Below are 69,518 nucleotides of genomic sequence, written 5' to 3' on the forward strand. Positions count from 1 at the left end.
GGATACAGAGTACACATGTTCCACAGGGCCTCTTTTAAAAGACTCACCCAGTTTTATCATACACATACACCCTGCAGCCTTCCTCTGCAGGAGCTGAAGGTGCCATGTACGTTCATGGGTGGAGTACCTGCTTTGCAGCAGCATCACGTAGGCTTCCTGTCCAGAAATCCCTGATGAGATTGCCAGTCTGTGTAGACTGGACAATGGATGGTGGTCAACAGCTTGAGGTTGAATTCTGACAAGACAGAAGTACTGTTTCTGCTGGACTGGGGAAGGCAGGTATGGATCCTTTGTGGGGTCACTGTGCCCCAGAAGAACCAGGTGTGCAGCCTGGGAGTCATTTTGGACTCTCAGCTATCCACGGAGGCACAGGTTAATTCTACCTCCAGGCTGGTGGCTCTCTACCAGCTTCATCTGTTTGGCATCAATGGAAAGTTCAAAAGCTTTCCCCTTTTTTAAAAGCAAGACAACTTTATGAACAAGTTGTCAACTTTCTATAGATGCTTAGCTGTGAGAAAACTTATACCAAGTTTTGCCAAGGACATCTGATCTGCCACCAGCTGAGAGAGGCCTTTTGTGGCATGCAGGAGGGATCTTATGTGCCAATGTCCACTTCTAGAGAATCTTAGCTGTCATTAAAACAAAGGGGAAAGTTCCCTAGGAAGGTAAAAAAAAGCCTACAACATGCCAGAGGGGGACTGTACCATCAATGATGAACAAATCGTGCAGAAGATTCTACAACCTTTTCCCCCTAGTGTGCAGGGAAGCATCTAAGTACAGTAGTACCTCTGGTTACGTACTTAATTCGTTCTGGAGCTCCATTCTTAACCTGAAACTGTTCTTAACCTGAAGACCACCTTAGCTAATGGGGCCTCCTGCTGCTGCTGTGCCACCATTGCGCGATTTCTGTTCTCATCCTGAAGCAAAGTTCTTAACCCAAGGTACTATTTCTGGGTTAGCAGAGTCTGTAACCTGAAGCATATGTAACCCGAGGTACCACTGTATGTGACCCAAGGAAGCGTAATCGTTCCTGGACTCCAATTTACCCAAAGCCAGAATATAAACTCTGCAAATATGTAGAACAGCACCCATGTGTCACCCACCCACAGCACGCCAAGGGATCATAGAGTGAAAATCCAGGTCGGGCAATAAACACAAGTGCAATTCTGCCACATGTGCATTATTTGTCTCTGAGTGTTCATTTGGAAGAAGATTACAAAGTTATGTCTGTAAGAAAGGGTGGCTAAACTGTGGCCAGACTCCAACGTCCAGCATCCTATGGGAGTTCAGCTGAACGGCCACAGATTAGGAAGCACTGCCCTGGAAAACCCCCAATAAGATTGGGTTCAACCTGGATCAGAAAACGTTCAGGCTTCTAAAACTAAAAAGTGCACATGGAAAAAACTGTACATCATATTACAAAATGTAAGAAAGTCCCCAGAGGCTGAATGCAAGAGGCTCTTTATTAATTTGATGACAAACAGATTTTAAAGCAAACTTGAGATGGAAAAAAATAAAATAAAAAAAAATAAACACGGTGCTAGCACTGATGTTTTTTTCTTTTTTCTTTAAATGGATTTATATAAAAACTCAAAAGGATTTCATTTTAACTGCTACAAAGGGGAGGGGAAAAGTAACCCAGCACAAAGCAGAAGCAAGCAGGTGCTAACTAGCAAAATGTGAGGAGGGGAGGAATCGGGCAGCCACAGAAGGATTTGGGGGTGGGGGGGGGAGGAATATCTTTACTCAGCAGATCGCCTTGCACAAAAAAGAGACAAAAGCGCTTAAAAGTCTAGCTTTGAAAACCTATGCAGCCAACACAGCCTACCCAGTGGGGTGGGAACTGGAGTACCAGGCCCTCTGAGCCTCCCTGCTTGCCCCCCACCTCCCTACAGGTTGTCAGGTCTAATGGATACCAAGGAGGCCAAGCACACTTCTTGCAGAAGGATGGGTAGGGCTGCTCTTTTTCTTTGGTGGGGTGGGGGGAGAAGAAGAGGAACGAGAAAGACAGATTTCCAAAATCTCTATTATTATTTTTAAAGAAAAAAGAAAAAAAAGCGCAGGGAGTTCTCTTAAGTACATTCATGTTAAGTTAACCTCGAGTTCCTCAGTACACACAAAAGCTAAACAGATGCTAAGAGCCCTTTGACTGGGGAAAATTAATTCACAAGCGGTTTAAAAGAAGGGGGGAAATCACATCTAGAAGGCAGATCAAACTGTTTCAGAGAGGTAAAGGGCATTGCGACATTTATGGATCACCGGGCTGGTGGGGGCAGGAGGTTAAACAGGAAATCCTACTTCAGCTTTTTTCCTAGAAAGCTTTTGATGCAGATAAAAGAATGCTTTTTGCTACAAGTGCAGCAAGGCGGCGATTTCCCTCCCCCCAAGGGGGGTGCCCTTTCCCAGTCAGATTCATAGCAGTTGTAGTTTGAAGGACTCCACCAGCGAAGGCTTGTGACCCCCCCCAGACGTCGCCTCAAGATTGGTTTAAATGCCTGGCGTTGAACTCATTCCACCGCCGCACCGCTGCACAAAACCCCCAACGACAACCCCCCCACCCCGATATATGCTCCAAGAATGAGACCCACTTCTCCGCAGCCACCTCCCGCTCTCAGCCTGCCCGCCCCACCCAACCTGCCTCGAAAGTATCTTTGTTAAGAGTCTTTACTTCAAAACCAATATAATCCCCAGTTTCCACTACTGTTTTTGGGTGGGAGGCGAGAAAAAGCAGTGTCCTTTTTTGTTCCCCCCCTCTTGGGGGTGGGCGGGGGTGGGCAAAAGGGCACAGGCACCCACTCCCTGTTCTCGTGAAGCGCATGGAAAGTCTTACAGAAAAGAAAAACAACAACAACCACTTGTTGTCATCACACAGAGCAGAGCCCAGGCAGAAGCCAATTGAAAGCAAGACAAAAAAACACACACTTGAACCATCTTCTGCCTCGCTGCAGGGATGTGCTGGCTTTCCTTGCTCACTGCTACTCTACCATCTGAAGAAGAGGCTGATTGACTGAAATCACACTGAAAAAAGATCTTAAAAAGAGTGGTGTTCTAATTTTTAAGCGTTAAACTTTATATATATATATATCTTTTTTTTTAAGCTTCTCAGAACAAGGATTTCCCCCCCGCCCAGGTCCACTACTAAGATTTCAGAGACAAACTTCTAAAAAAATATCCAGTGCTTCTTTTGCAAGAATCTCTTTTTCTTTTTAAGGAAAAAAAAAGGAAAAAAAGAAACACCCCATCTTATTTAAGTCCATTCAGGACGCGGGTGACACCACACACATGTGAGGTTCGAAGCTGGATCCTGGACAGCAAAACCACACATCTCAGAGTAGGGTACCAGCCGGCTGGCTTTCCCACGAGCTCGGAAGGATTGGGGTCCTCTTGGGTGGACGAGGCTGGTGATGATTATGATGATGGTACACTTGCTCCTTTAAGAAGATGCCAACAGATGCCACTTCTGGTTAAAAGGGGGAAAAGAGAGATGGGTACGCAAACAACTCTGAGATGGGGGTTTTCCTCTCCCCGCCCTGCTCACAAGAACAGAAGCTTGCTTCCAAGGCTCTTCTCTCTCTCTGAATCTCTCTCTCTCTCAGTGTGTATTGACGGGGAGGACAGGGAACTCTGCTGACCACTCTGCTCTTCTGGGGCGAGTTGACTCCCCCTCCCAGCGAGGCGCCAGTCGGTCCTCCGTTGCTCTCTCTCTTCCCACCTCCGTCTGGTCAATCTCCTTGTCTCAGTGAGCTAGCAGTGGGCTCTCTCTCTTCCTCTCGCTCGCGTGCTCTTCGCTCTCCTCTCCGTTGGTTTCTCTCTTCCTCTCCCTCTTCCTCTCTCTCTCCTGTTGCTCTCACAGAGTTGCTTCAGTTTTAGCAGTGGAAAACAGGTATCCATTTTATTTTATTTTTATTACCCAGAATAAAATGCTGTTGAACTAAGCTCCACATCAGCTTAGCTCTTCTCCTTCAACCTAAGGCAGGGAAAGAAAAGGGAAATGCCATTACTGTCACAAGCCGTGGCTTTGGGTTGTGAGAAAGGCTTCTCTGAGCACATAAATGGCTCAGTGGGCAGAACCCAAAGGAGTCTGGAGGATGCAGATTCCGTGGCTACCAACAGCCTCTACTATTAGGCCCAGCAGGTACCATTTTTTCTCCACCACTCAATACAAGACTTGTTTAAGGCAAGAGTTTCTCCACCTCCCCGCCGGTGCCTGATAGATAATAATAATTATTAATAATTTTATTTTTTATACCCCACCCATCTGGCTGGGTTGCCCCAGCCACTCTGAGTGGCTTCCAACACATATAAAAACTTAACGTCAAACTTTAAAAACTTCCCTAAACAGAGCTGCCTTCAGATGTCTTCTAAAAGTCAGATAGTTGTTTATTTCCTTGACATCTGATGGGAGGGCGTTCCACAAGGCGGGCACCACCATTGAGAAGGTCCTCTGCCTGGTTCCCTGTAACCTCACTTCTTGCAGTGAGGGAACCACCAGAAGACCCTTGGAGCTGGACCTCAGTGTCTGGGCTGAAGACACTCCTTCAGGTATACAGAGCCAAGGCCGTTTAGGGCTTTAAAGGTCAGCACCAACACTTTGAATTGTGCTTTATCTAGGATGCCTCTAGATAAAGCTCACAAGCCAGGTGGGAGGAAGATGCCTGCCTCCAGCAGCTTCTCCAGATCTGGGACTGCTGCCTCTGACTGGGGGTGATATTCAGGTATCAGGGCCAAGAGCCACTCCGCCTTCATGGGCAGGAATGACCTCCAGGCGCCAAGTCTGCCTACCTCTACACCCTGTGGCAACCAAATTCCACAAGCTCACGCTGCCTTGAGTGAGGAGTTTCACAAAAGACCCCTGAATTCTGACCAGTCCTTAATTGAAGGAAGAAATGCAAAGAGATGCTGAGTAGATTTCACTGTTTCCCAGCATCTTAACAAAGCATCAAGGACCAAGTGTCATCACCCAAGGCAGCCCCCCCCCCCCAGAGAGCAACATCTGGATAGGCCAAAACCTCCCAGTCAAAGCCAGCAAGAACAAAGAGAACAAAGCAGACCAGTCTGATGGCAAACGGAGCACATGTGAAAGGAAAAACCCAGTTCCAATGCTCATAATTTGGAGAGAGTGGGGGCATTAGCACAGCATTCAGATCCCATTCAACAAAAGACTGAGCCAGGCGTTCAGTGGCATGTGCAAAGAGATGGGGGCGCTGATGAGACCGCCACCCCTGTTCTCTCCCCAACTCTTATTATCGGAAAAGCACCTTACACTCTAATATTGTGACAGTCCCGTCACTCCGTGTTGATATGCGCGTTCCCCCTGGTAAGTAGAGTCCTGCGACAGGGCCACGTCGATCTGAGATTTGAACTCGTCACCAAGGTAACTATCCTGAAGAGAAAAAATGGGAGGAAGGAGAAGAGAGATTATTTTCCAGTTGAGAGATTGAAGTGGGAGTGGGGAGAGAGAGGGAAGACCAAAGAGAATACACTGAATAGCAGAACGATTCAGAGTTTAAACAGGCAGTTCAAACAGAAATACAATTTTAGGGCCAGGTGGATGCATATCTCATACTTACCTGTGAGGCAGAGAGTGGCAAGGGCTCCTGACCTCCAGTTCAAGGAAGGGGCCATTTCTTTCTGGCCTCAATTCACCTCCAGAAATGTTGATGTGTAAATATCTGTACTCTGGAGCACACACAATACACCAGCACCTTAAGTAAGTTCCTTTACCTGCGACAGCTCTGGCTGGGACAAGCCTGGCTGGCTCATCTGAGATGGCTGGCTCATGGAGATGTAGCTCTGAGTCAAAGGGCCCTGAGAGAACGGCTGGGAGACCACGTCCTGGCTGGCCTGGCTGTTGGGGAGGTTTGACTGACCGGCCCCTGGGATCCCAAAGCGGTTTTTCTGGCGCCCACCACGGCTGGTCTTGCCTTTTGGGTTCCCACGTCCTACAAGAGAAAACAAATCTCAACGCAGAGAAGGCACTCATGCAGTATGACCCTTGGGAGAGCAGCCAGGCTGGAAAGCGGGCAAAAAGCGTCCTCTGTATCCAATAAATATATAAACCGTTTCACTGTATTCAATTAATCCCCATACAGGCTGTCTGTCAGTATGCCTGTAATGTGCTTATAATTTTGTACACTGCCCTGGGATCTTCTGATAAAGAGTGGCATATAAATTGAATGAATAATAAAATATGTAAAAATCAATGTAGTTATTGATAAGGAATCACAACTAATTGACTGGGATTAATTCACTATATTTAAGCAAGACTGATAAAAGAAAGAACTTCTCCATGCAGTGCATAGTTAAGTTATGGAACTCTCTCCCACCGGAATTAGTGATGGCCACTAAATGGGATGGCTTGAAAAGAGGGCTGGAATAATTCATGGAGGAGGAGATGACTATTGATAGCTAGTAGCCATGATGGCAATGCTCTGCCCCTGCAGGCAGCCAAATCCAAAACCTCAGCTTTCACTACCTAATCAGTTGACAGACAACTGGGTACATCAACTCTCTAAAGAAGCGGTATCCAAACTTTTATCAAAGAGGGCCAGATTTGATGAAGTGAAGGGCCGTGGGGGCCGACCAAAGTTACTGAGCTTTTTTTAGGACTGAAGTTGTTGAGCTTCTTTTAGGATTGAAGTTGTTGAGGGTTTTTTAAAAAGGATTTTACACCAGGAAATAAACAGGGGCCAGATTAAACCGACCGGTGTCTGGTGGAATGCCCTGACCTCCCATCAGATGTCAAGGAGATAAATAACTATCTGACTTTTAGCAGATGTCTGAAGGCAGCCCTGTATAGGGAAGTTTTTAAATGTGTAATGTTTTATTATGTTTTTATATATGTTGGAAGCTGCCCAGAGTGGATGGGGCAACTCAGCAGATGGGAGGGGTACAAATAATAAAATTATTGTTATTATCCAGAGACCTGCCTGATGAGGTTTTTCATACACGCACTGCTGGGAGGATGGAAGAAGCTGCAACCTTACCCCAAAATCCCTCCCCACCCCCTTCCTTGCCACTTAGCACTTCAGACGTCATACAAGCCGTGGGAGTGCCTGTCTGTGCGGCACAATCTCTTACCGGCAGCAGGCCCATTGGCCTGTCCAAAATAGCCAGGTGGAGGCATGGGAGGCATCACCAGGTTGAAGGGGATGGGAATGTTCATGGCGGTGACATGGCTGGGCCCGGCACTGATCATCCCGATCTGGTCGTGTGTTTGGAAGTACATGTTGGAGGGCCGGCCTGAGGGGAATAGGGGGGAAGAGCTCAGAGGGAACAAGTCCCAAGACAGCAAGGACAGGGAACAGCAACGCCGCAGGCACAAGGCTCTCTTCACCAGGACTTTCAACCCACCACAGATACATGGTCCATGGAGGTATCAGAACAGCTCTGGAGTAAAAAGCTGCCTCTCTTTTGGACCGAGGAGAGATCCCCCGGCCAAGTTCTCACCTTGGCTGCTGCGATCATACACCGATCCAGGGATGATAGCTTCACGGGCATCGTACATGGCAGTTGTCATGAACCGGGCTCCCTAAGAAAGGGGGGCAGAAATTAAAGACCACTTTAAAATATGTTCACACAAACTGTTTCTGATGGCTCACATGAGGAAGAACTTTCTGGAACTTTCTTTCCTTTAGCAAAGAGGATGGCTTTTCCCTGCCTGCCAATCACAGAGGCCTTCCGAGGCCCTGCTCCACATTCTACCACCAAGAGAGGCACGCCTGGTGGGAACAGAAGAGACAGGTCCTTATTGGTGGCGGCGCCACAACTGCAGAGTTTCCTCTCAAAGAGGGTGGATGACGCTATTTGCCTGCTGTGTGTTGTGGATTGACTTTTCAGCTGTTTCACCTTGGCTTTACTAATAATAAATTGGATCATTTATTATTATTACTGTATTATTATTATTATTATTATTATTATTATTATTATTATTATTACCACCCCCCACCACACCACTGCAAGGTTGTTTACAGATCCAAAAGGCAGGACGCTTGGGAATGGGAACTCCTGGGAATGGGCGAAATATTTCAAGCTGTTTCCCCTCCCCTTATTTCGCCTTTCACCTGTGAAAGACCTGGGCAAAAGTTGCATCGCTGAGTGTGAGGCAGTTGAACAGGTTTACTCACATGGGAGGGGCAGTTTACAGTCTCAGCAGTTCTAGGGTGCTGGAGAAGGGCAGTGAAGCCTAATCTCTAAAGCAGGGCACAGGTGTAGGTTTCCAGCCCCACCAGGGGCACTTACGGGGTTGATGGTATTGACCAGCTTCCGAGGCTTGCTGAACTGCATGAGGCTCTCACGGAGGTTGTTCAGGGGCCCCTCGACCAGCACTTTCTGCTCCTTGTAGTAGTTCAGCAAGTGGTTCCAGAGGGGCTGCTTGGAAAGCGCTTTCGGGTTCCCAACAATGATGACACCATACCTTAAATGAATGAATGAATGAATGAATGAATGAATGAAGTCCACACCAAAGCATTGCTCTGCCTTTGCAGGCAGCCAAATCCAAAAACTCAGCTTTCGCTACAAAAACTAGTTCACCACCTGGTACCACCTTGGCACTCAGAACCTACCAGCACCCTGCGGCCAACCGAAGGACCACTTGCGGCCGTAGGAACCCGCCTAAGTGCTCCACTCTCTGTTGGGTGCCAATCTCCATGGCCTTTGCCTTTTGATTCCAGGCAGGCAAGGGGTTTTCTCAGTTGTGACACCCTGGTGATAGACCCCAGGGGGTCTAGCCTGGTGTCCAGCAAAGAGCCTCCTATTTGGCTCAGGCCTTCCTGCCTGCCCCCTGGAGGTTGGTTCTCTTTGGATGGCTTAAATTTAATATTTAATCTATAAAGATTTCAGTACTGCCCTTCATCAAAACTGATTCCAGGGTGGTGCATTAAATTATGGGCAGAACGCTGAAGCCCAATAAGACACATGAGTGAAATATAGCAGATTATAGATCCTGGAATGGTAGAGTTGGAAGGGACCCTGAGGATCATCTAGCCCAACATAAACAAATAAAAAAATGCCTGTATAAGTAAAAATGTTGCAGCCTGGTCCCAAGAAGTTTGCAAAACAGGGATCCACTTTAGGGAAGTGGGCCCCTCTCCTGGGCTTCTCTCACACACTGCTGATTAGGAAGCCACTTGGAGAAGAACCTCAGCCAATACATGCTGCTCTATTGCATCTGCTAGATTTAAATTCTCCATTCCAGACTTTCTCAGCTGGAGAACTGCATTTGTGCTGTCATGATCTTGCAAAAAGCGCTCTCAAGAGTTTGCCAGCTGAAGAGAGACATGAATCCAATTCATGCAGAGCGCAGTTTATTATAATAATTTTATTATTTATATGCCACCCATCTGACTGGGTTTGGAAACTTAAAGGCCTTAACACAACACTGCTGAACCTCTACGCAAGACTAGCCTGCACAAGCCAGTTGGTTTATTATCAGCTCAGATGTGTGTAGCTTGTACCAAGCCAAACACTTAGAAAACTCACTCCAAAAAGCCCATTGTTTTCCCCACCCTGACTCTAAGCAGAAGGGTAAAAAAAAAAGTTGCAAGTGACCTGCACCTTTCTCCCCTGCTGCACAAGAACATAATTTCCTTAGCTAGATAGAAGCAAAGGGCTCTTTGGGACTGGCAGACATAGCTGTCTCACACTCAGTGGCTTCCGCTGTACCTTGCTCTGGTGAGAGCCACATTGAGGCGCCTGGGGTCATTCAGGAAGCCAATGCCTTGATGCTCGTTGGCTCTAACACAGGACAGGATAATGAAGTCCTTCTCGCGCCCTTGGAAAGCGTCAACGCTGGCTATTTCCACTTCCTGGAAAGGGGACAGAGAAAGAAAAGGACTCTGTTAAAGCACGTTCTAAATGACTCACATCTCTAAAGAGTTTCCTTCAGAGAGAGTGATGGTTAGCCAGGAAGCATTATATGATGTCCACGTGGTTCCACCTCCTGAAAATCAATTTCAAACTACTTTCCAGTCCTGGGGATAATCTCCTGCCTCGCTCCCACTCCGTATTTGGGGAGGGAGGCTAATATACCTAGCTGTCCATAAATTTACTACTATGCAAGTTAGCAATTTCTTGGCTACCCAGTTTGATTAATTCAGCTGCCTTTCCCTTCCTTAAACTGGAGGTGGTGAAGAAGGACCACAGAGCTCTCCAACACAAGTATGAGAAGGAGCAGCCCACTCTCCATATAACTCTCTTCAGCAGGTGAGGCTATACATTTGCAGAAAGTCCTGTTTGGTACTGTGTGTATGGTATAGGGGGGTCAGGTTTCTATGCACCCTGCCTCCAAGTGAAACATTTGCAAATACAAGTTGGGCTGCTCTGAACCAGGGAGCAGGGAGAGAGGATGGGCTTAATGCTGCCTTGGGAAGGTTGCACGAAGCCCAGAGACAACACAGGGAGAGCCGTACCTGGTAGAGTTTGGTGTGCAGAGAGCCGCTGAACTGCATATACTGCACCAGGTAGGAGCGCTGGCCCTCGTAGGGGGTGATGATGCCAATCTGATCTGGCTTCGCACCAGCCTTCAGCAGCTTGGTGGTGATCTTCTCCACGTTGGCGGCCTCCGTCCTGCAGGGGGAAGCGAGGAGTCAGTCCCTCCCCTTGAGCAGTGCCCAAGAAACAGTCTCCAAGGTAACCAGAATGCCTCAGAGCTTGTTCAACACCATAAATCTATGTATAATGCCCGAATTCACTCTGCTACAAAGATGCAAAATGTTTAAGTATTTGTTTTAAAAAAAGTAGCAAGGGAGGAAAAGAAAAGTGCATCAGACAAAGGAAAGGGCACAACAGAAGCTACATGTGGCACATTTCTGGGCATTATTCAGGTTGGAATAATGGGCCTGGGCGTGTGCAGGGTATCAGCCACAACCCCCAAACGTCCTATTCCAATCCTACTGAGTAGAGTCTTCAGGCACAAATGGAATTGACTGGCTCCCTTTCAAGGTTCCAGGACACCCTCAGCTCACCAGAGAAAGATCAAGCTACCTGGAATAGTCTCCATTTGACAATACTAATCTTTTTTTTGGGGGGGGGGGGGGCGGCGGCGGCGACTGTATATGGGTGAGAGATGCCACTGCTAGACCATGTCCTTCCTGTCCGCTTCCCACCCTTTGGACTGCAGAACTAAAATGCTTGGCCTCCATCACTTCTCCAGCCTCACCTCCTTCACTCTGGGATGACCTTGAACTACCGATCCTATCTTTTTAGAACTGTTTTAACAGTCATGCCTTTTAACGGCTTCATTTATTGCGGGTGTATAAATTAATGAATAGTCAAGAGAGAGAGAGAGACGTGATGTTTGTCCAAGCAAGGCATCCACACATTCTGTCCCAGAGACTTGGCTGGACCCCCTTCTCCTCTTCCCCACATGACTTACCTGTTCAGGTAAGAAGTCCCAGAACTTGCAATCTCTTCTTGCCCTTGGGTCACATAGAAAAACATGGGCTTGTCTGGCTGGGGCCACTGGAAGTCAAATCCCTTCTTCACACGGTCCGCTGCAGAGCGACAGGGAAGTTGCGTATGTTAGCGTATGTTTCTCCTGTGGAGGCCTGGGTCTTCCTTTGGGTAGATCAGTGGTTCCCAAACCATTTATGTCACTGCCCCCTTGGTCCCATAAACTCATCCCAATGCCCCCTACCCTATAAAAAGCATTGTAGCGCTTTGCACAACACACTAAGGAAGACTGTAACACTGTAACATACCAAACAGCAACAGTTAATTGCATATTGATTCAAAAGTATTTTAATTAATTAAAAAACAAAAACAAAAACCCTGATGAACTTGAACCAGTGAGACTAGCTTTTCAAAGTCCAATAGCCACCTACATCTTCAGTGCTCCCTGCCTCTTAGTGCCTCCCCTGCTAATCCCACCGCGGAAGGGCAGTACATACTGCCCCCTTGGGGAAGCACAGAGCTAGATCCTAGCCTTAAAATGGAGTCCTTCCATCCTGAAGAGCAGGCTGGAACAGCAGCAAGAACCACCTATCAAAATCCATAGACCTACCAACACAAAGACTACGGCAAGGATTGATATGAAGCGGTGGTGTTCAGTGAAATTTTTCATAGGGGAACAGTTAGAGCCAAAGGTGCCAGCCTGTGAGGGCGATAGGGGGGCGGGGGCAACGCTGCCGTGCATTAAGACCTTGTCTCCTGCCCTAAGTCAAGCAGAAGCTTCTGACAGAATGCTGGAGCCCTCCCGCGTCCTTCCCAGAGCTGGGTGGGCTTTGGGAAGGTGGCAGGAAGGTTCCTGGAGCCTGACAAGAGCACTGTGCCTCCCTCCAAAAGCCGGGCAGAAGTTTCCCAGGCTTTGGGAAAGAGGCGCCAGGTTTAATAGTCTGATAGTTTACAGGGAACATTTAGGAGACTAGCCTAGTCCCCCTATTACACTGACTGTACACCACTGATTTGAAGCTACAAGGCCCACTTAGAGGTCCTGAACGGGACACTGCCTGGCACTCCTGCTGGCCCCCTCCATCACTCACACCCTCCCCCTGCCCCTTCTTACCTGCGGTGACACCATTCTGAAGAGACCCCTCATAAAAGATGTTGGACGGGAAAGCGCTCAGGGCTGGGTGCATACGGTACTGCACCTGCAGGCGGATGGGCCTGATGCCCAGAACCACCAGCCGCTCAAAGAGCGACTGGGACAGGCCTGCTTTCGCCGCCTTCTTGCACATCACAACAGGGCCAAGCTGGCAGTGGTCGCCCACCAGGATCAGCTGGGGAAATGAAGCCCAAGGTCAACAGGAGGAACCGCACACATGAGCGTGCACACACAAACAGCCAGGCCAAGCCCCTGCTCCATCTCTAGAAGGCTGGAGGTGATGGCCTACAAAAGGGAAGGGCAGTTTGGGGATCTAAAGTCTGCTTGAGGGAAACTTCTAGCTTTCTGAGGTCAAGCAATTAAGGGGCTGAAGTTGGAGAATTATCTGCAGAAATACCCCACCCACTCAAGCCTTTCCATCAGCAATCCTCCTCAGCAGTTCCACTTCTGTTCTCTACAAGCCTCCAGAACTCTTGGGATTTCCCTTCCATAGCTTGCATTTCCTGCTCCTATTCATAGTGGACACAAGACCTCACAGGCTGTGAATGCTTTAAGTCTTCTTCCCAAAGGCTTGAAATGCAAGCATTTAAGACAATGCAGGAAGGCTTTAAAAGCTCACACAGACCCAAGTTGCTTGATATATAAAGATGGTGGCAAACACCGGAAGAGAGTGTTGCCTCCACCCCACTCGGCAGCCCCACTTTTGAGCTGCTTGAACCTACTTGCTTTGCCCCGAGGACAACTGGCACCATGCACTCTGGCTCCGTGGCCTGGGTGCTCTCGTCAATCAAGATGGAGCGGAACTGCATCTTCGCCAGTCTTGGGTCCCCGGCTCCCACGCAGGTGCAGCAGATGACGTCTGCATTCTGAGGGATGAAGCAGCAAAAATTCAGGAGCTACAAAACTATCTACAAAAGGAACATAGGAAGCAACTTCTACATTAAGACCACTGCTCTGCATGGAAACCAGGGGCTCTGCACAGTGCTATGGCCCTTTCCTTAAAAATAAAACATCCCAGTTCTCAAAGTCCTGTTTAAAGGGGGTGATTTTAATTAGGAAGACAAGAAGCTGCCTTGTACCAAGCCAAACCACTTGTCCATTTGGCTCAGTGCTGTTTATAAGGACTGGAAGCAGCTCTCCACAGTTTCAAACAGCTGTACCCGGAGAAGCCAGAATCGAGTTGGACTTATTGCACAGCTTAGCTATGATCCTTCCCCAGTCCTGCCTACAGCCAGTCTTCAGCATTATGTGAGGAGTTTTGTGTGTGTGTGAAATTTCTGTTGCAGCCTCTGGGACATTGTTTAAGGTAGCCTCCATTGTTTAAGGTAGGGTCATTCCTTTGCTGTTACAGAACCGATGTTGAAAAAGGAGACAAGTCAGCCTCCTGGATCACAGAACACAAGTAGCACACCTGGTCTGACCAACAGTAAGCAACAGCCCCTGTATAAGAGGTAGGAAAAAGTCACCATGAGCAACTCCCGCTCCGCCGTCCGCTTCAGGGCCCGGTAGCGCTTCTCATCTGCAGAGGACAGTTCCCCAGTCTCGTCTTTCAGCTGCTGCAGCTTCTGGAGCTCAGGCATGCTGAGGATCAAACAGACATCTCTGGGATGCTATATAATGTTCTGGTTACAAGATCCCTGCTTAAGGATCCTATACTCCACTATTGAATTTGGTGACAACGCACTTCCAAAGTGGCTATGTATGGACATCAAATAAATATTTTTAAAAATAAATCCACATAGTGGCTGATGAAAAATAAAGGCAGTATTGGCAGTGTCATTAAGTGAAGCCGCTAGATTATTTTTTTTAATAAAAAAACCCACCCATCTCTGCACTCCCCAGAAAAAGGAAGGCAGGCTTTAAGTTTGGGATGAATGCAGGGAGGGAATGAGCAAGGGACAGTGACAGCATTGCCATTGCAAGGGAAGGCTGGCTTCTGGCTCAGCAGCAATGGGATGAGGAAGTGCCTTACCTATCCATGTTCCTGATCTGGTTGTGCAGGGCGAGGAAGGAGACGGGGGAGTCAATGGCCTCACGACTCTTTGCACACAGGCGCACCACCTTCAGCCCCGTCTGGTGGATCTTCTCCGTCAGCTGGTCCACGGCTATGTTGCTCGGGGCACAAACCAGCACGGGCCTTGGAAACAAATGAGACAAACAGCAAAAGATGAAGCCAAATAAAACAAACCCCTACAAAGAGTTCTTCCTTCTTTATCACTGTAGGCGAGGGCTAAGGGTTAACACTGGCATCAGCTCTGGAACCATGGATTTCACGCTCAGAAGACGCTGAAGTGGATTAGGCACTCCATTAAGACCTAATCAGAGGCTGAAGTTGATTGTCAACACTGGCCAATGCTCTCTTGGGTTAAGGGTAGCAGAGGCATAAGCCATAAATGCAGTCAATGTCATCAGAGGGGAATTTATGCATGAGAAGAAACTGAAAGTCTGAGAGCCAGTGTGGTGGAGTGCCAGCCTAGGAGCTGGGAGACCAGGGTTTGAATCCCCACTTGGCCATGGAGCTCATTGAGTCACTTACTGTCTCAGCCTAACCTACCTCACAGGGTTGTTGTGGGGAATAAATGAGATGAGGGGAGAACCTTGAACTCCTTGCAGAAAAAGGTGAGATAGAAAAGCAATCAATCTATTTATCAATCGCATGGGGTGTTTCGCCTATACCAGGCTGTAACTTCCAGATGGGTGCTAAAATTATCTCAACAGCCCTTGAAGTGCTGCACTCTTTTGACCAAGAAGATTCAAGAGCAATCTCTGCTCCTGCTCTTACCCATTTCCTTGCCTAGCCAGATGGTACACAATGGTGGCCGAGGTGACAGTCTTGCCTGTTCCGGGAGGGCCCTGGATGAGACTCAAGGGACGCTGCAGGACAGTCTTCACAGCATACACCTGGGAAAAGAAATTGCATTAACTCCACACGGGGGAGCACTGTTTGCGAAACTGACACTGGAAGCTCTTGGACCCAACTTCTGCCTTTGCTGTTGGGCGGGATAAGGTTACCTGAGAATGGTTGAGGTCAGGAAGTCCTTGTGCTGTGAAGCGCTTCGGCAGCTGACATTTGATAATGACATCCTCCACCTCATGACCCAGGAGCTTGTGATAGATGTAGCCAGAGACGGAGGTTTCATCCACAGCAAAAGTCTTGAGGGCACTCTGCATCCTGAAGAAGAGGTGGACGCACAAGCACAAACCAGGTCATCCCTCAAACATTTATGCAACCGGCTTCTCAAGACAGAGAGAGACGCTGCCTTCACCCACCTGTCAAAGGAAGTCGACTTCCACACAAAGTCCACTTGGAAGTTGTGGGTCACTTCCACAGGGGCTCCGACACTGCTCCTCAGCTCGATCGCAATTTCGTCACCGTAATCTTCAAAACCTCGTTAAGTAGCAGTTTCGTGGAACAGTTGCAAGCTTCTTTTCAGAGTCCCACCCCACCTCCCACCTTCTGCCCACCACTACCTCTGGGGACTGTTCTAGTGCTGCAAGTCTACAGAGAAGGTGTCAGATGAAGGCACACCACCATTTCAACTGCCCAAGCTAAGCTGGATATCCCTGCTAGTTGCCTGGATGTGGAATCAGCCTGGGAATGGCATGGGAAGGGGCTTTGACCTCCTCCTCAGAGGAAGAATGGAGGCACAAGTATATGGATAGTGTGTGTGTGTGTGTGTGTATGTCTGTGTGTGTTTTTTACACAAACCATAAATTGAAACCTTTTGCTTCTTTTGTGCCACCAGATAGACACAGTTGTTCTAAGGGAGCACAGGAAGAGTTGTCCATTCTCTCCCACAATTCTGCTTCAAATGCCAGGCATTCAACATGTTCTAAGGGCTCCACTTGACATAATCTCAACTGTGCAATTGAGATGTTGGAGTCCACCTTACAGCCTCATGAAATTAAAAGGATACTATCAGGAACTTTAATCACGTGGCCGATTCCTTTCCACAGCGGGGCCAAATCCCCTTTGTACCTCAGGCAGATCTCATCCCCCTGCATCAGGCGCATATCTGAAAAGAGGAGTTAGAAGCTTTCAGTTCTTCCAAAGCAAACACCAATTCACTGTTTGTGAATGTTAATGGTGTTCAGAGTCTGCCAATCGAGAGATCCTTGAGCCAGACTTCCTTTACTGATTTCCTGTTCTTACCTGAATCCGTCTTTGGCAAGGTGAAGTAGGCAATCCTTTTCTTGTTCAAGCCCAGATCCCATCTCACAGTGATGTTGTCCTGTGTCTAAACATAAAGAGAGATATTCTAACTTTACAAACACAGACAAAAAAGGTACTCAAGAGCAGACCTGGCCCTCTGCTTCCTGCCTGCCCTCCCTAGCACTGCACAGCTGGCTTGAACAATCACAGGAAGGGCTGCTAAACCACCCCTGGCAACACTTCAAAGCTAATGCTGATTTAGCAGTTGCTGGATCCCTAAGAGGAGCTACCTTTAAGGAAAGAGGGTGGGCTGATGACTCTACAATTTGTCAAAACTGTTCCTCTTCCGGGGAGAAGCAACTGAGCCTTCTTCTGATCCAGCCCTTACCCTACTCCAAAGCAACTGTTGTGCCCACTGGGCCAGGCCATTTCAAAGTGGCTGCATCCTCCTTGGCCTGAATCTTACCTGGGACTCCTTCAGCTTCTTGTCGTAGTCGGCCTCAAGTTTGACCAGAGGCCCAAATATGTTTTGGTACTGATAAGCATCCTCGTATCGGAGGAGGACGTGCTGTGGCTCTTCGTCGACGCCAGGCTTCTCCAAGTCTTCGAGGGTGGCAGAGGGGTTCTCCTGCAGTCACAAAGAAGAGGTGGTTAAATAGAACAGACCAACTACAACCCTCCCATCAGCTGGTTTCAGAACAGGTCTTCCTAAATCAAGACGGAAAACTAATAGAAGGTATTTCCAAATCCAACCATTCCAGGATGCAACTGGATAGCTCAGTTGGTTAGAGCAGGGTGCTGATAATGCCAGGGTTGCAGGCTCAATCCCCGTAGGGGACAGCTGCATATTCCTGCATTGCAGGGGGGGTTGGACTAGATGACCCACAGGGGCCCTTCCAACTCTATGATTCTATTATAAACACAGCTATGCTGGGGTAGGCTGACTGGTGGCTTTGGTGAATTTGCAAAGTTTGTCTATTTTGACTACCAATTGTGTCTTGTTGTAACAAAAAGAAGGTGTTTCATGAAGAGACAGGCTCTCTCTGTTGGCAACTGCACAAACATGCCCAAAACATTTTAAGAAGTCTGCACCCAAACAATCTTAAGATCTGTGCTATGGCAAAAACTGCAAGCTGTGCTCAGTTATGCAGATTTGTCCAACTTCTAATATTGTGCTAGACTGAACCCACAACTCTCAATCTTATTCAGTCTCCTCTCTAGATTTCTCACAGACTTCAGCTTCAGCTTCAAGCCGTAAAGCCAAGGCTTCGTACATTTTCCAAGCTGTATGGCCAAGGCCTCAGAAAATGACGAAGGGACCTGGAGTTGTCAGGAAGCTGAATTCCACACCCAACAGCACACCCCGATACAGATCTGCTGATCCCCTCCTGGGCTCTCTCGGTCGTCCCTCTGCTCTCTGCTGCAGACACTTCCACGCACCTTCCAGAGCTCTTCCAGCTTGTTGATTTGCTGGGCAGTGATCTGACGCGCCCTCAACTGCTCCTGCTCGGAAGGGATTTTGACCAGCCAGGAAAGGAAGCAGCGGTCTTGAATCAGAGGCTGCCACTGAGAACTGTCCCAGTTGATGTCCTTCAAGCTGCTCTGACTGGCACAAGGCTGCCTGTATAGTCAAGATAGGGGAGAAGAGTTTTATTAGACAGGCACATGTAGGGGATAATAAGAGAATCAACAATATTTTTTAAAAATGCTTTCAAAATCAATCGCCCATTAAGACTCAAGACCAACCAGCAATTTGCTTCCAAAATAAAGAGAGGAAATGTCTCACCTGCACAGCAAGACGACCACAGAGTCTGCCTTAGCAGGGATGAAACCCAGGAGGAACACGTTGCGGCAGCCACAGTTGTAGCACTCCAGGACCGTCTCACCCAGAGGGCCATCCTTGTGCAGTGTCACTTCCTTACATTTGGCTCTCACAAGGTGATTCACAATATGGCTGGCAAGACACAGAAGAAAAGCAGGCTGGGTTGAATGGCAAATTGGTTTTCCTACTGATGTAAAAATGCAAGCAGGAGCATGGAAGGATACCTCTGATTATCAAGGGAGAGCTTTTATACCTACTCTGTGCCACCTCATGCCTGGGAAACCTTATCAGAAGTCCTTGTGTGTGTGTGTGTGTGTGTGTACAGTGGTACCTCGGGTTAAGTAATTAATTTGTTCTGGAGGTCCGTTCTTAATCTGAAACTGTTCTTAACCTGAAGCACCACTTTAGCTAATGGGGCCTCCTGCCACCGCTGTGCTGCCAAAGCACAATTTCTCTTCTCATCCTGAAGCATAGTTCTTAACCCGAAGTACTATTTCTGGGTTAGCAGAGTCTGTAACCTGAAGCGTATGTAACCTGAAGCGTATGTAACCCGAGGTACCACTGTATATGGATGACATGGGGGGCACACTGGTTTTTCAGTCCGAATTCCAGGTTTTTAAATATGATGTGGACATACTGCTCTTTTTAAAAAAATGTTGTCAAGCAGTGTATTTTATTATATTGTTGTAATTCTTTATCTCAGGCATAGGCAAACTCTGGCCCTCCAGATGTTTGGGATTACAATTCCCATCATCCCTGACCACTGGTCCTGTTAGCTAGGGATGATGGGAATTGTAGTTCCAAACATCTGGAGGGTCGGAGTTTGCCTATGGCTGCTTTATCTGGATTAAACTGTGTGAGCAGCCTTGATGGCTTTTCTGCTTAAAAGGCAGCAAGGAAATGAACGGTGACGTGTAACAGTACATGCATGAGACACATACACACACAGCGTGAGAAAAGATCTCACATCCAATCCCAGCCACCTTATGTAGTACTGGGCGATGTGAACTAGTGACCTGGCTCACGGTGTGAGGCAACCGCCTAAGGTTCGTATCCAGCATTCATCCCACTCAAGAACAGACCCAGAATGCAATGGGCACGACAAACTTCGGCCCACTAATTTCAACAGGTCTACAGTGAGCAGAACGTAGCTCGATACAACCCCAATGCTTCATGCCATCACCACTTCTGTGGCTGCATCGCTCACCTGCCAGACGTATTCCCACGCCCATTGCAGAACCACTTCTTGCTGGTGTTGCAGTAGACGACGCAAGCTGGGTCATGGATGCCACAGTAGCTAAGGAAGAGGACACATTGTTAGGTTTTGCTTCAAAGGCATGGCAAGCCAGGGTGCTTTCCCTTTGGTTCTCTCTAGTTTAAGTTGACCCAGATCAAAACCTCCAAATTTGGGTGGGTTGCACCCTTGCTTCACCTATTATTATTATTATTTATACCCCGCCCATCTGACTGTGTTTCCCCAGCCACTCTGAGAGGCTCCCAACATAATTAATGAGAATTAATTGAGAATTAATAATAAAAAAGTGATAAAACATCAGACATTAAAAAACTTCCCTAAACAGGGCTACCTTCAGATAGACCTTCTTTCCATGCTGCTGAGAGCTGGCATTAAGCAATACAAGTCCCAGTTCTGCTTTATGACACCACAGTGCAATCTGCTAAGTTGTCACAGGACATGCACATTGTCAGAGTGTTGAATAAACCAGCGTTGAAAGAGAAATGCTGCAGCATCTGAACAGGGTTCAAGAAACCTGTGCCAGAGGCCAACAGCTGCCCATCTGTGCTCTCTGGTAAAAGTACCAGGAACACAGGAAAATAGGGTTTAATTGGGATAAATAAAGAGGGTGCACTGTTTTGCATGAATAGAACACAGCAGTTTAGCTGGAAAAGTCTTCAGAAATCTCAGAAATGCCACTATCACCACCTTGTCATCTGAAAGACATCCTGGAATGCCCAGGACTCCTAACTTATATTGCTGCATGGACACAAGAGGATTATTTGTACAAAGTGTGTGGTTAATTCACATGAAGGTTTAAATAGAGGCGAAAAAGGCAAGTGAGAGGACCTCCTCCAACCAATAGAGCCATTATTTGCCCACATGTGGCTCCTAGACTCTGCTTTGAATTTTAGATTATGTCCACACACATACACACAGTCTTACCTGCAAGCATGCAGTGGAAGGTCCTTGGTGTAGTAAGTGTCTTCCTCGTCTTCCTCAAAATTGAGTTCAGCAAGGAGCTGGCTGGTCTTAGGCACATTATCATCCACTGCTCCATTTTGCAGGATGCCGTCAGGCCCATTCACCTAATGCAAAACATGGACAGGGGTCAGCAAACTTTTTCAGCAGAGGGCTGGTCCACCGTCCCTCAGACCAGACTAGATTTTGAAAAGAAAAGAACGAATTCCTATGCCCCACAAATAACCCAGAGATGCATTTTAAATAAAAGGACACATTCTACTGATGTAAAAACAGGCTGATTCCCGGATCATCCGCAGGCCGGATTTAGAAGGTGATCGGGCTAGATCCAGCCCCCGGGCCTTAGTTTGCCTACCCATGGACTAGATGTTCACAGAATTAAGAGCTAGGAGTGATGAAACTGCCAAATGTCAGGTGCACATGAACAAAACACTTGGACACATGGGTTTGTTTAAAACCCACCAACAACCAGACTTGCAGGTGGAAGAGCAGACCCAGCTGCTCCATTCTGGCTAATGCTATATGAAGAAGGACAGACTTGCAATGCAGCCATTGGCCCATGTAGCAATTTATTAAGCTGCCCACTTCTGTTGCCTGAAGACAATTCTTATGCACAGCAGTCAAGTGCATAGAATCTTGAATTCATCACCGTAATGCCTGATCAAAAAGGCATTATAAAATAATATTTTATAAAGACTTCCAAAAAGAGTTTATTACGAAAGATTTAGTTTAAAGTTAGTTTTCCCACTCCTCCACATAAGTCTTATTTCCTTCTGGCTCTCGTTATTGCCCCTCTCCCTCCACCTCCATTCCCTTTCAAACCACTCCTCATGACGCGGTCAGTCGCCAGCCTTGAGCTTCAAGAGCTGCACATCACAAAACACGGATTCCTCGAAATAGCCGCAAGTGCCAGAAACACTTTCCCAAGCCAGACTGTGCTGTGACAGGCCATCTAAGGCCCCACTTTCCCCCCTGTCATTCCTTATCTACCCTCAGCACAAGGTTCAGCTCAACATCATAGGCCACCAAAGCGCCAATAAGGACACAGAGAATTTAGAGAGGAGGCCACTTGTCCTGTAAGCCAGAGGTTTTCAACTTTTTTGAGTCCACAGCTCCCTTAACCAACTACATTCTTTCTGTGGCACCCCTGTGGGGTTCAGGAGCCCAGTTATGTCACCCCTTGCCTGCAGAGCTGGCAGCCTCACACCCTTTTTTGAACACCCTCCCTTGTGGGGGTGTTCCCTCAGCCTCCTCTCCCCTTTCCTTGAGAGCCCTCTGGGCAGCTGCTGCTGTTGCCCCTGGTCTCTGAGCCGCCCCCCCCTTGCCCCAAAGAGAGATGCGTCTCAGAGGCACCATTCACCTGCGGAGCTTAGAGCCAGGGCTGCTGCAATAAACAGCTGTGCAAGCCTTTGGGAGGCAGAGATGCAAGAGGGCATAAGAGAGAGAGAGGGAAGGAAGGAAGGAAGGAAGGAAGGAAGGAAGGAAGGAAGGAAGAGGAACAGTGGCCAGTGCTGCCCACGGCACCCTTGACCTTCAGGGCACCTCAGGGCACCATAGCACACTGGCTGAAAACCACTGCTGAAACCAATAAAAGGGGAATTTTCTCACCTACAAAACAAGCACAGCAAATTTTACAGCTGCTCAGCCTACCGCTGCCTGGCAAGCCATTGTTTTTTAAAAGGGGCTAAGCCAGCAATGCGTCTCCAGATGGTAGGCCAAAGGGCCCCTTAATATGCCCCACCACCACCTAGTTGAGCAGCAAGAGAAGCTTGGGAAGAGCCCTTGATTTTCGGTGTCTCCATGGCGCACAGCTTCAAGTCTTGACTTGTGCACAGGGATGATGCACTTCAGCTGTTCCTAATGGGAGGGCTCTTCTAAACCCTTTTCAACTCTTTAGCAATGTGTGCACATATGTGAAGAGATTCCTTTTTAGGGCTGCTTGTAATAAATCAGCAAAATGAAATTTCATCATTGTACTGGAATCAGTGAGAGGGCATGAAAGGAGGAGTATTCCATAATGGATATGGAGTCAGTGGGCAGCCATGTTGAGGTAAAGGATGCCTCTGATTGGATTCTAGCACTTGTTTTCATACACTAATACCACAACCTGTAGAATTCTATCAGTTATATTTTACCTGCACAATCAAGAACCAAAATGCTTTTTCTGTGCAGTCTGAGCAGGAGCAGTTTAACTGAGAATCAATCACAGTCAATATATAATTTGAAAAATAAGACTTTAGGGCCATCTTGCCAAAAAACCACAACTGGACATTCCATTTTGGTGACTGTAACTTTGATTTAAGGATCCATTGGATGCCCAGCTTATACATCTCACTTTCTAACACTGGCTACAATGTGGGGGTTGGGGGGAGCCATTTCTGCAAGTTCATCACCCTAACGCACTAAGTAAATACCTCGAAAAGCAGATGGAGACATGCATTTGTATAGGACACCAGTCCTAACTAGTCTTTGACAGGAAGTTCTGTGACTGGGTGTTTTAACAGTACTTTATAGTTTACATCTCTGCAACATCCTGACCTGGTTGGAGCCTCTGATCAGTCCTGGGAAGAGGACACTTGATCAAGACCACCCCACACCCAGAGTGTGCAGGGCTATCCATATCCACTCTCAACACTTTGGCTGGTCAAGCATGATTACGTTTAAAGGCTACAAAAATCCTCTTTAAAATCCTTACTAAAACACAAAACCGAAACACATTTTATACCCTCAAGTATGGCAAATGTCTTGCAAAAAGGACATCAGCACACCGGTGAAATGAAGGAGAGGGCACAGAGCAAAAAGGAAGTGCTAATTACATTAATTTCATCTTGCTAGCTGCTCAAATATATGCCGAGGAGATTTCCTTCCAAATTACAGAGATGGATTCTGCTCACTTCTTTTTAAAGACTAAGTGTGAAAAGTGGCTGTCTGCTTTTAAACCTGAAAAGAAATTACTAAGATCCTTGGAGGAAAAGAAAGCAGGCAAGATTGGCTGAAAGAGCAGCAGCCCTATACAACCTGAAGAGATAAGAAACCATAACACCCAATCTGAAAAGATTCTTTTACCTTGGCTTGCCACTGAGAACTCCTTGAACCAATATATAGAATCTGCAAACTATAAAAAACCCAGGGTGATTGTTTACTATGTTTAACTCTTTCCAAACAGGTAATTAGATTATATTCAGCTACACACCTGTTTCTTTTCAGTTTTACTAGCAAACTGGAGGTTAAGCCAACCCCTTTCCAGCCATGTTCAAAACTCCCATTGTTCTAGGTGCTTTTTGCGACAGTGAATTTCATTAGCGCAAGCAGTTTCTGAGCTCTGGGCTACTGAAGATTCCTGGGCTACTGAAGATTCCAGCATACTAAAACATAATCTGACTATGTAGTGCCTGGTTTGCAAAAAACACCCATACAAAGCTTTTCAAAAACAGGAATCAAAATACAAAAACCACAGACCAAGAGCTCACTCCTCATTAGCTGTTAGGGCTGCAAATCCTAACCCCACTTAAAAGGCAGTAAACCCCATTGAATTAAATAGGACTTACACCTGAGTAAGAATAGTTAGGATTGCAGCCCCAATCTCTCTTTCCACACAGTGAAGACTACCTACTACACAGAATCACCAGTTACAGCAGGTCAAATAGGTGGGGGATTTGCTATGCACTTTTTATACATAACTTACTTTTTTATAAAGGGTATCCTTTACACTTTTAGGGGTTTACAGTGGTAACTCGGGTTAAGAACTTAATTCGTTTTTGAGGCCTGTTCTTAACCTGAAGCACCACTTTAGCTAATGGGGCCTCCCGCCACCGCCTAAGTACGATTTCTCTTCTCATCCTGAAGCATAGTTCTTAACCTGAGGTACTATTTCTGGGTTAGTGGAGTCTGTAACCTGAAGCGTACGTAACCCGAGATATCACTGTACTGGTAAATCTTGGGGGGTTTTTGGAGTTTTTTAATAGATTAGAAACTGGACAGCCAAGTTTGACTACCATCCAACCAGAGAAGAGGGCTTCACTTTCACTCTCTATTTCTTAGAAGGTTCTGACATGCGGGTGGTGGTGGTAACAACAACAAACAATAAGCAGGAAGAAAGAAAATATGCAATGTAAAGTTTGCTGCTGTGTGCGATCTCTAGAGCAAATACAGTTCAAGAGAAATGTTACTGTCCAGATTACTGACAGGCAAGGCAGTGGGGCCTCCTCTCCATCATCCAGCCAATTATACAGTAGGCTACATATGCTATGACAAGGATGGAAATGCTTACTAAGCTGTCAATTTCAAAGCTGCAGCTGGCTTGAACTGGGTGCTACAAGTGGGCTTCACAGCTGCTTTGGTTTTCTTGCTCCACACAGGCAATGCAAGCGCCTCACTTTTGTACTTTTTACCCAGCAAGGCCTTTGATTTTCAGGAAGGGGCATGGATGTGTTTACCCCTTGCATCTGGTTTATTCCAGCCTTCACCAACCTGCCACTCCTTCCAGATGTTTTGGGCTACCAATGCCTGCATCAGCCTCCACCAGCAAAGCCAGGCTCACATCAGTCCCTGCCTTATATGGCTGTTGCTTCTGGGAAGAGTGTTTCCACAAACTGAACACACCAGTTTCAAACTTGTGTCTGAATAAAGTTCCAATGGAGTTTGGGTCACTTAATATGATTTAAGCAAACACTTGGTTCAAGGGAGCACTACAGTACAGTGGTACCTCGGGTTACATACGCTTCAGGTTACATACGCCTCAGGTTACAGACTCTGCTAACCCAGAAGTAGTACCTCGGGTTAAGAACTTTGCTTCAGGATAAGAACAGAAATTGTGCTCCGGCGGCGCAGCGGCAGCAGGAGGCCCCATTAGCTAATTAAGTACTTAACCTGAGGTACCACTGTATTAGGGAAATTAGCTGACAGGGCTTTTGGCTTACATTTTAAAAACACTTTTTTTTTGTTACAAAACATTCTTTTTGTAGGAGCAGTAACAGACCAAGATCCACTTATTGAAGAAGATAAGCAGTGCATGAAATTATTCCTGAATCTATATGGTCAAAAAAGGTGGGTGGGGTGGAACCAAGTGACAATGCCATGTGTGATATATCTATCAAGCTCCACTAATGCACAGGCATAGAAAGGCAAATCACCAAGGTTACCTTGTAACGTGTGAGGTGTGCCAACAATTTGATTCTTATAAAGGAGACACAAAGTTATCAGAGAAGGCCTGCGAAAACTCACACCTGTACAGACAGAAGTTCTAACTTCACAACGAGAAACTTCAATTGCCTTTAACAAGCCACACAAGGCAATTAAACTCTCCTCCAAAGGAAGGACCCATAAGAAAGCCTGGTTTGAGAGCAGGCTGGGAATCTCCTCTTAGCCAGCTGGGCACTTGTGTGGGGAAGATGTGTTCATTAGGCATGAGTGCACCTTGCCCCCCAGTTCACACCACACCCAGTTATTCAGAGGTTCAGCTACTGTTCTCCGTGTTGCTGTATCCACAGAACACTAATAAAGCTCTTACATAGTTTGGTAAGAAACCATGTCCTTACTGCAGAAGCAATGACTTAATCCAGGAAGTGCTCATATGCATTTTATAACTACCTTGTACACTACTGCCTGCCCTGCCCCCAGTATTAATATTGCCTCGTCTCTAAAAGGTTGCTTTAACTACAAACGGTTATGTTGTATTTGCCACGTATTTGTTCCTCTCTGCTCCCTCCGGTCTCTCTCTCCCCCCCCCCCAGTTTCCTGCTCAACCACAAAGTACTCTACACAACTATATTCTGCTTTTGTAAAGAGTCATTTACTCAGTCACCTGTGACAAGTAAGAGTTGCCTTCGGATAATGAGACAGGGAAGCCTTTAAAAAATGGGAGGGAGCTGGGTCAGAGACAAAATGGCTAGAAGTTAAGTGATAATAAGAAGCAGACTAGTAACAGCTTGAGGACTTGTGACTTTGGGGGACTTATCTGCAAGACTACTGAATTCCTCCAATATTTTATGCCTAGTTTACATACAAACAGGAAATGTTTCGTCAACCCCCACCCTAAGGCTCTTTAATACAAAATTACAGACACTGGTACCAACTCAGCTACAGGTTAGTGGTGACCAAGTTCCACTGAAAAGCCACCATGTCCTTCTCTCAGGAACATTAATATTAATATTAATATTTCTTTTCATCAACCCTAAGAAGACAGCTTTCAACCAGGAAACATACACACAAATGAAGCTCTCTTCCACATTATTTCTTCTCTTTCCCCCATCTTTAAAACTAGACACACATACTGCCTTGTATTCCTTCACTTTCCCCTGCAACCTGACTTGGAGAAGTTGTACATGCCCGTTATTGACAACCCCCTCCCCAAGTATTTCTTAACTTGCCCAGTAATTCTCATTAATACTTGGGGACAGATACTCATAGTTCCCCGATATATTTTCCACCTCCTATCTAGAAAACACTGCTTTTAATTGCAAACTAATAGACACACATTGTATATGCACTACCCCCACTATTGCCTTCACCTCCTCTCTTTGTGGCTAAAAATACTGGCTTGCATCCAATGCTAGCCCTACTCAGAGCAGACCTACTGAAAATAACAGACAAGACTAATTTAGGTCCATTAATTTAAATGGCTCAGCTCTGAGTATTTTTTAGTTGAATCCATTCCACTATTTTTAACCACAGAAGGTACATACACACTAACAATTTTGTGGGCACATTTTTCATATTCCTTTTGCCTTCCACCTAGAGAAAAAAAGTGTTGTTTTAACCAAGCAACACCTTGCAGACACTTCCCCAATATTCCTTTCTAGAAAGTTACTTTTAACCACATACAAATATATCTGTGACACACACACACACGACATAGCTCTATACTGAGGTGTGCTATACATTCTCCCATAATTCCTTATGCCTCAACTCTAGGGTGAAAAAAATGATGTTTTTAATAGCAAAATGCTACATAACATAGGCATGTATCTATTTTTAATAGTGCACAATGGTATAAAAAAATCTGCATTTGGCCTCTCCCATTGTGGGTCAAGAAAGGCCCTTCCCTTGCGGCCTCCCCAAGTGCCACACAAAGGATTACTTGAGTATATGTCCAAAGAAGGGCTGGGGGATTTCCGTTTCTCTCCAGATGTTGTTGGAGGACTTCAACTCCCTCATAAGAACATCGGAAGCTGCCTTAGAGTCAGACCACCGGGTCTATCTAGCTCAGCACCACCAACAGCGACTGGCAACAGCTCACCAGAGTTTTGAAGGGCTCTCCTACTGAGCTACAGTGCCAAAAGCCACCATGAGTTAGGAGCCCAACAATATGGGGTTAGCGCCTGGCCAGGAGGCCTCTTGGGAAGTACATGTGGGTTCCATGATGGAAGACAGCTGAGAAATCTAATGTTGGTCATAATCAGAGCAGACCCCTTAAAGGAGGTAACGTAATTAGATCCACTAATTTTCAATAGGCTGTATCCAACATTAGTCATACTTCAGAGTAGATCAACTGAAAGTAATGGGTTACATCTAGTATTAAGCTTATTAGTTTTGCCCATTAACTTCAATTGAGTCTAACTCTGAGTACGGCTAATGTTGAATACAACCCACCCCCTTTAAAAATACTATATCAAAGTATTTTTTAAAAATAGGTGGTGGTTGGCGCAGACCAACTGAAATCAATAGGCTACTAGGGACTTTAAATGTCTAAAGTTCTACTCAGAGAAGGCCTACTCTGAACAGAACTTACTTGGACCCAACCCTCTGAAATTAATGGACATGACTAACTTAAGTGCATTATTTTCAGTGGGCCTACTCTGTGTAGACTTAATTGGACACAACGTACTGACATTAAAAGACATGACTTAGGCCCACTGTTGTCAATGGGCCTACTCTTAGCTTACCTTACTTAAATACAACCCACTCAAATTAATGCATCTGATGAACTTAGGTCCATCCTTCTCAATGGGCTTACTCTGTGTTCAACTTAAATGGATGCAACCCACTGACAATAATGGACACGACTCACTTAGACACAAGCCGCTGATATTCTTCCTTGAGGTCTTTAAGCCGAGGTTGGATGGCTATCTGTCCTGGATACTTTAGCTAAGATTCCTGCATTGGGGGGGAGGGGGCTGGACTAGATGACCATCGAGGTCCCTTCCAACTCTACAATCCTATGATTAATGCAACCAGCGTTTCCAACCGGCCTACACCGTGTAGAACTCACCTTGGGCACAACCTATAGCAAATTAATGCACCTGACTAAATAAGATGCAGGTCTGCTCTTAAATGGACACAACCTATGGAAGCTAACAGGCACCACTAACTTGGGCTACTTTTCGACGGGCCTACTCCGAGCAGGCCTTTCTTGGCCCCAACACATCGGCGTGGACTGACGGGACTAACAGGCGTGTTAGTTAGGCGTGTCATGCCTAAGCGGGCACCACTAACTTAGGCCCATTGCTGCTAATAATCACTATTATTATTAAGTAATTTTATTATTTGTACCCCCGCCATCTGCCCGGGTTGCCCCAGCCACTCTGGGCGGCTTCCCACCTAATAAAGGCATAATAAAGCAATGGGTCTTCTCCGAGTAAGTACTGCAGTCGCCCCCCGCCCCCACCTCGCAGGCCTCACCTGGGCGTCCAGCTGCCCCGGCGAGAGGGCGACGGAGGGCGGCCCGCCGGCTCCTCCTCCTCCTCCTGCCGAGACTCCTCCGGGGTTGCCCTGCGCGGAGGCCCCGCCGCTTCCTCCTCCTCCGGGCGGCGTCTGGGTCTGGCTGGGCAGCGTGAAGTCGGTGAACTCGAACTCGGAGCCCTGCGTGTCGGCGCCCAGCAGCTCGGCCTCCTCCGTGTCCAGGAAAGTCAGCGTCTGGGAGCTGGGCCCGTACGCCTCCACGCTCATGATGGCGGCGGTGGCTGAAGCGGTGGCTGAGGCGGCGGCGGCGGCTCCTTCCCCTTCTCCCCTCACGGAGGCGGCAAACGGCGCGGCAGAAGACAAGGCCTCTTCACCCCTCAGAGCGAGCGACTGAGCCAGCGAGCGCGAGCCGCCTCTTGCGCCTGCGCGGAATGCCTAGGCCTCAACCGCCGCCGCCGACCGGACGCTCGGACGGAGCCAGCCAATCAGCGGGCGGCCCAACGTGCGCGGCGAAGTGGCGCGAGGCGGCCAGGGGCGGAAGGGGCGGGGGAGGAAGAGGAGAAGAATAGTCCTCGGTGCGCAGGCGCGGGGGTTGCCAGGGTCGGGCGCGCGTGAAGAGAGGGCGCATGCGCGTCGGACCCACCCGGTTGGGGTCCTTGATCGCTCCGAGGTACCAGGCGAGGAGGAGGAAACACGGGGCGGGGCAAGGCGTCCCTTAAGCTCCGCCTCATTTCAATTTAACCCAATCAGGATTCTGTGGCTCGCTCTTAAAGCCCGCCTCTCCTCAATTTAATCCAATCAGGGCCGTTTATTCTGAGGAGGCTGCACGATTCGAGGAGGGGATGGTAAAACAGGCGGACAATCAGGACAATCATAATAATAGAGCGGGGAGGGAGGAAAAGCGCGTAAAGGGCGGAGGGGGCGGAGAGAGAGAGCGGGTCTGGGCAACCAATCAGAAAGTCCGGAGCCCGTTCAAGCCCCGCCCTTCCCCCCCCCCCGGGGAAGACGGCGAAACCGCGGAGGCGGAGGATGTTCCGCGTCGCGAAAGCGCGACAGAGCGCGGCCCTTTTACGTTCGGGCCTGAGAGAAAAGTGGCGCGTGGGCAGTGCGCATGCGCGAGCCCTCCCGCGGACGGGAAGCGCCGGGTTTCCTCGCGGGAGGCCACGCCCCTTGTCGCGGGAAGGGGGCGGGGAAAAGGCGGTGCCTGAAATGTGATTGGCTAAGAGTCTGCATTGGGGGTCTGAGTTCCAAAAGCAAGTATTTTGAGGCTGCGGACAGATCAATGCATCACTAAGGCCAGACTGAAAGCACCCCATTAAAGCAATGTTTTATTATTATTGGATCCGGGGAGCTGGTTAATGAGGTTGGGGCTGCAGCGCCCGGTTGCCCGAGGCCAGAAGAATGGCTTGGAAGGGCGGAAGGGCCCCCGGCTGCCGTGCCTTGCTGCTGGGGAGCCTGCAGGATCGGGGCCCCTGCTCTGCGGGCGGATCCCTCCTCCACTCACTGCTTATTAGAACCTCGCCGGTGGCGGCCATCTGTTCCGGGAGCAACTCGGCGCTTTCTTCCTGCCCCGCCCCGCCCCCTCTTTAAGATCCTGGAGAGGCTGGGAAACAGTTCAAAACAAAAATGCTTGCAGCTAGGGTAGCAGACCGTCTCTTTCCAAATTATTTGTTGTCTGCTGAATTGCAGAGACTCTGGGCGCATCGCAGCACTTTCTAACATAAGTTCAAGACATGCACATACAATATGCATGCTTAAAGGTGCATAGTCATAGCCACTATGTTGCACTTGTATCTTCGAGGGAATGGGAGCTGCTTCCTGGAGCGCATCTTCTTGTTCTTCCCTTTGCAATCCCCCGTGGCTTCCGCCAATAAAAGTTCAGGCACCTGGGCGGTTTCCAACAAAATATAAAGGGACAAAACAAAACATCAAACATTAAAAGCTTCCCAATACAGGGCAGTCTGAGAAAGGTCATATAATTATTTCCAGCATAAGGTTTTTATTTTGTAGTAAGGTGGTGGTGTTCAAGAGCAATGGATTCAAGAGCAGTGTTCAAGAGCAATGGATTACCAGAAAGCAGATTCGTACTAAGCATCAGGAATAAAAATCTTTTTTCTTTTAAAAATTGTATTGCTTAGATAAAATTTAATACAGTCTACACAAATAAATGATGATAAGAGCCAGTTGACAGTGGAACAGAGTCCTCAGGTGATAGTGGTCACTTCTTGGAGGTTTTTAAGCAGAGGTCTAAGCAGGTCATAGGTCATGGATACTTTGGTTGAGATTCCTGCATTGCAGGGGGTTGGACTAGATGACCCTCAGGGTTACTTCCAACTCTACAATTCTATGAAGACCAAACGGAATCACAAGACAGTACCTAGCCACCAATAGCCTTATCCTCATGAATTGATCTAACCTTTAAAATCCATTTATGTTGGTGGTCATCACTGTCTCTTGGGGGAGCTCAGCCCAGCCAGAGTGTTAAGTATGTGTTGTGTTAAAAGTTACAATTTTTTGGTCTGAATTGGATTCCAGCATTCAGGGCTGTATCTAACGCTAGTCATATTCAAAATTGATTCAGTGAAATTAAAAGGCATCATGTACTTCGGGTCCATTGAATTAGATGGATGCACTTGGAATAAAATTTACTTGGCCAAGCCATTCTGCTTCCCTGCATAGCCCCACACTCTTGTGTTAGAAGAAAGGGAGACTTTCTCCACACCAGGAATAATCTTAGGCGTCCCGCTTGGCCGCCTGGGTGGCATGCATGCCCCTGCAGGGACGGAACACGGCACCAGAATCGAGCCCTGTTCCCTTCCAGCGCCTTGCAGGTCCGCATTGCTTTTTTGAGCAGTGTGGAGCCTGCAGGGAGTCCACCCGCAGCCTCCCCCTCAGCTGTAGGGCGGCTGGGGTGGTGGTGGACACAAGCCCCATGTTGCCCAAGCCTGCAGGCGCCTGAGCCACCATGTCACTCCCAGGAGAGATGCGTGGCTCGGCACAGTAAGTGCCGCTCCCCGTGGTGTGGTGCCCAGTGCCGCCCCCCCCCCCCGCACTCCCCCAACTATGACTCTGCTCAGTCATTTCTCCCTACCACATTAATAGTAGGGGGCTACTAGTAACCTCCAACTTCCGTCACAAATCTGACGGTTCTACATTTTCCAAGAGTCAAGGGATCATGAGAGCAGAAACTGGAACTGCATGATGGCGGCTTTGAAAAGTCTTCTTGCTCTCTTCCTAATGACTTGCAGGATTTGCACCTCAAATGTGGTACAGAAAAGAGAGAAAGACACCAGCTCTATTTTTGTGGGTTGCCCTCACTGGCTATCATCCAGTTGTGACATGATTTATGTAATTAATATAGGTTGCCATATTTCAAAAAGTGAGAATCCGGACACAAAAGTTGTTGAGCTATTTTATTGCAAAATCTAAAAAAAAACCCCAACCCTACTACTCCTACCTGCCTGTATAGTAGTAGAAACAGCATATAAAAATGCAAGAAATTTGCTTTAAAATGATGAAGAATTTTTCACATGGATCTTTTAAAAAAATTAATTTGCAAACTGGTGTGGAACTGCTTAAGCATGGAAAAAACGAGAACATTTAATCAGCAGACCTCCTAAGTTTAAGGCATCTTCTCCTGGGATGATTCACAATTTGGTACACTCACCATCTCTCTATCTGATTGCTGTTTTAGCGGGTGATCTATGGTGTGACTGGCCAGTTAAGCTTTCTGACATCCTTCTGTCTCACTAGATCACAGTTAAAATAAAAAAAATCCTTCCAGTAGCACCTTTAAGACCAACTAAGTTAGTTCTTGGTATGAGCTTTCGTGTGCAAGCACACTTCTTCAGATACACTGAAACAGAAGTTGCCAGATCCTTCTATATAGTGAGAAGGTGGGGAGGGGTATTACTCAGAAGGGTGGTGGGAATGGGAGATTGGCAGATAGCTGAGATGAGCCTGCTGACGACTCTTAACGACTGTAATAGGTCTTACAGGAAAAGGCAAGGGGTGAGAAGGTGAGAAATGGCTTAGTCATGTATAATGGGATAAGAATCCAATGTCTTTGTTCAAACCAGGTCTCTCCATGGTTTTAAGTTTGGTAATGAGTTGCAATTCAGCAGCTTCTCTTTCCAGTCTATTTCTGAAATTGTAGTAAAACAGCTACTTTGAGATCTTGTATAGAATGTCCTGGGAGATTGAAGTGTTCTCCTACTGGTTTCTCTGTTTTGTGATTCTTGATGTCAGATTTATGTCCATTTATTCTTTGGCGTAAGGTTTGGCCTGTTTGTCCAATATAGAGAGCTGAAGGACACTGTTGGCATTTGATGCCATACACAATGTTAGATGATGAGCAATTGAATAGTCCCGAGACGGTATGTGTGATGTTGTTGGGGCCAGTAATGGTGTTGTCCGGGTGTGTGTGGCAGCAAAGTTGGCATTACCAAACTTAAAACCATGGAGAGACCTGGTTTGAACAAAGACATTGGATTCTTATCCCATTATACATGACTAAGCCATTTCTCACCTTCTCACCCCTTGCCTTTTCCTGTAAGACCTATTACAGTCGTTAAGAGTCGTCAGCAGGCTCATCTCAGCTATCTGCCAATCTCCCATTCCCACCACCCTTCTGAGTAATACCCCTCCCCACCTTCTCACTATATAGAAGGATCTGGCAACTTCTGTTTCAGTGTATCTGAAGAAGTGTGCTTGCACACGAAAGCTCATACCAAGAACTAACTTAGTTGGTCTTAAAGGTGCTACTGGAAGGATTTTTTTTATTTTGACTATGGCAGACCAACACGGCTACCTATCTGTAACTAGATCACAGTTGTTGATGGATGCTGTGGGCGATTCTCTCCGCAGGGGGCTACCTGGGGCCGAGGGGTCAGTTCTATAATCTCCACTATAGAAGATCAAATTTTGGGCTGTTCTTACAGTTTGGCTGTTGAGGTCCTGCCACAATCCATCCACTTCCATCATCTCACTATCTAATTGCCGTTTTAGTGGGTGATCTATGATGATGTGACCGGCCAGTTAAGCTTTCTGACATCCTGCTATCAGATCGCAAGCCTGGCCATTGGGGCTTCTGGGGGGGGGGGGGGGACACGACGATGACGGTGGTAATAAAAGCTATGGGGCCAAGGGCTGGACACTGAAACACCAGGCATCTCCTTCCTTCCAAGATGTGGAGAATCCAACAGCCTCCCCACCTCTTCCCCCTCCTCCTGTCCTCCTCTCTGGTCGAACCAGGTGAGTTCAAAGACACACCCCACCTCTGCTGAACTGAGTTCTGCTATTCCTCTGGGCCAAGCCAATCTCATTCCTTCCATTCCTGATGCTCAGGCTGCCCTTTGCAGGAGGTTTGTAAGCAGAGGCAGGGCTCATAATGCTACAATGGCAAAGCCCTGCTTCATGGATCCTGCAAGGAGAAGCGGCTTGGGCTATAGGACCTTGGAGACCCCTTCCAACTCTGACAATTCTTCATTTTCCAGAGTGAAGCTTAAACGTTGTAGGTTTATGGGGCGCGCGCGCGTTAAGTCTGAATTGTACATTAGATTCCTTCTAAACTCATGATCCTGTATACTTGAGGTAAAACCAGTAAGAGGAAACTCGTTCCTTTGTTATAGTCATGGCTTTGGCTGGCCAGTTAAGCACTGCGATTTACAAGTCCAGGGTGGGCCTTTTCCCTCCTCGTCTGGTTGGGGGTGGGGGAAGAACAACAGGTTGAGGTGTGTGCTGTGCACGTGCGTAAGTTTTGTTGTCTGTTGGTTCAAGGGAAAATATGTACAAAATATAGAAAAGAGAACTCCAGGATGCCAAGATCCATGTCTGAGGCAAGTACTCTGGTGAGAAAGCCCCAGAGATTTAAAATTGCAAGATACACAGCAAAGTATAGCATAGAAATATAGGATGTTAGAGCTTTAAAATTTGCCCTGATGAGTTCCAAAACCTCCCTCTTGGCATAAGAAAAGGACCACACATGTAGTAAGTTAAAAATGTTTTACTTACAAACTCTCCAAAGGTCAGATTCATGTACATGTCCATACATCAGAAAGGCTGCATGGAACAGTAACACTTAGTTTAATTCCAAAGTGGTGAAAGTTCCTAAATGATTGGTATTGGATCTTGAGAGTGGCTTGTGAGAGCAACCAGCTTAACATTTTCACACACTACGTTCATCAGGTAGACTGGGGAGGGAACAAAGGCTTGATTACCTAGTTGCTCCGGTGGTGAGGGGAAGTGCCCTTAGTTAAACCTGACAGGACAGCTTACTCTATGGTATCCACCCCTTCATACATTCACTAGGTTTAAACATGTTTGTTATATGAGGCTGATTATTACACTAATTTTTGGCTGATGCTGGAAGCTGGAGAGATAGAGGTTTGCATTGCTCTGTGCCAGAAATCGGGCTTCCCTGGAACCCTAATGAGAAAGCAAGATTTATGGGTTGGTTCTGCTGATGTTCATTTCAAGGAAACTCAACGCTGGGTTAAGCGAAGGGATCCCTGGAGTCACTTGATGCTCAGAGATTGGGGTAAACAATATCTGTAACTGCATGTGCAGACATCCCATTTCCATTCCCCTGCTCCCTTCCCTTCATTAACTCCCTGGCAAAGACGATTGTAAGCTGACTGGGGTGCTGTCGTTTTTCTGCTTTGCAAAGATGGATGGTACCCATAAGCTAATAAGGGGGCCGTGGAAAGCCGCTGATCTCCTCTTATGATTCTTACAGCTCTCTTGCGGAGTCGCATAATTGGAGTACATGAAGCTGTACCTCATTCCCGACCCTACATGGCAACACTCAAATCTGAATTTGGCTTTGGGTGTGGTGGGTTCCTTGTGGCACCCCAGTGGGTAATGACAGTATCTGAAAGCCCTCCCTGATGTGTAGCAGTGGCCTTTCATTCCATTTGCAAATTGTTCCCCATGATACTTGATGCAGGAGGAACATCTTAAGGCAGTAAAATCTTTAGGCAGAAAAGAGAGTCGAGAAGGCACCTTTCTGACATGCAGGAGATCCAAAGAACAGGTGGAGGAAGGCTTAGTGAAACAAATGCATATCTCAGCGAAAATCACCTATATAAGCATATTATATATGGGGAAATGGCAGAATTGCATATAAAAATGTGCATATTAGGACACATTCACCCTAAAATGCTGATGAATTTTGACAAGGGTTTTTTTTAAAGCAACATAAATACTGCAAACTGATGTGGAAATGTGAAGAACTGAATTTAAGATTGGAAAGATGAGAAACTGAGGAAAATCAAAATTGGCCGATTCCCCACCCTTCGGACCCACCCAAGAGAGAACAATAGCTAAGGATTAATTCCAGGTTCTCTGATGCTCTTGGATTCCAGAGACATGACGGTCGTCTTGGGGGCACTCGATCGTTCCGCCATTGAGGACACTCAACAGGTGATTGGCATTGAGTCATACCACATGCACCCGGAATATAATGACGTAACGGTCTCAAACGACATCCTTCTGCTCAAGGTGAGTTGCTCTAAGCTCCCTCTTTCTCAGCACCTCAGAAGACAGGGATCACGAGGAAGAAGGAACATGAATGAGCCCCAGCCCGCCGTCCAACTCTGCCCAAAGTATCATAAAAGCCGATTCTCAAATCTTGCCGCCTGACACATCTGCATGTGTCTCACCAGGGACTAGCGGCATGGAGCAGGCGACTAAACTGGAACCTCATTAAGGAGTTTCAACTTCAAAACTAGGAAGGTAGATTATTAATACAGGGACATTTCTCTCCCCCCCCCCCTTCAAAAAGATTAATTCAGAATGTTACAGATTACACCAACAATGGAGGTCTATATCAGGGGTGGGGAACATCAGGAATGGTAGTCAAATGTGCCCCCCCCCCGGTCTCTTTGCCTGGCCCATGGCATTCTCCCCAGGCCAAAAGCTATTGCCAGCCCTTCTCTGCAATCTGAGTTCTTTTATTATCTTGAATTCTGCTAATGTTTCTAGTTTGCCTGGATGAAGGGTGAAGTGAAGTCTATCTATCCAAGCCAGCTTACTTCTGAAAGTTAAACTTCCTTTTGGTGCTTCTCCCTCTTTTGCCTCTGCCCCGCCCACCACTCACATGTGGCCCTTGGAAGGTTTCTCGGGGAGGAGCGAGGCCCTTGGGCTCCCCACCATTCTGCCCCCTCAAAAAGCAGTCAAAAAGAAATGATGCTATCCCTGCTAATGCCTGCAAAGATGACACACGTTTCCATAAAAATTCCTTATGGCCATTTCTGTGTGTGAGAGGCAAACTGAAGGTGGAAAAGTGCCCTGTAAACAAAGCAAAACCCAGGTATAGGACCGCCTTCTCACACTTTGGGGTGTCAGAACCCCAGGTCTGAGCAGAAGTCTCCAGGATTCCCTGACCCCCTCCAGGCGGCAGGTGGAAGGTTGAATCTCCAGGTGGGCAAAAGTGCCTTTAACAAAAATATACATAGAAATATTTAGAAGACCCTGCATGTCACTTGCAAGCTTCAGCCCAGCAAGAGCTGGCTGCAAATGATAGCCCATACCTTTGGGGTGGGGTCTGCCTTCCTCTTCTTGCCTCTCCCAATTAACTTCCATCTCAGGGGCTTCCCATATGACAGGGGCGCCTTACTCTCTGCAGCCTCTCTTTGCCTTTTGGGTCAGGCTTGCCCCGGGGATGGAGCAGCCGCGGCCGGCAGCCCCTCTCTGCACATGGGGCAGCCCAGTTGAGGAGAGGGCAGCAGCTCTCTGCCGCTGACTCTCCATTCACACACCGAAGCGGGGGGACGGGGACGGACCTGGTCAACACCCCACCAGAAAACACACCTGGTGGATAGCGGGCTGAGTGGCTCTGGCGGGGCTGAGTGTGACGTCATGGGCATGTGGTGTCCCCCCCCCCCGCAACTCCGTGCGCCTGCCAGATGACGTCATTGGGGGCTGCCCTGACTTCTCAGGTTTGGGCCCTGAAATCTCAAGGTCTGAAATGCTGCTGACCTGGCAACCCAAACCCCAGCAAAGTCCTGAGGCTCTGCCATGATTGCAGCTTGATACGACTTCCAAAGGAAGAATAAAATTACCGTGAATTTTGCTCTATAAGACTCACTTTTTCCCTCCTAAAAAGTAAGGGGAAATGTGTGTGCATCTTATGGAGCGAATGCAGGCTGCGCAGCTATCGCTGAAGCCAGAACAGCAAGAGGGATTGCTGCTTTCACTGCGCAGCGATCCCTCTTGCTGTTCTGCCTTCTGAGATTCAGAATACCTTATTTTTTTTCTTGTTTTCCTCCTCCAAAAACTAGGTGCGTCTTGTGGTCTGGTGTGTCTTATAGAGTGAAAAATACGGTAATTGCTGCCCCATCAAAGAAAGCAATGGCCCAGAAGTTCTAGAGAACTTTATTTTCTGTCCCCTTGCCCCACCTCTCCATTGACAAAATGCCACCCCCAGTTTGTTCCTTCCATCACATGTCAAGGAGATAAATAACTACACATCCAAAGGCAGTCCTGAATAGGGAAGTTTTTAATGTTTGATGTTTTATTAAGCTTTTATAGCTGTTGGAATCCGCCCGGTCAGGTGGACAAGGTACTACTATTGTTATTGTTACTGACAAACAGGGTGGTGATATTTTGTGTGTCTGCAGATTTACCTTGGCACTTAGCACTAAGAACTATGTCTCTCACACATTCATTCTTCTGCATTTCCATTCTCACGAGGACCAGCAACCTGCTTGCTTTTAATCAGAGACGTATACTCCCCTCCTGTCCCTCCATCAAAGCAACCCACATTCCAAAGGCCTGAGTTCCATCCCAGGTCCCTGGGAGGAGAGGGTTGGACTAGAGGACCTTGGAAACCCCTTCCAACTCCAACAGTTCCTTTGGTCCACCTGGCTGGGTGTTGTCTACACTGACTGGCAGAGGAACGCCAGGTCTTCAGACGGAGGAAATTCTCTGTCCTGCCTGGAAAGAGGGCCCACCTTGAAAGAGGGACCGATGAGCTATGGCTCTTGCTCTAGAAATAATGAAACCCTTGATTTGTCAGTAAAAAGCTTTGAAGCAATAATGGACATTCCCAGAATGAAGGTCCACCTAGATCAGTGTTGTTGGCACTGACTGACAGCAGCTCTTCAGAGTTTCTGTTTCATAGAAGGGTCTCTCCACAGCCGAGCTGGAGAGGCTCGGGGTTGAACCTGGGACCTTCTGCATGCAGAGCAGGTGCTGCACCTGCTGAGCTACAGGGACCGGGGGGGGGGGATGTGTGTGTTCCAGGGAAGACTTTGTTTTGCAAGGGAGATTGCTTGACTCTTCTCCTTCACCTTCCTGCAGCTGGTCCACAAGGCTACTCTGAACAAAAACGTCCAGATGATTCCCCTGCCCACATCTAGCAGCGACCTACCCAATGGGACCCCCTGCAGCCTGGCAGGATGAGGCCTGATTGATGACAACCAGGACACGGAGAAGCTCTTTGAGACCAACATCACCATCTACGGTCGCAGGAAGTGCATGAAGTTCTACCCAGAGCTGGACGACAGCATGATCTGCGCGGGCAGCTACAACCAGCTCCGGGATACAAGCCAGGTGAGGGTCAGCAGGCAGGACTGGTGACCGGGGTCAGCAGCAGAGAAATCTGGGGCCCTCCAGGTGTTGCTGGAGCCAAACTTCCACCAGCCCCCCTGTGGCCATTGCTCAGGAATGGTGGGAGATTTCTGGTTCAAAGCATCGGCCCACTTGCTCTGTATTGTTGACAGGCTGGCGGGGGCTCTCTGAGGTTTCCTGAGTGGCGCATTCCCCATCCCACCTTAGGATCAAACCTGGGTCCTCCTGCAGATCCTCTGCCATTGAGCTGTGCCCCTTTGTGAAGGGTGTGGGGGTCTCCAACCCCTGGGAAGGGGGAGGCAGCTCAAGAAAGCAAGCCAAGTCACAAGCTGTCAAATCCATGTCTGAGGGCACTAGTGAAGCAAAACTCTCTCCTCCCCTTTCTCTCTCTCTCTCTCTCTCTCACACACACACACACCCCACACCCACACACACACCCTGCTACACTTCCTCACACATACGGACAAAAAGCTCTCTTTAACTTTCTTTCATACCACTTCCTGGTGTCATAGAAATTAAAGGAATAATAAAATTTAAAGTTGAAATGTGTGTGAGAGAGGCTGAGCAGGCGATGGTTTGGAATGTGAAGGTTGTGTTTACCAGAGAACCAGGAGAGAAGGACAAATCTACAAGACTGCAAGAGCTACTGCTCTAGCAGCTGAGGACGAAGGAAGAAGAAAGAGATGGAAGGCGCTGTGCCCCAGGCTTTTAAAGGCAGAGCCCTCACATGATGGCCCCTTTGCTTGCGTTCATATTTGGGCTGCCACCCCTCAACTACTTGCCGGTTGAGGCTGTGTCTCACTGGGCTTGCAGTGCCCTAGTAAAAGCCCTGTATGGCTGACAATTGGAGGCTGGGTCTTCCTGAAATCTGGGAGAGCCACTGCCAGTCAGTGTCGACAGCACTGAGCTAGATGGGCCAATGATCTGATTCTCACCCAAGTCTCATTATAAGGCAGCTTCCTTCCTCACTAGATCGCAGTTGTTGACGGATGCTGGGGGCTCTTCTCTCTGCAGGGCGATTCTGGAGGCCCCATGGTCTGCAACGGCGTGGTGCACGGAATCGTCTCCTTCGGCAACCACTTTCCTCCTGGAGTTTACTCTCGCATCGCCCACTTCCTTCCCTGGATCAGGAAAACCATGGAATACTGAAGAGAAGAAGCAACCACCAACTGCGGCCTGGCTCAATAAGAAACCTTCTGCTTGCTATATAACCTGTATGGCTTTCATTCTGCAATTCCACCTCCCCCCCCCCCCCAATGCTGCAAAGACTCCCTCCTCCCACTCCTGTTGAAACAACTGGATCCAAAGGGACTTGAATTCACAACTGCATTTTCGTGCCATCTCCCCAGGGAATTCTGGGAAGCGTAGTTCTATGGGGTGAAATGTGGATCTCTTAACAACTCTCAGCCCCCTTAACAGACTACAGTTCTCCAAATTATTGCTGGGCATGGCTGTTTAAGTGCCCTATAATGTCTGAGATCCCAGTCAATGGCCCTGTGTGGTTTCGATCCGAGAGCGTTTGTTCAGTGCATGATCCTTGGATCGAGAGGTGTACCCTGAACACAAGAGAAGCAGGATTTGGAAATGGGGGTGGGGGTGGGGAGAGCAGATTGAGTGCCTTGACCTGTCACATTCTGACCCTCTTGCATTGCAAAATAAAGCAAACGGTTGAGCATCAGTCTTGTGCTTCTATTAGCCTCTCTGAAATGAACATATGGACTGTAAGAAGGCACCATAACTTCAAGACCATGTCTTGGGTTGTGGAAATTGACAGAATGGCCCATCCCTAGGTTCAAAGCAGCCCCCCCCCCGCCATAACATTTGGCCATTCCCCCGTTTGGCACATTCTTCCAATCGGCATCCATCACTCACCATCTCTCTATCAGACGGCTGTTCTAGCGGGTGATCTATGGTGAGACAGCCAGTTAAGCTTTCTGACACCTCACTTTTCATTTTCACTGCAAGCCCAGCTGTTGTGGCTACCTGGGGGCGAGGGGTCAGTTCTATAATCTCCACTATAGACACTGTAGAAGATCAAATTTTGGGCTCTTCTCACAGTTTGGCTGTTGAGGTCCTGCCACAATCAATCCACTTCCATCATCTCACTATCAGATTGCCGTTTTAGTGGGTGATCTATGATGATGTGACCGGCCAGTTAAGCTTTCTGACATCCTGCTATCAGATTGCAAGCCTGGCCGTTGGGGCTTCTCGGGGGAGGAGGAGTCAGCTGGAATCTCCACATCTTGAAGTCCCACTTGGCAAGGAAGGAGATGCCTGGTGTTTAAGTGTCCAGCCCTTGGCCCCATAGCTTTTATTACCATCGTCCAGCTGATATTTAATTTAACTGTTTACCATTATATTCTAACAGATGATTTAATATTTCTTTATTTGATGTGTTGTTTCTTTTTTAAAGTTATTGTGACTTTTTTGTATTGGATTAGATTGCTATTACATGTGTGATCTTTGCTGTCTATTTTATTGTTTCTCTAGCATGTAAACCACTTTGTGTATAAAAAGTAATATAGAATTGCGGTATACAGATTAAAAGTGAAATGAAATCTTCCATGTGACAGCCTTTTAGACATTTGAAGCTGTCTATCATATCTCAGTCTCCCCTTTTCCAGCTCCTTCAACTGTTCCTCATAGGGCTTGGTTTCCAGGACCTTGATCATCTTGGCCTCCCTCCTCTGCACACCTTCCAGCTTGTCAACATCCTTCTTAAGCAGGTCTTCCCAGAACTGGACACAGGACTGCAGGTGTGGTCTGACCAAGGCAGAATAGAGCGAGACTATGACTTCCCTTGATCAGGACACTATATTTTTGCTGGGGCATTAAAAGAGGGGATGACCAAAGCTTGCATTGTGTAGCAAAGAACGGGCTTATCTATGTGTATCAGATGATGTACCTTGAGGGGCTAATGTACCAAAGCTTTATTTCAGTAAAGGTGAATGAGGAAACCTCTAGGAGTCCCAGGTCAGTTTCTGGAGGGCAGGGCAAGTAGCTTCTGATATTATACTGTACATAGAATTGACTGTTGCATTTCCAAGCAACTAGCAACAGAATCGACCCCTCAAAGCAGTTGATGGGGCCGATTGAATCTTGTTAGCAAGTCCTCCAGAGTCCTGTCAAGCCCTAACTGTAAGGCTGCATCAATTTGGCACAGGTCCCTTACCCCTAACCCCCCCCCCCAACTGATAATCTCTTGCCACACAGAAGAGAAAGACCCAAAGTGGCTTTCACACAGCAGTTAATGGGTTTGAAATCTGCTCAGAAAATGAGAGCTGTACCAGTGGAAATGTACTGATTGGGGCACTTGATACTTGCAAACATTTATCTGCAAGTTCTCATTATCTTTCTTGCTCTATTTTGACATGTAACTCATGAAAATATCTCTGTTGCCTATAGATAGATAGATACATAGATAGATATTTGTGTTTTACAGACTCCCACAAGAGGTGGTGGACTCTCCTTCGCTGGAAGTTTCTAAGCAGAGCTTGGACGGCCATCTGTCATGGATGATTTCGTTGAGATTCCTGCATTGCAGAGGGTTGGACTACTAGATGTCTCTGGGGGATGCCTTCTATCTCATGTTTGGGTGCCAGCAGATTCTCAGTAGAGATAGACAATTTTGTTAATTCTTGTTTGTTCTGGGAAGCTTGAAGTAGGTGGGGTTAGCAAACTGAATTTCCCCCATTCCCTACAGAGAGTTTAAGTGGGTCCTATCACCTCTAAGAAGGTTAATAAGCATAGGGTTGGATCCAGATCGAGGCCCCATCTAGGCAACACATACAGTATAAAGCAGTAATATGTGACATGGCAAATGTTCAGCATTTTAATTCAAGTTGCTCATGATATATTCCACATGCAATTTTTCAAAATATGCACATATTGGCAAAGCAATTTCACCTAAAATAATGCAGTTTGGTATGTTTGTTTTCACTATTACATGCATTAACAGACACACGTCACTTGTGCACAATTACTTGGCTGGAGACCTATGCGGCAAAATTCAGAGAAGTTTACATTTACATCTTAGCTGAATTAAATTTCTACAATACATCACACGTACCCTTAAGTGGCTTGGTGTGTGAAATGGTAACTATGAACTCCCATTTTAAGATGTTGTGGGTGCCAAGGTCTTTTGTAAAAGTGCCTAGGAATCCTAGAGGTGGGAGGTGAATCCTTTTGGGGGCTGAGCAAATGCATCCAGGAAATCTTCTAGGGCTGAAATAAAATGACACACCCCACCGCCTCAGCTGAATGAGACAACAAAGTCCCACAGTTCACAACCTTGAGTGGCTTAACACGAACCTGTCCTGGAGTGCAAGGCTCAAATGGCAGATTTATGGGGCTCTGGGTCAGACCTCCAGGCTTAAGCAAGAGAAAGTAGGGAGGGAGGGAGTGGAATCATCTAAGGTGAGGCGTAGGCAACCTTTTGGCCATCCAGATGTTGCTGGACTCCACCTCCCATCAGCCCTAGCCAACATGACCAAAAGCCAGGGATGATGCGAGTTCCAGTTCAACAGCCTTATGTGGGCCACAGGTCCCCATCCATGCACGAGGGGAAGCAAGCGAGAATGGGACAAGGCACTTGAGGGAGCTGGAGATCTATGGAGCTCTGAGAGGGAGAAATGGCTCCCCATCTGCCCAAGTACCAAGACCTGCCGAATGCAAAGATGGCTCTTGATATGAAGATTGTCACTTACAGGAAACTGCTGGAGGGAGAAGGGAGCAGAATCACAAGGCCCATTTTTCCAGATTAGGGAGGGAGAAGGGGCAGAATAGTTTTAAGGGAGAGGAAAGACCTCTGGGCACCTGAGGATGGGAGAAGTGGAACAGCAAAGGTCACCGGAAGAGGTATGATGGGAAATAAGGGCGGGAAGAATACGGGAGGAGGCTGAGGGATTTTCTTGGAGTGGGTGGGAGCCACTGCAGGCACTTGTGAAAACACAATCCTGTACTAAACATCTGGTAGATGTATCATATTCCTTTGCAGCCCTTGAGGGGTCTCTTTGCAGAATGCAAGCCTAGCAGGCAAGACAGGAAGCAGAAGCGTTTGAAAAAGAAGAAGCAATGATGCCACTGCTGTTGCTTCTTCTCTTCACAATTCCATGACTTCCTTGATCCAGGAAAGGTAGTGGGTGACACGAGTGTAAATTCCTGGAGGAGAGGAAGAGTCGCCAAAGGAGACAATTCCTTGTGCCACGCCGTCACACACCAAGGGGCCACCCGAATCCCCCTGCAGGAGGGAGAGAGAGCAGAGATCACATCTGAGGGAAGATCGGGATCCACCCTGTGGGGAATCTGGGTCTTGAACCAGGACAGAGACCTAGCAGGCTTCCTGGCTGAGGGTAGTTGGATCTGTCAACTTTGCTTTCTAATTATTCCAGTATAAAATGTGATTTGCCGCTTTTCCTGGATCACTTTGCAGTCTCTTTGAGTCTACCCAAAATAAATATTGATTGCATTTATTGGCCGCCTTCTCCAAGGAGCTCAAGGCGGCCTTCTCCTTTCCTCTCCCTGTTATCCAAAAAGCGAGCAAACCCCGCACCCTTGTGAGGGAGGCCAGGCTGAGTTAGTGACAAGCCCCCAAGGTCGCCCAGGGAGCTGAGTGGGGATTCTCTTAAGATAAATTTTTTGGTAGACAATTTCCCTATAATGTAATGCATTTTTGTACATTAATTTTACAAGTATATGCATTCCCACGGGTGGTTTCTGCTGAATGTGCACCATTCTGTGAAAGTGTACTTTGGGCCACTATCAAATAAGCTTCAAAGAGTAGCTCAATTTTGGTTCTGGTTTGAGTTTGGGAAGGGCAAATGAAGCTCAGTTTACGTTTAAAATGTGAACCAGACCTAGAGTTGCTACTCCAATAGAAGTCAATAGACATGATGAACATTAATTTCAATTGGTCTACTTTGAGCAGGACTTAGATACAACCCCAAATAGCCGCAACACCTCCACATTCTGAGCCCCCTTGCGGCACAGAAATGAACAGCAGCCTTTGACAACCTCATATGTGGATTGGCATACAGCAGGCATGGCCAAACGTGACCTTCCAGATGTTTTGGGACTACAACTCCCTTCATCCCTCGCTAACAGGGCCATTGGTCAGGGGTGATGTGAATTGTGGTCCCAAAACATCTGGAGAGCCAAGTTTGGCCATGCCTGGCATACAGGATCCAGAGCCACTGGGCTGGTCAGGCCAAGTCTAAGTGTCTGCCCATGTCCACCTTGCTGGACTGCAGAATTATCCCCTTTCCTTGCTCTGCTCCAGCACAGGGCTCTCCACCCGTCTCATGCCCCATCCCCAGAATCTCCAGCTATGACTAGGAAACACTCCAGACGAATACCCTGCCAGTCAGTAGACAATACTGAGCGATTTCAGTTTCTATTTAAGCCAGCCCCTTAACCAGAACCATGAGGGCTAGAATCCTAGATGGCTGGATGGCCATCTGCCATGTAGGATCTGGTTGAGTTCCTTGCGCTGCAGGGGGTTGGACTAGATGACCCTCGGGGCCCTTTCCATCCCAGTTTCTGATAGATCTGGGAAAGCCTGAGCAGGATGGACCCAATGGCCTGACTCAGGTGCCCAGGCTCCCCACTTCTGATCCCATCACCTGCTGTTTCTGCCAATCCTCACCTCGGAGGCATCCTGAGGTTGCCTGTGGTCACCCGCGCAGATCATTCCATCATCCATATCTGGCATGAACTCCTGGCACTTCTTACGGTCATAGAGGGTGACGGTGGCCTCATAGAGTTTCCCTGGGTATTGGCCGTCTTCAATCTTGCCCCAGCCTGCCACGCTGCAGGGCGTCCCACCGGGGATGTTGCTGCTGGATTCTGGCAAGGGCAGGAGAGCGACGTCTTTATTCAGAGCAGCCTCGGAATCCAGCTGGGGAAAGGAGAGGGAGATGAGGAAGAGATGAGCACCTTAGCATTGCGACAGGAAGCCCTTGAGGGAGTCTGATTAAAAAAAAAACCCTGTGCCTCTAGAATATGACTCTAATAATAATATTAGTGATTAACAGCTTGGAGAAAACTAAATGGTTGCCCTAGCAGGAGTCAGTGCAACGAGTCCTGTTAATGCAATGGAGGCCCCCGTCCTCCCCCCGCACCTGTAATTTAGCTTTGGGGGTGCCATAAAAACCCTGAGAATAATGCATGGGTAGAAAAGAGGGGAGATTGTTCCATCAGGCCAGCAGAACACCTTGCGTTGACGGAGCAATCTCTGAATGCTATGTTGAATAACATTAATAAGTAGCAAGAGCAAAAGAGCCTTCACTGTTGCTGCTAATGGTTACAAGGTCTGGAAGATTTCACTGCTGCCCTCCATGAAATCATTCTCTGAAACTGTCCTCTCTAAATTTTGAAGCTGCTTAGCCTCAGAGCGCCTGCCGCTGGGTTAATTAAGTAAGCAAGTTGTTGGCCTCTGTCTGTCTCGAAAGACAATGGAGTGAGCCTCGTTGGGAGGTTGCAGCGCCTGCTGCGGCTGTAGAGACGGATGCAGGAAAGACATGTTTCATTGCAGCCGGGGCAGATGAAGACGTCTGGTTGTGCTGCTGCAGATGCGCCAGGGCGTTTCTTCTCTCTGCGCTCCTCCCAGCGGTCATTCCTCCTCTGGTCACTGCTAGGGATGCACCACCTGGTGGTCTGTCTCCAGGCACTGCGGCCGTCTGCAAGGGATTTCCACATGGTGCCACCCTTCATGTCACATGGACATGACCAAGCCAGCATAGATGTCGCTGAAGGAGGAGTGCAAACATGCTGGGAATGTGTGCCTGGGAGAGCACATCTTTCTTTGTCCTGCCATGTGACACTCAAAATCTTTCTGGTGCCGCGCATGAGGAAGGCATTCAGGTATCGCTCCTGGTGGGTTTTAGGTTCCCCGTGATGTAATGGTAATTAATTCAATTTGTAACCTACACCTTTCTCCCGAGGAGCCTGGGGCAGCAAATTTGTCAGTACTAAAACAATACAATTAAAAATCCTAAAAACAATTAAAAACCATCTTCTAAAAAGCAGATAAATTTCAGGGTATCTGGGGACAGGATTTTGTCCTGAGTAAACTGTCCATTTTCTAGCTCATTATGGTGCGTGTATGGGATGGAAGGAACCATTTGGCTGCTTCTGCCTTAAGGATCACTGACCTCTGGGAGCTGATAGAGTGAGAGATTTCTTGGACCAAGCTACCTTAAGCAGAAGGATGTCGTTTGAGTACGTGACCTCATTATATTCTGGATGTGGGTGGGAAGCTGCAACTCTGATCTCTTGCTGGGAGTCCTCTGAAGCGTAGATATCATGTGCACCCAAGACGACTCTAGAAATACTGGGAACCAAGCGTCAGTTAGGGTTGCATCCGTCAGGATCAGAGCTCCCAGGCATCAGGATCCTGTCCCAGGAGGACAGGATCACACTTCAAAACGACCTTGACAGATTAGAGAACTGGGCAAAAACAAACAAGATGAATTTTAACAGGGAGAAATGTAAAGTATTGCACTTGGGCAAAAAAAATGAGAGGCACAAATACAAGATGGGTGACACCTGGCTTGAGAGCAGTACATGTGAAAAGGATCTAGGAGTCTTGGTTGACCACAAACTTGACATGAGCCAACAGTGTGACGCGGCAGCTAAAAAAGCCAATGCAATTCTGGGCTGCATCAATAGGAGTATAGCATCTAGATCAAGGGAAGTAATAGTGCCACTGTATTCTGCTCTGGTCAGACCTCGCCTGGAGTACTGTGTCCAGTTCTGGGCACCACAGTTCAAGAAGGACACTGACAAACTGGAACGTGTCCAGAGGAGGGCAACCAAAATGGTCAAAGGCCTGGAAAGGATGCCTTATGAGGAACGGCTAAGGGAACTGGGCATGTTTAGCCTGGAGAAGAGGAGGTTAAGGGGTGATATGATAGCCATGTTCAAATATATAAAAGGATGTCACATAGAGGAGGGAGAAAGGTTGTTTTCTGCTGCTCCAGAGAAGCAGACACGGAGCAATGGATCCAAACTACAAGAAAGAAGATTCCACCTAAACATTAGGAAGAACTTCCTGACAGTAAGAGCTGTTTGACAGTGGAATTTGCTGCCAAGGAGTGTGGTGGAGTCTCCTTCTTTGGAGGTCTTTAAGCAGAGGCTTGACAACCATATGTCAGGAGTGCTCTGATGGTGTTTCCTGCTTGGCAGGGGGTTGGACTTGATGGCCCTTGTGGTCTCTTCCAACTCTATGATTCTATGATTCTATGATCAGTCCCCTTCCAGCCCCTGGGCAAAAGACCAGACTCCACACCTTGGCCCTTCCAGCTTTACCCTGGACTCAACTGGGCTGGGATGGCTCAGTAGATGGAGCATGAGACTCTCGATCTCATGTTTTGCAGAAGATTCCTGCATTGCAGGGGGTTTGGGCTACAGCTCTACAATTCTATAATGTTCATCACCCCTCCTAAAAACCAGGGAGGGATTTGTGATACTTACCCGCATTTTTTGCAGTGTGCAGCTGTCATGACCCACTGGGGCGTCACGAGGAATCCGCCACAGGTGAAATTGCCTGTGATGTCCTTCAAGGCAGCCATGTAGGGTCTGGAGTGGGGCGTGGCTTCGTGCCCCCCAACAATCTGACTCCGCAATGGATCTGCAAGAATCGTATTGCAGAAATCAGCTCCTGCAGCTCCTTCCTGGAAGTTCTAGGGTGTCACCCACATATGCAGAGTCGGGGGGCAGCAAAAGGCCACCGTCCCATCGGGCTTACAGTCAATTACAATCTGTGTTGCCAGTGAGGAAGTCGATGAAGGGGAAATAAATAGGAACATGGGAAGCTGCCTGTATTGTCTGCACTGACTGCACCTCTCTGTTCCCTCACCCTCCTGGCTCAGACTCTTAATCTCAAAGTCATGAGCATTGCCCGCGGTCTTCCCCTATTGTTCGCCCCCAGGTTTGGGTTTCATCAGGTATTCTGGTCCTGAAGAGGGAGGCTCCATTTCCCCCTCTTAAAGAGCCATTGACATATCTCTATTCATTTGTCCGTCCCTTTTGTTTTGGATGCCCTGTGAAGCCAGGAGCTTGGAACAAAGTCTGGAAGACCAACAGGGAGACGGGTGGGAATCCTGGTTAGCTGGTGAACCAAGCGTCATTTGTCTACTCTTTTTGTGTGTGGGAGGGGAGCGCTGTAAAGCCAGTGGGCTTGGGATAAAGCCTGGATAAGTGAGAGGGTGGATTCATCAGAGACCAAGAGCAGGACTCTGGGTCAGACGTCTCCAGGAGCCAAGACAGGTGAGCTCAGTTTCTGCCCTCGCTGCTGTCACCTGCCTCTGGTGCTGCTGCCTTGGTGACCTAAGCACCAGACGGAATGAGGTGGGCTTGGCCCCAAAGGTGCTCGAAAGGAGCTCATAAGCGGGGGTGGGGTGGGGGTTGCACTCACCTGTTTGGGCCAACGAGAAGGACAGGAGCAGGAGAAGAGGCTGGTGGAGTCTCCACATCATCTCGACGCTTGAGGTTGCCTGGCACTCAGCTGCCCAGTCCCTCCGTCCCCCGGCTTTTATCACCCCCCCATCCACTGGACTCCACCACCTGCAGGAAGCCACAGTCTAGACCTGAGATCTGATAGATGGATCTCAGCTGAGATGGCGGCCATGTGGCAAAACCTTGCGAAAACGGCAATCTGATAGTGCTAGTGGGTTCAGATATGGAGACTGGAAAAATAAGAAACCGAGAGAACCCAGAAACTGCTCAGGACCACAATACCTCAAGGACCACCTCACCCCATATAAACCGTCCTGGACTCTGTGTTCATCTTCTGAGGCCCTTCTTCACACGCCTCCTCCATGAGATGTCTAGAGGGTGGCAACATGAGAACAGGGCCTTTTCTGCAGTGGCTCCCCACTTGTGGAATGCTCTCCCCAGGGAGGTTAATATTGTAAAGCCTTTGAAATGTGTTCTTTGGAAGGGGGGTTGCTATTGTTTTTGTTTTAATTACTTATTTGTGGTTTTATTTTGTATTTTTATCTTGTGAACCACCCTGAGATCTTTTCATGAATACTGGCATATAAATCTAATAAAGAAAAGAAAAATGGCAGAGCTTTGCTGATGGGAGTTGGTGTTCAACAATGTGGGGAAGGCCAAACCTATGACCCATGACCTTTGTCATTAAATTGTTTTTAACTTACTAAACATGTGGTCGTTTCCTATGTGGCTGGAAGAGGGAGGAGCACAGGGGCCGCTGTGGCTGCAGAGATGGGAGTCTCCCCACTGCTGCTTCCTGCAATGTTTCTGCTGTGTTAGTAGCGTTCAAGGGACCTCTCCAGGCTGCAAGCTGCCTGGTCAGTTTCTACTGAAATAAAAAAATTAAGGTTATATATATATATATATATATATATATATATATATATAAAATAAATGTTCATAAATGTACCAACCAAGCCCATACATAGATGTGTGGACCACATGTCTGGAGCAGCACAGGAGGACCGCCCTGAAACCCTTTTCACTTCCAAACTGACCAAATGTTTTCTCTGCAAGGAGGGAGGAGGTGTGGGAGCCTCCCCATTGTCTTTTGTTCACAAATTCTGTCTTAAGGGTATGTCTGTGTATGAATAGGGTGAGCCTGTGACCTGGCTCAGGAACTAAGTATTTGTCATTACAAAAGACTGGCCAGGCTCCCCAGGGTATCCAATCAAGTGAGCATTAACAGGTGACCTGCCAGACAGGAGGTAAACAATACACTCAGATTTCTGCTGTAGACCCCCTTTCTGTGATGTAGGTATGATGTGTCTGGGGGTGGTCTTGGACTCCAAGGTGGGCAATTTAAAATGTCTATATAAGGGTGTGATAGGAATTTTATGGTCTTAGATATATGGTAATGTCATAACCGCACATACATGGATCAGCACAGGAAGGCCAACCTGGAACCATTTTTGATTCTTAAGCTGACCAAATGTTTTCTCTGCACGGTCAAAATGGAAAAGCCTCCCCATTGTCTTTTCCTTCACAAATCCTGTCTTAAGGGTATGTCTGTGTTTGAATAAGGGTGTGAGCCTGTGACCTGGCCCAGGAACTAAGTATTTATCACTATTTATCACTACAAAAGAATGGCCAGGCTCCTCAGGCAATCCAATCAAGTAACCTGCCAGACAGGAAACAAACAAGGATAAGAGAAAAATAATATTGAAATTTCTGTTTTAAGACCACCTTTTCTGTGATGTATCTGAGGGGTGGTCTTAGGTTACACCCCTTCTGTGATGTATGTATAATGTTTCTGGGGGTGGTCTTGATCTACAGGATGGGAATTTCAAAAGTCTTTATAATCCCTTGCACAGAATTTTTGTGGGTCCTCCTCCTTTCCTGCGTGTGAGGGGAGCACCCTGTTGCAAAAGATCAATAAAGACCAGGCTTACTAGCTGCTTTGCTTCTCAATATTCTCTGGTTGGCCTCTGTTCTTTTCTCCGACCGATGGAGAACCTACAAAGGACTCTATAAGGGCTCTTGTGTCCCCCATAAGGGAATAAGGGCAGATTTACGTTTATTACACTATGGAGGTCCTGGGCTGGCCAGATGACAAGACCCCCCTCTTGGCCGCACTGGGGGGTCCAAAGGCAAGCAGAGCAAGATGTTTGGCTCCAGCTTGGCTGCAGGACTTGCCAGAAGGAGGCAGACGAGGCGCCGTCCAACCTCCAGTCCGGGTTTCTGTAGGGTTTCCTCTTTGGCCTTTTCTTCTCCTGAAGATGTCCTGCAAGGCAGTGGGTAGATTTTCCCTCTGGATTTACTCCCAAAGCCTTTTTCACAAACGAGTACAGCTGCAAGGCTGTCCTCCTAGGGCTGTGCCCCTCGGTGGGCTCCCTTCCCGGGTGGACAAAGCTATCTCAGAGCGTTTCTTACCGCCCTTGTGACTGGAGCAGACACAGAGAGAGGCGGCCAACGGCTTGCTCCGCGGAGCTCTGCTCTGCCAGTGGAGGAAGGTGACTTCTCATTTTTAAAAATTAAACCAGGCTGACGTGGAGGGTCAATAATAATAATAATAATAATAATAATAATACAAGAAAATCCAATTGATCATGCAGCTGCCAAATCAGTTTTCAGCCTTTGCATTCTCCACGCAGAAGCCAAACCCAGAGGGTCTGACACAATATCTGCGAAGCATAATCTCTTATTGGGAACGGCGTCTGCAACACCACATCACCCCAGCTGCCAGATACTATTTACTATTTTGTACAGTTGACTTTGGAACTTGCAGTTTGTTTCCAGTGAAATGAAAGGAGCTCAAGAGAAGTTGTGGTCTGTTGGATGGCATGATCTCATTCAGTTCCAAAATCCTCTGGTTCTCTGATAAGTTGGTGAGACACAGACAGGAGGTGGCCTTAACTGTTCAGGTCAGTATACATACAGTGGTACCTCAGGTTAAGTATTTAATTCGTTCTGGAGGTCCGTCCTTAACCTGAAACTGCTCTTAACCTGAAGCACCACTTTAGCTAATGGGGCCTCCTGCTGCTGCCGCGCCACCAGAGCACGATTTCTGTTCTTATCCTGAAGCAAAGTTCTTAACCCAAGGTAATATTTCTGGGTTAGCGGAGTCTGTAACCTGAAGTGTATGTAACCTGAAGTGTATGTAACCTGAAGCATATGTAACCTGAGGTACCACTGTATTGGGGAGGCAGAAGAGATTTTTAAGATTTTGATGCAAATGAAATTTGAGCAATAAAGATAATGGCTGGGGTTGTTTTGTTTTGTTTTGTTTTGTTTTAAAAATCAGAGTTAAACTTTTGCAAATATCATTTGGTCTTTACATTTAGCTGGTTTCACCTCCCTTGTTTTCCAATTGGACATTGAATTCCTAACAGTTTCTGGAGATTCTTGGTTGAAAATGACTTTCCAGTCCATTTGGGAACGGATTAAAAGATGCCTGGTGCTGGGAGTTGGGGGGATCTGTGCTGAATTCAAGAGGCTCACCAGCAACACCTTTAAATCTGTTTTGTGTTGGTTTTCCTGCCAGCTGGGTGGGAAGACAACAACACAAAGGTTCATGAAATCGTGCATGGCGTGAAGGCAGTGGGCAGAGAAAAGACTTCCTCCTTCTCTCATAAAAACACAAAAATTAGAGCTTCTGCCAGTCCAGAATCCAGTGACAGGGAACTTGTTGCTCCCTTGTTAAAACTTCCCTGGCTGCCAGTCTGTTTCCAGGCATCCTTCAAAGGGCTGGTTGTGATCTATAAAGCCCTGCATGGGCCAGATGACCTGAGAGATCATATCTTCCTCTACAAACCTGCCTGAGGGCTAAGTGTTGGTGCAAGGGGATTAGATAGATAGATAGATAGGTAGGTAGGTAGGTAGGTAGGTAGGTAGGTAGATAGACAGACAGAAGGTTTGTATGAAGAATTCCGGGATGCCAAGATCCAAGTTAGGGTCGTGTACTCTTAATCATTGGACCCATCCACTCTTCGTCCTGTCCACTCTGTCTGCTGGAGCCTGTCTTCGCACGCAGGGGAAGCCCCTAACTCACCAAGAGTTGGAGACCCATTGGTTGCCCTCACTTGGTTTAGCTGCCCAGTTCCCATGCTGACAGCACTTAGGAGCCACAGGTGAGAGCAGAGTGCAGGGTGGGGACCAAAGGTGGATAGAATAACCCAGAAGGAGGAATACAATAGAGGTACTGCCCCTCCCCTAACACCCTATACAGCTTTTTGGGGCTGGTGGGGCTGAAATCAGGGAGCGCAAACAGTAGGGGGCAGCATATTCAATATGCTCATTCTACTTTTGCCTCCTTACTCCACCTGGCTGACTTCTCGAAGGGGCCAGGCAAGAGCTACAAGCATAGTTAGGAAACAAATGCTCAGGCTGTTATGGCCTCTGTCACCCCATTTGTCCACAGGTTAACCTTTGGCCCTCCAGACATTATTCTACTCCAGCTCCTTTCAGCCCCGGCAAGGGATGGGCAGCCCTGCCAATTTCAGGTTCTCTGGGTTCCTCATTTTCCTGGTCTCCTTATCTGCCCCTGCCAGGACCAAAGCACACAAACCATCTCACTATCTGATTGCTGTTCTAGTGGGGGGATCTGTCACGTGGCCTGCTGAGATTCACCTATCAAGATCTCAAGTCTAGACTGTGGCTTCCTGCGGGAGGCAGAGTCCATCGGGTGGTGGCAAAAGAAAGCTATGGGGTCAAGAGGCGGGAGAGCTAAATGTCAGGCACCTCCCTCCTTGGCAAGTATCAGGATGTGGAGACTCCACCAGCCTCTTCTGCTGCCCCTGTCTTCTCCTGTCCTTCTCCTTGGCCCAACCAGGTGAGTCTCAATGAACTCCCTCTCCAAAGTGGTGCGTCTGGCACCTTCATTATACAACTTGTGGAGAAGGCTGAAGACGTACCTTTACTCTGGTGGTTTGTGACACTTGAGGTGCATAGTTCTAGGACCCACCTTATATCTTTGATTGTAGATTGTTTTAAGCTATTCATAATACTGTGTTTAGTTTTGTTTTTAAATCATTTTTATTGATTTTCCAATAAAAAAATCCAGTTAATATATCCAATCATAATACTCCAATTAAAATAAAAAACTAAAATAAAAAAGACCAAATTATAGTTCAAATTATAATTATTAATTTTCAGGGCTCCCCCACGGTCTGGATCTCTGAAGCATATCTCCACATCTCAGTCCTGCCTCTCCTTGTTGTTTCCATATTTTCCACATCTCGATTTTGACGCTTTATAATTCCCGTCCCTGAGTCCACGATTCTCAATCATGTCAAACATCATATACTTTCATCCGTTGAATACAGCTTTGTTAGTATATATTTTTCCAACTGTCTTTTTATCAGCGCAGCTTCCTCTGACTCCGTTCCGATCCAGGATGTTGTCCAAGTCTGATCTGAAGTTTTAATGGCGCAGCTACTCCCAATCATTAATTGTCCAAACCTTCCTTTTGAGCTTTATTGAACCAGTACCTTCCAAGTTAAATTGTTAAGCAGACCTTGTGTTTTAATGTTGTAACTTGCACTGGGTGAAGGGCGGGCTGGTTGGCATCCATCTGTCTCAGGAAACAATGGAGGTGTGCGCCTTTGGGGGTGAGGTCAAGCTGTTGGAAGGTTGCAGCTCTTGCTGTGGCTGTAGCGACTGACGCAGGAGAGACATGTTTTGTTGCAGCAGGGGCAGAGGAAGGCGTCCAGTTGTGCAGAAGCACCAGGGCATTTCTTCTTGCTGCTCTCCTCCCAGCCGCCATTCCTCCTCTGGTCACAGCTGTGGATGCATGACCTGTCTTGTCTCCAGGCGTCTGCAAGAGATTCCCACACAGTGGGGTTGATGTTGCCAGCAGACATCTTTGTAGCACAGAGTTGGTCTGTCAATAACCATAAATTGTTGCTACTACTGATGATGATGGCGACACTGGATAATTCCTTATGTTTCCTATGTTCAGGGTGTGGGTGGATGTACCTTGGCTAATGTTGCCAAAATGGTGCCACCCATGAACCCGAGGCAGGAAGCAGCTGTGGGAACCGAGGTGAGCTGCCATTGACAGGTAACAAATGCAATCCAGAGTCATTCCCTTTGTCTCCAGGGAATCCACTCAATTCAGTGGCTAACCAGGATTCCCATTCATTTCCCTTTCGGTCTTCCTTGATTTATTCCAAGCCACTGGATTTCCAAAAGAACGGAGTAGATTAATTCATAGGGATCTATCAATAGTTCCTTTAGGAAGGAGAAATGGAGCCTCCACCTTCAGAGCCAGAATATCTGATGAAAGCCAGATTTGGGGGTGGGGGTGGTGAACAACAGAGGAAGACCGTAGCCCTGCAGGTAACATGGTGGCGGGCTATGGCCCCTTGTGGTGATGCAAGTTTATAGCTTGTAATATTATCTGCATTTTTCTGCGCAGATTTCAGACCTCAGCAGTGATATGATATGAGGGGAATCTGCCCTGAATCAGTCTAGGGCTAAGACAAGGGCTTGATGTGATGGAATTGCTACCTGCTCAGGTTGAGTAATATAATATTTTAGGTAATGATATAACAAGGACTGGAAACAAAGTGAAATGTAAAGATGTCAAGTTTGATTTTTTAAACCATCAGACGGGAGGAAGTGTCATGTGACCAAGACCCCTGAGAGCCGGAAGGGCTGGGCCTAGTCAAGTTCCCCAGGCCTGACTGCCAACTGGGGTCATGTGACCCTGTCATGTGACTTGGCAGCCATCTTCTCACTCTGGCATGTGACTCATTCTCCTTCTAAGTGGCAGCCATTTTCTCTCTCTGTAAGATGTCAGTTGGAGTCAGTCGCCTCAGTTCTGAGCAGTATGGACTCTCAGTCAGACTGTGTGGAACCAAGTTGTTTAGGAAGAAGTTGATTTTAACGCAGTAAAGCTCTTCTTCTCTAAAACTCTGCATTGTTAATTTACGCTGCGCGTCAGGAAGGGAAGTCATGAGGCTCAGTTGAGCCAAAGAGATAAAACAAGAGGGTATGATGTAATGTGATTGTAAAACAAATAAAAATCATATATATATATGAATGACTAGGGCTTGATGTGTTGTAAACAAAATCTGCCCATTTTTCCCTTCTGGGGTATCCAAGAGCCCATATAGAGTCCTTACATAGGTTCCCTATTGGTAGGAGAAAAGAACAGAGGCCAAGCAGAGAATATTGAGAAGCAAAGCAGCTAGTAAGCTTGAACTTTATTGATCTGTTGCAACAGGAAAGGAGGAGGACCCAGAACCAAGGGGTGCCCGCCCTTATAGAGACATTTTAAATTCCCTGCCCTGGAGCGCAAGACCACCCCTCCAAACATCATACCTACATCACAGAAAACAGAAAAGGTGGTCTACAACAGAAATTTGATTGTTGTTGTTTTCCCTGTCTGCCAGGTTATCTGATAATGCCTTATCTGATGGCCTTTCCTGGTAGTCTGTCCATTCCTTTAAGATGGTGATTACCCAATTCCTGAGACAATGGGAAGGTTCCCTCACCCCCTCCCTCCTTGCAGAGAAAACATTTGGTCAGCTGGGGAGTCAAAATGGTTTCAGGACTGTCTTCCTGTGCTGCTCCAGACGTGTGGTCCACATATCTACGTACGTGCTTGGTTGGTACATTTATGAACATTTATTATATATATAAGACCTTACATTTTTAATTAAAGATGTGATCCTGGATGATTTACTAACAGGGTTTAGTCCCGTCCCCCCCCCCCCGATAACTGATACAGAGTAGGGGGGTTTTCTGCATGAGGTTCTTGCAGATCCATTGCAGAGTCAGATTGTTGGGGGGCACAAAGCCAAGCCCCACTCCAGACCCTACATGGCTGCCTTGCAGGATCCCATGGGCCGTTTCTGCTGCTGCGGATTCCTCATGGTGCACCAGTGGGTAATGACGGCCACATACTGAAATGAGTTAGTATCACAAATCCCTTCCTGGTTTTTAGGAGGGGTGAAGATCATCAAGGGCAAAGCTAGTTGCTATGAGCACCAAGCGGGGCGGCGGGGGGGGGGGGCTCGTCTTTTGCACAGCGCCTGGGAGGGGATTGATTCTTGGGGACTCTGACACTAACTGATGCTCAGTTTCCAGCAATTCTACAGTCACCTTGGAGGCACATAACATCATCATTAAAGAAACTCCTTTAGGAAGTGTTTGGCATTTAGGCTCCCCCTCCTTCTAATAAAGGGTTAATTCCAACTTGCTCAGTGTGATTTATTGCTGGCTTGCTCCTGTCAATCCAGCAGGCTCTTGTGTTGCATCAGGCCAGTGGCACATCTAGGCTTGTTGCAACCTAAGAAGAGCCTGCTGGAGAAGCCAGAGAGGAGAGCAGCAGGGGGCATCAGAGCCCAGAGAAAGACAGAGAAAGATGGATCTTCCTTTGCCCAGCTGAGTTCTAGGACGGTTACAGAGGAGGAGGAAGAGGAGGAAGCCAGAGGAGATTTTGCAATGCAGTTCTCTAGCCGTGTAATGTGTCCCCAAATGTACACACCAGGGTATAAAATGCATGCACTTATGAAAGTGACATACAAAAGTGCCTAACAGATGAGGAAATTGCTCGGGGGGGGGGATATCAGGCAAAACTTCATACAAAAATGTGTGTTTTAGGAAAAAGTTGCACTAAAATAAGGACTATTTGTTTAAAAAATTCAAGCTGACATGGAAATGCGGAGAACTGAATTTAGCATTGCAGACAGCAGGGAATGAGAAAGTGAGAGAAATTGAAACTGACCGTTTTGCCCCTTCCTAACGACTCCCCACCCTGGAAAACCGCCATTTGCTCTTACTCAAAGCAGACACTTTCGTTTCTTTATCACATTGATTTATTCTTTCCTGCCTCCTTCTCCAGCTGGAGGCCTGTTCAAAGCAGCTAACCAAGTTTTAAAACAGTGAGCGTTGAGTCCAGCTAAGTTCCAGGAACACAGGAAGTTGCCTTTATCTCATCATTTACTCCCATTCACATAAGCTCTTACTAAATAGGTTTGTGTTTAAAGCAGGCCCCTTTCATCCAGAACCATGAGGACTGGAATCCTTATTTTTAAGAAGAAGGCTAGACCTCAGTGGCAGAGCATCTGCTAGGGTTAATTGTAAACCTGAATGCCTGTATCAGTGGCAATATTGCACCAAAACCCATTACATTAGGCAAAATTGTGGAGTGATATTTCTGTTTTAAAACTAAAACAATTTAGGTAAATGTAATTAAATAGACATTTGATGTTTCTGTGAATACTGATGGTTGTTTCTTGGGTAAATAAGGGGAAACAAGAAAACATTTCTCCCCACCCCCGCACCCCAAAATATGGAGAACTGACTTGAAATAGGAAGAAATGAAAAACTGACACTGCCAGGTTCACCTATGCCTGCTCTCGAGTAGACATGCCTAGGATTGTGCTGCGAGGTGTCCAAGGTTTTGGGAATGCTGGGTTGGTGGGATGAGCAAAGGGGAGGCAGGGCGTCAGAAGGATGACAGAAGTTTGCAATGAAGTTTGTTTATTTCAGGAAACAATACAGCAACAGTAAGCACTAGCGGTACAGAAGAAGGCAGAGGTTTCTCTGGGGAAAGCCGGGATCGATCCACAGGAGGAGGAGTTGCCTGTACATCTGACTTCACAATGACCAAGCGTGTCTAGCAGGGGCAGGAGGAATCCAGCCGGGAACAAGAAGCTGCTGGCTGCTTTTCTCCTTGCTGGCCTCACCCTTCCTTCATTGTCTCTTTGATCCAAGGGAGATAGGCGGCGACACGCGTGTAAATTGATGGCGGGATTTGGAAGCCATAGGAGACGATTCCATGGGCCACTCCATTGCAGACCAGGGCACTCCCGGAATCCCCCTGAGCAGGAATTGTGGGGTTGGAGAGGGGAGAGAGAAACTTATTTCACATTATTATTCACCATTGCATTTCTATCACGCCTTTCCTCCAAGGAGTTCCAGGCAGCTGACGCAACACTTCCCTCACAACAACCCTGCGAGGTAGGCTGGGCTGAGAGATGGAGTGACTGTCCCAAAGTCACCCAGTGAGTTTCATGGGCTGCTGCCAGCAACTCCTGGCTGGTTGCTCAGGAAAGTACAAAGACAAGCGAGTGTTTCTTACCAACCGCTTTTTATCCAGTATTTACAGAGAGGGCTACAGAACCCAGCCTCTTGGATAATGGCGTTGACCTGAGTGAATCTCCACCCCCCTCTCCCACGTCCTCATTCGTCTCTCCCATGGGTGCTGCTAAGGGCCCTCTGTCTTTGAGCTCTTTGTTCTCCTACTTTCAAGGCTTGCCGGGTTCTGGGAGAGGGGGGTCTGGAATGCTTTCTAAAGACACGGTGTCCATTAGCTGTCGCCCCCCTGGTGCTTCCTCCTCCTCCTCCTCTCCCATTATTTCTCAACTTTCCCCCTCATCCGCCTCTGAGCTGTGACCCCTGATGTGAATCTGAACAGTCTTCCTCTTCCTCTTCCTGGAAGGGTCAAGCTGGGCAGGGGGTCTCCACCATTCCTCCTCTGCCCACTCCTGGACAGCAAGTGGGGATTTGAGCCGTGGTCTCTTGGGTCCCAGTCTGAACTGAAGTCTCCAGGTGTGCCTGCCTATCCCACTCAGGTGAGGGCTTGAACATCTGGGTGGACAAGAGCACTGGTAGATGATAGATAGATAGATAGATAGATAGATAGATAGATAGATGGCTTGCAAGCTTCATCCCGGCAGAAGCGCCTACAAATTAGTGGTGGCCAAACTTGGCCCCCCAGCTGTTTTTGGACTACAACTCCCATCATCCCTAGCTCACAGGACTAGTGGTCACAGATGATGGGAAATGTAGTCCCCAAACAGCTGGAGGACCAATTTTGGCCACCACTGTCATAGACTCTTGGGAGGGCATGGTCTCCTCCATTCCCTCTCCCCCTCTCCCAATTAACCTCCATCAATGCCAGTAGGCCGCACCACAAGCACAATCCTGCCTCCCCCTGCAGAAAAGGAAGTTTGATGGGGGTGGATTCAAACAGTTGTGGATTGAGCAGTTCTGGGCGGGGGGGGGGGGAGGAGAAAGCTGCAGAAAGATGGATCTGCTTCTGCAGGACTGAAACCACTCACATTTAGAGCTCAGTGAATGCACAATTAAAGCACAGGCTTCTTCCAGTGAACCCTGGGACCTGTTGTGCACCCTTCTCAGACCTCTGATTTCCAACCCCCTCCACAAACTACAGTTCCCAGGTTTCTGTGGGGGAAGTTGTGTGCATGTGACTGATAATCTGGCATGCAAGAACAACACAATCCGTTTTAAAACGTTGGCGTAAAAGTCTTCTGAAAGATCACAGAAGGATGCAAAGTGGAGACATTTTTAGAGTTGGGGCATTTTTTGTGTGAATTGCAAGAAGCAGAAAAACCACTAACATGGATTCATCCTTGCTCTTCGCCTTGCCCACAACAGGCAATTGCACTCTGTTTCCATTTAAATCACCACAGGGATCGCCCAAGTGGCCCCCATGGGTGCAATAGTACTCTTCTGGTCCTCCTGGGGTCTCTGGATTCTCTCCCCACCCCTTAGTGCTGGTGACTGCCTTTTCCTCCCTTGAGAAGTATACAGAGCTGAAAGGGGGCGGGGGGGGGCTCCTTCCCCACTTCCTCTTTCAACTCTATGGACTTTGCAAGGCTCAGATGAATTCCACCGGAAGGGACCAGAGGTGGCGGCACCAACAGCCCTCACTCAAAGATCCAAAGGAGCCCATGGGCCTAAAAAAAAGATGTTGGCAGCCCCAAAACTTTTAGTAAATATTTCTAAAAATTGCATCTCTGCATATGAATTAGCATGTGCAATTTTGTAAAATGCATGGGCTTTTGTTCTGCAAAGCTGTCTCCTTGTTTTTGACAATGACATGTGGGCGCCCTGCTTACGTTGCTGACGTCGCAGAGCTTGGCCCGGCTGCCGGCGCACACCATCCTGTCGGTGAGTTCCGGAATGAACTGGAGGCACTTCCGGCGGCCAAGGGCGGTGACATTGGTCTCAAAAAGTTTGGAGCTGCCTTCGTATCTCGCATCAATGCGGCCCCATCCAGCCACAAAACATTCTGTGCCTTTGAGGAGGTCGTTTTCGTTTTCCGGTAATGGGATGACTTGGACGTACTTGTTGATCTTGGCTTCACGGTCGAGCTTCAGGGAAGGAAGGAGGAGAAGAGGATGGTCTGAAATCGGCAGGCTTCCAGAGAGCCATGAGACATCACAGAGAGGGCACTGATAGCTCAGGGTGGGGGAGAAACTATATCCACTTAACGTTTAACGTTAATTTAATCTGTGCTTTTGGAAATAATGGGTGGTATCTAGCTAAGTTCTAGATTGATAGATATAAGTAAGTCATGTCCTTTAATTTTAATCTGCCCAATCCAAGTCTGAAGTTGGATACAACCCAAGTCATTCATCAAAACATGGCCTTCCTTTGAAATTCATGCTTCTCTGAATTTTGCAGTGCAAATTTCCACAGCCAAGTAACGTGCACGTAGAGTGGAAATATGTATATACCAGGGTAAAGTATGCATACAAGTGCATATAATTGTGAAAAACAAGCCTTATGAGGAATGGTTGAGGGAGTTGGGTATGTTTAGCTTGGAGAAAAGAGGACTGAGAGGAGATATGAGAGCCAGCTTCAAAGAGCTGAAGGACTGTCACACGAAAAACGGAGCCAGCTTGTTTTCTGCTGCTCCAGAGGGCAGAACCCGAACCGATAGAGTCAAATGACAAGAAAGAAGAAGAGTTTGGATTTGATATCCCGCTTTATCACTACCCGAAGGAGTCTCAAAGCGGCTAACATTCTCCTTTCCCTTCCTCTCCCACAACAAACACTCTGTGGGGTGAGCGAGGCTGAGAGACTTCAGAGAATGTGACTAGGTAAGAGTTGCGTGGCGAGTTCCCAGCCCCCCCCAGTGAAATAATGACACGTGGCACAATTATTGGTTACAGGTGATGAGCGGTATTGGCTTAGGCATTGGTCCTAACAGACTATATATGTCTTCAGCCCATCCGCTTGAGGTCCGGGAAGGGTTAACCACCAGTCAGGGGAGTCCTGCTGATGTACATCAACTAGGAACTCCCCCGGGGTCACCCATTGGGGGCGTGCCTTAGGCCCTCACCTCCATTGGCTTCAGACAGGGCCACGCCCCCCAGAATCCTTTATCGGACTACCCTTCAATATGCGGGGCAGGTGGTGATGGTGCTACCTCCCCTCTTCTATCTACAGAACTATATGAATGCCTATCCGCCAATACCCAGAAAGTTGTGACGGTTTGCTACGATTTGCTAGGCAAAAACCAAGTGGCTGGTGCCAATTTGCCAAGTGCAAAAATTCCTACCAGGCCGCTCAATGGCGACCAACTGAGGTCCATAGCAAGGTCAAGGAATGAAAACCTTATAGGGTGGGAGGGTGGGGAAAGCGGGAACAGCTGATGAGCGGCAAAGAGGGAGATCCCCAGCCGCGTCCTGCCTTAAGTGGGGCAGGCCACGCCCCCAGAGCCAGCCAATTGGCTGGCCAGGGAATGACGCGGCTGGGAATCCCCCCAATCGCTCCAGCCCTGCGCACATGGTGGGGCCGTGAAGCCCACAACTCCACCTCCTTTTAGGGCGGAAGTGGCTCTGTTCAACAAGGGAACCTGGGAAAGTGTTGGACTCTCCTTCACGGGGGGGGGGGAGCTTAAACATAGTTTGGATAGCAGAGACTCTTTAGCTATGACTCTTGCTTTGCAGGGGGCTGGACTGGGTGACTTTTGGGGTGAGGCCTCCCAGCTCTACAAGTCTAGGATCCTATGAAAACAGCAAAACAAGAATGCCTTCTATTAGGGGGAAATTGGGCTAGGGAAATGTGCATATTAAGCAAATTTAAAAATGTCAGGAGGAATTAGGAAAATAAGATATGCGGAGGAATTAAGAGGGACAGATTGCCTCCCTGCCGGCAACATGCCTTTGTTGTGATTTTGGAGGTTTTTGTTTGTTTTCACTGATCAGATAAAATGGGGGGTGGGGTGGAATTTTGATGGAAATGTCCTCCGATAGACACTTTACCTGAGTATATGCCTTTCTGTAGACGTAACTTGACTGGAGAAATACATTGCCGGTTTCAGAGATGTGCTGATTTTGAAAAGGTGGCTGTGTTTGGGTTTCTGTATTATTCCAAAATTGCCAATAGGTATGTGTGCCTGTACAGTGGACCTTCGGCTTATGTTACCCTCAGGTAACGTAAACTTCAGGTTGCGAAAGCGGCAAACCTGGAAGTGCTTCGCCCCACGCGCATGCGCAGAAGTGGTCTCTCCGGTTGTGAAAACTTCGGGATACGGCCGGACCTCTGGAACGGATCCTGTTCGCAACCGGAGGTACCACTGTAAATACAAAATTTATTGAATTTATTCCCCACCCCTTGCAAGAAGTGGGCTGCATAGAATATCAACCTACTACCTATTTGACTTGACTTGTCATCTTACTTTTCTGTACAGTGGTGCCTCGCAAGACGAAATTAATCCATTCCGCGAGTCTCTTCGTCTTGCGGTTTTTTCGTCTTGCGAAGCACGGCTATTAGCAGCTTAGCGGCTATTAGCGGCTTAGCGGCTATTAACGGCTTAGCGGCTTAGCAGCTATTAACGGCTTAGCGGCTTTAAGAAAAAGGAAACAAACTCGCAAGAACTCGCAAGACGTTTCGTCTTGCGAAGCAAGCCCATAGGGAAATTCGTCTTGCGGAACGACTCAAAAAACGGAAAACTCTTTCGTCTAGCAAGTTTTTCATCTTGCGAGGCATTCGTCTTGTGGGGCACCACTGTATGTGGATACAGAACGCTATTTGCAACCTGAAATTTGACAGTTCCATAAATAATGACATATGCATTTCGGGCGAAAGCACCAGTTGACAATCTTTCTCCATACCTTTAACAGAAGGATGTCGTTGAAGGGGGTTCCAGCAACCAGCATATAATCCGGATGCTGATGGTAACTTTTGACTCCAAACACCTGCTGGGTGCTTTCGACGGCCTTCAGGTCATGAGCACCCAGAATGACGGAGATATCTCTTTAAACAAGAAGAGAATCAACAGAAAGCCACAGCTGATCCCCCCCCCCCGGCTTCCATATGTAATCACATTCGCCTTAGCATTTCTCCATCACCCTATTTACCTTCTTTTTATGCTTAGAGAAATTAACTTTAGTATTTGTAAACCAGTATCAAAAATCAACATTACAAAATATTTTAAATCAAAGCTGCAAACATTTTCAAATCTTTACAATGTTCTTTCATGTACTGTATACCGTACATACAACCGTGTTTCCGTGCGCTGCTCTGGTTCGCCAAAAGCGGCTTAGTCACATGACCCGGAAGCTGTCTGCGGACAAACGCCGGCTCCCTCGGCCTATAGAGCGAGATGAGCGCACAACCCCAGAGTCAGTCACGACTGGACCTAATGGTCAGGGGTCCCTTTACCTTTACCTTTATACAGTACATACAGTACATTTTTAATTATTTCTATGCAATTTTACACACGTTCTACTTACCCAGTCTAAAAACCTTTTCAATTCCAAAGTCAACTTTTTAGCCCTCTCATTTTTGGAAGCTGAAAGTCTAAAAATTCAAACCCGCTCTGCGTTACCACGACTCACCCATTGCAGTGGGCTGCAGTCAGGACCCACTGTGGGGCCACGAGGAATCCCCCACACATGAAACCTCCGCCTCCTTTCAGAGCTGCCACGTACGTCCTTGTATGTGGCTTCGATTCACCACCCCCGACGATCTTGCTGCGGAGGCTGCCTGGAATAGAGAGACCAGAGTCACCGATTCCACCACACCGTAAAATGGCGTCAATCTCGGAACCGTCAAGGTAGGACTTGGGAGAGAAGGAGTCTTGTGAGGTGGGCTTGTCGGCTTGTCTATCCAGCATATCTTTTAAGAATCTTAGCCATCCCAGTTGGTGACCCTCACCATCTCCAGTGGGAGGGAGTTCCATAGTTTTAACTATGTGCTGAGTGAAGAAGCACTTTCTTTTATCTACCCTGAATTCCTCAGCATTTGCCTTTATTGGATGTCCACAATCTCTAGAGTTACGAGACACCGGGGGTGGGGGTGGGGACCTTTCTCTATTGTCGTTCTGCTTGCATCAAGTCCTCCATCAAGTCACTTGCCTTTTCTGTAAACTAAGAAGTCCAAAATGCTGCAACCTTTCCTCATAGGGCAGTTGCTTCAACCCAATGATCATAGAATCGCAGAATCCTAGAGCTGGCAGTGACCCCCAGGGCAATGCAGGAATCTCTACGGAGGCATCCCTGACAGATCATCCTTGGCTTAAAAACCTCCCGTGGAGGAGAGCCCTCCGCCTTCCGAGGGAGACTGTTCCATGGTCAAACGGCTCTGGCCATCAGATTGGATGAAGTCGCTACTCACCGCCAGTGTCCAAGTGGGCAGACAAAAGGGCAAAGAGGAGGAAGCAGAATCTCCCCGGCTGCTCCATCGTTCTGCCTCTGAAGTTGAAGGAAGGGACCGGACTGGCTCTCTTCATGTGACATCATGTTTTATAGACTGGCTACCGGCAGCTGGAAACGGTTTTGCACGACCACGTAATCTTCCTCTTCCTTTATCTGTGATCTGGATCTGACAATCGTTGGTACAAGAGGCTTACTTCTTGGAAGGGAAGCACTGAGCAAGATAATAGAGCTGGGCTGGGGTTGCGTGTGGCCCTTGTGACTCTCCCCTGACCATGCCTAACACCCTCCGTCAGTCTTTTGGCTAAACATGGGCCCTTGCTTGCCCGGGTGGAGGATGAAGCGGGTGAAACTTTTTTCAAAGAGGGCCAGATTTGATGAAGTGAACATGCGTGAGGGCCGACCGAAGAGCTTTTTTTAGGATTGAAGTGTTTGGGCTTTTATTGGGATTTCCCCCCAAAGATGTCCCCTGGTCTAGGAACTACCCTACTGAGCAAAAGTAGAATTTGCATTTGTTGCTCCGCCCACTTTTGCCTCAGGCCCCGCCCACCACTGGGATGTGGCCCTCGGAAGGCTGCCAGGACATTCGCAGGGAAACCGAAATCCTTGTTTACAAAGCTATTGTACTACCAACCTTACTGTACACTTGTGAAACATGGACCACTTATAAACACCATCTCCAACTCTTTGAAAGATTCAATAAACAGTGTTTCCAAAAAATTGTACATATCACTTGGGAAGGCAGGCGAACTAATATCAGTGTACTGGAAGAAGCAAAGATCACCAGTGTTGAAGCAATGATTCTTTAACATCAACTTCATTGGACTGGTCATGTGGTTCGGATGCCTGACGATTGTCTTCCAAAGCAACTACTCTATTCTGAATGCTGGTGGTCAACAAAAGAGGTTAAAAGACTCTCTCAAGGCAAAGCTAAAAAAATGTAGTATCAACACCAACAATTGGGAAACACTTGCCTTCGAGCGCTCTAATTGGAGAACAGCCTTTTCCAAAGGTGCCATGGGCTTTGAAGACACTCGAACTCAGGACGCAAGGGAGAAACGTACTTAGAGGAAGGCATGCTTGGCAAACCCTCACTGGGATCAACTCCCGCCCGGAAGCCAATGTCCTCACTGTGGAAGCATGTGTGGATCCAGAATTGGCCTCCATAGTCACTTACGGACTCATTGTTAAAACCGTGTTTATGGAAGACAATCTTACTCGGTTATGAGGGATCGCCTAGGAAGAGGCCTTGTTCTGAGTCACAACGCTGGCCCACCGAGCCTTGCTGACCCTGGCTGACAGGGGACCTACCCAGTCCCAACTGGAGATGCCACTGGGTGTTGAACCTGGGATGTTCTGCATGCAGTTGCTTCTAGAGCTCTGGGCACCTGTGCGCACCAGTCTAGTGTCTAGGCACCTATTCCCGGGTCTGCGCTCCAGGAGCAGCTGCAGCCACAGCAGACCACTCTCCCTCCCCCAGAGACGGAGACTGCGCCTGCACGGAAACAGCCTCTGCTCTCCCCTCTTCAGTCCCCTCCTGGTTCAGGGAGACAGTGGTACAGGAGAGGGTTGAGAAGCCCCTGGCCCTTCACTCGCCTGACCTGCCTCTTCCTCCTCTTCCTCCAACCTTCTTCCTCTGTTCCACCCTCCAGCTTTGAAGCTTCTGCCGCCTTGCTCCCTGGCAAACCACAGTGCCCCACAAACCACTGCCTGCCTCTCCTGAGCCAGACTCTAGCCCCACTCCCCCCCAGGGCACACTTTTGGCATCCTGCCAGTTTGTGACAGTGCTTCACCATTGCGCTTTGGCTAGGGGTGGAAGGATCTCTCCATTTCTGTTCCCTTGGTTTCTCATTTTTCCATGTTGAATAATGTGACTTGCCCAGGAAACCTGCAACCCTCCAGATAGGCTCCAGTTCTGACTCCTGTCACTCTTGAACGTTGGCCACGTTAGCCGGGGCGCAAGAATCTCACCGCATCTGGAGGCCCAAAGGTTCCCTTTATCAGCTTGATGGAATCACGGTGGGACTGTCAGAAAACTGCCATTTCCCGTCCGATAACACATCGTGCCCTTGCTTAGATACACTTGCAATATAAATTATTAGGTTTATTATCAACATCTGCAGGCTTTTAGCGGTTTGCAATGAGCGAATAATAAAAAAGCAGTGAAATAGCTCAACACAAGTGGTTCCCCCAAATTCAGCTGAAACTGCAACTTATTCTGGCTTCTCCAGTCTCACTATTATTCAGGCCCTTCATGGCAAGCGCCTTCAGTACTTAGTAGAGCAGCCTTTTGCTGCTATGACCTGCTGCAAACCTGTTGCTCGGTCCCTGCTCCTGCCAACCTAGCAGTTCAAAAGCACGTCAAGAGTGCAAGTAGATAAACAGGTACTGCTCTGGCAGGTTTCCGTGTGCTGCTCTGGTTTCGCCAGAAGCGGCTTGGTTATGCTGGCCACATGACCTGGAAAAACTGTCTGCGCACAAACGCCGGCTCCCTCGGCCTGAAAGCGAGATGAGCGCCGCAACCCCAGATTCGTTTGCAACTGGACTTACTGTCAGGGGTCCTTTACCTTTTTACTTCTTACCTACCTAGGAAGTCTGTTGGTCTACCTAGCTCAGTATTGCCTACACTGACTGGCAGCAGCTCAGCAGGGTTTTGGACAGGGGGTCTTTCTCTCCCATCCCTACCTGGAGATGTTGGCAGGAATTGGACCAGAGGTCTCTTGCAAGCAAAGCAGGTG

General features: G+C 47.7%; 3 protein-coding genes and 1 pseudogene across 7 annotated transcripts; 1 reads left to right on the plus strand and 3 right to left on the minus strand.

Moving 5' to 3' along the window:
- Positions 1–1,445: 1,445 nt before the first annotated feature.
- UPF1 (UPF1 RNA helicase and ATPase) lies at positions 1,446–29,839 on the minus strand. Of its 3 annotated transcripts, none has more exons than XM_080988588.1 (24): positions 29,351–29,839; positions 20,696–20,838; positions 19,724–19,813; positions 18,481–18,648; positions 18,135–18,315; positions 17,161–17,322; positions 16,695–16,779; positions 16,459–16,557; positions 15,812–15,923; positions 15,554–15,713; positions 15,324–15,442; positions 14,514–14,678; positions 14,008–14,122; positions 13,264–13,407; positions 12,503–12,716; positions 11,375–11,492; positions 10,410–10,566; positions 9,664–9,806; positions 8,242–8,416; positions 7,450–7,531; positions 7,081–7,242; positions 5,725–5,942; positions 5,264–5,383; positions 1,446–3,967 (listed from the first exon to the last, which is right to left on the minus strand). In XM_080988588.1, exons 1-23 carry the CDS (start codon positions 29,615–29,617, stop codon positions 5,267–5,269), a joined length of 3,396 nt encoding a protein of 1,131 aa, XP_080844714.1. In that variant the 5' UTR covers positions 29,618–29,839; the 3' UTR covers positions 1,446–3,967; positions 5,264–5,266. The 3 variants fall into 3 exon arrangements, with proteins under 3 accessions (XP_080844714.1, XP_080844713.1, XP_080844715.1); XM_080988587.1 differs by having other exon boundaries at positions 15,812–15,929; XM_080988589.1 differs by having other exon boundaries at positions 15,812–15,920; positions 29,351–29,838.
- A 4,645-nt stretch (positions 29,840–34,484) lies between these two features.
- Positions 34,485–42,473, plus strand: LOC308467153 (mast cell protease 1A-like; annotated as a pseudogene). Its single transcript, XR_013991558.1, has 5 exons — positions 34,485–34,603; positions 36,087–36,227; positions 36,717–36,850; positions 39,653–39,904; positions 40,937–42,473. The product of XR_013991558.1 is annotated as a mast cell protease 1A-like (transcript).
- A 1,256-nt stretch (positions 42,474–43,729) lies between these two features.
- Positions 43,730–51,060, minus strand: LOC308467176 (granzyme-like protein 1). Of its 2 annotated transcripts, none has more exons than XM_080988629.1 (5): positions 50,337–51,060; positions 49,394–49,550; positions 48,149–48,251; positions 46,566–46,817; positions 43,730–45,161 (listed from the first exon to the last, which is right to left on the minus strand). In XM_080988629.1, exons 1-5 carry the CDS (start codon positions 50,395–50,397, stop codon positions 45,024–45,026), a joined length of 711 nt encoding a protein of 236 aa, XP_080844755.1. In that variant the 5' UTR covers positions 50,398–51,060; the 3' UTR covers positions 43,730–45,023. The 2 variants fall into 2 exon arrangements, with proteins under 2 accessions (XP_080844755.1, XP_080844754.1); XM_080988628.1 differs by having other exon boundaries at positions 48,116–48,251; positions 50,337–51,055.
- An 8,771-nt stretch (positions 51,061–59,831) lies between these two features.
- LOC308467137 (mast cell protease 2-like) lies at positions 59,832–67,803 on the minus strand. The gene is made up of 5 exons (XM_080988560.1): positions 66,743–67,803; positions 65,965–66,112; positions 65,239–65,380; positions 62,233–62,487; positions 59,832–60,188 (listed from the first exon to the last, which is right to left on the minus strand). The coding sequence occupies exons 1-5, from the start codon at positions 66,855–66,857 to the stop codon at positions 60,051–60,053; spliced, it is 798 nt and encodes a 265-aa protein (XP_080844686.1). The 5' UTR covers positions 66,858–67,803; the 3' UTR covers positions 59,832–60,050.
- Between the last annotated feature and the right edge of the window lie 1,715 nt (positions 67,804–69,518).

The sequence above is a fragment of the Podarcis pityusensis genome (assembly GCF_964106645.2).
Source record: "Podarcis pityusensis genome assembly, chromosome: 18".
Taxonomy (NCBI): Eukaryota; Metazoa; Chordata; class Lepidosauria; order Squamata; family Lacertidae; genus Podarcis; species Podarcis pityusensis.

Coding starts and splice junctions, on each gene's coding strand:
- UPF1 (XM_080988587.1), bottom strand. CDS start 29,617: ATGAGCGTGGAGGCGTACGGGCCCAGCTCCCAGACGCTGACTTTCCTG. Junction 14,679..15,323: donor CTGGCTAGGCAAGGAAATGG/GTAAGAGCAGGA, acceptor TTTGTTTCCAAG/GCCCGTGCTGGTTTGTGCCC. Junction 5,943..7,080: donor GGCCAATGGGCCTGCTGCCG/GTAAGAGATTGT, acceptor TTTCTCTTGTAG/GACGTGGGAACCCAAAAGGC.
- LOC308467176 (XM_080988628.1), bottom strand. CDS start 50,397: ATGATGTGGAGACTCCACCAGCCTCTTCTCCTGCTCCTGTCCTTCTCG. Junction 46,818..48,115: donor ACGACATCCTTCTGCTTAAG/GTAGCTTGGTCC, acceptor TCCTTTCCCCAG/CTGGATTCCGAGGCTGCTCT. Junction 45,162..46,565: donor AACCTCAGGATGCCTCCGAG/GTGAGGATTGGC, acceptor TCCCTCCTGCAG/GGGGATTCGGGTGGCCCCTT.
- LOC308467137 (XM_080988560.1), bottom strand. CDS start 66,857: ATGAAGAGAGCCAGTCCGGTCCCTTCCTTCAACTTCAGAGGCAGAACG. Junction 65,381..65,964: donor ACTGCAGCCCACTGCAATGG/GTGAGTCGTGGT, acceptor TCTTGTTTAAAG/AGATATCTCCGTCATTCTGG. Junction 62,488..65,238: donor ACGACATCCTTCTGTTAAAG/GTATGGAGAAAG, acceptor CCTTCCCTGAAG/CTCGACCGTGAAGCCAAGAT.